At 33.7% G+C, this 61,010-nt stretch overlaps 1 protein-coding gene across 7 annotated transcripts; it reads right to left on the reverse strand.

Moving 5' to 3' along the window:
• Positions 1-4,600: 4,600 nt before the first annotated feature.
• On the reverse strand, positions 4,601-57,329 carry LOC128233703 (unconventional myosin-Ia-like). Of its 7 annotated transcripts, none has more exons than XM_052947513.1 (33): positions 57,311-57,329; positions 52,093-52,190; positions 51,441-51,586; positions 50,986-51,101; positions 44,760-44,854; positions 43,454-43,558; positions 41,556-41,602; positions 40,169-40,232; positions 38,935-38,948; positions 38,657-38,741; positions 35,652-35,758; positions 34,553-34,700; positions 33,553-33,671; positions 33,041-33,199; positions 32,556-32,660; positions 29,723-29,785; positions 24,282-24,305; positions 21,291-21,485; positions 20,391-20,505; positions 18,189-18,236; positions 16,688-16,743; positions 16,125-16,190; positions 15,887-15,954; positions 14,590-14,806; positions 13,997-14,146; positions 13,536-13,604; positions 12,796-12,957; positions 12,334-12,465; positions 11,580-11,686; positions 10,837-10,972; positions 10,119-10,271; positions 9,339-9,475; positions 4,601-8,564 (listed from the first exon to the last, which is right to left on the reverse strand). In XM_052947513.1, exons 3-33 carry the CDS (start codon positions 51,573-51,575, stop codon positions 8,414-8,416), a joined length of 3,348 nt encoding a protein of 1,115 aa, XP_052803473.1. In that variant the 5' UTR covers positions 51,576-51,586; positions 52,093-52,190; positions 57,311-57,329; the 3' UTR covers positions 4,601-8,413. The 7 variants fall into 7 exon arrangements, with proteins under 7 accessions (XP_052803473.1, XP_052803470.1, XP_052803471.1 ...); XM_052947510.1 differs by lacking the exon at positions 57,311-57,329 and adding an exon at positions 54,226-54,482; XM_052947511.1 differs by lacking the exon at positions 57,311-57,329 and adding an exon at positions 54,118-54,215.
• Positions 57,330-61,010: the final 3,681 nt, after the last annotated feature.

The following is a 61,010-nucleotide window of genomic DNA, read 5'->3' on the forward strand; positions in this document are numbered from 1 at the left end:
ACAAGCTAATTTAGACTTTTTTTCTTTTTCTTTAAAGGGATTGTGATTTCTGAACGGTATTGCTCAGCGGTATGCCAGAATGGAAAATGCGCGGAAAGTACTTAAAACTTATATATATAACAGGGGCGGGTCCGGGATTTGACGTTAGAGGGGGTGTTACTAAGGGACAAAGCATTTTGACATGCGTCCCTCCCTCAAAACCAAAATTGATATGGTTTGAATGTTGGCACTGTCAGGGGTTGTTGTTTTTTTGGGAGGAGGGGGGGGGGGGGGGTCTCCCGCTAGAATATGTTAAAAAAATCTGGTTCGAAATTGTGGATTTTGAGCAAACTCTATTGTTATTTTTTATATTAAAAAAAAAATACACTAGGACGATTTTATGCGCCCGGTGTGCCCCAACCCCCTGGATACGCTGGTGCAACTCGTTAAGCCCACGTTATTGTACAAGGTACATGTGTTGAAAGATACTGTAATTGCAGTTATTATGAATAAATACTGGGAACATCATCTAGCCTTATGATACAGAGGTTCTTATATGTCAATGACTTATGAGTAGCTGCTTCACAAGAGTTGATTAGTTCATGTTCTCCTTGGTTTCAATCGAAAGGAAACTAAAAAAAGTATATGTAGGAAGGAATCTAATTAGGCTGGTTTTTTTTTGTAGAATATTTTCTTTTCTTTCTAATTTTATATATATAGAGAGAGAGATTATATATTTTATAAGATTCAGTGTTTACCAGTTATTTACCGTCTTGTCTTCCCCTTTATTATATACTAAATTTATATATTGAGCAAGGATAGGTTGAACGAAATCAGTCTAAGGCGAACTAGTATGGGTGAAGGGAAAAAACACATGAATGAAAAAAAGGCATTTATTCAAAATGCCATGAAAGTGTTATAAACTAGTATATACATGTATTCCGAGAGGTCATATATCTGATTTGATAAAACTGCCAAAGAGAGAATCCTACGCTTAAAGGGGTAGCCACCAAATGGTAAGTATTGATACATATACAGTATCGAAGCTACTTAACTGGAATTTACGTGGTCGACAAACCCAGTATTAAAATAAAACGCAAAAAACTGCGAAAGATACATGTGGCGTAAGCGATGTGATACATCAGTAATTAAGATTCAATGCGTTGTACACAAGAACAACAATTTAATTAATTTTTTTAACAATTTTCTTTTCTTTTTTCTTTGTATCATCTGGTATCTAGTCCCTTTAAGGCTGGTAAGAAACATTCTTGTTTCGATTCCAGGGTAGACACCAGTCAGAACACATAAATTCGAGGGCAAGAGGTGACAACTTCTAGCAGTGGACCACTCTCCTTTACCAACAGAGTCGCTATTAAAGCGACATCATATTATTAATTATTCTTATTTAATCATTCAATTATTTGATAATTATTATTAATTATAACAAAACCTCTGATCAACCATGGTGTATTTATAGCTAGAAACATAATATATATATTTAATTATACATTATTATGTAAAAGTGCCAAAACAGGCGAATACTAGTATACTGTGGAACTGTGGTGTTCAGATGCCCAAATGGGCCTCAATACCATGGCACTGTGGTGTTCAGATGCCAAAATAAGCGTCAGTACCATGCCACTGTTGTTTTAAGCTAAAATAGGCATCAATACCATGGCACTGTGGTGTTCAGATGCCAAAATAAGCGTCAATATCATGGCACTGTGGTGTTCATATGTCATAATGGGCATCAATACCATGGCACTGTGGTGTTCATATGTCATAATGGGCATCAATACCATGGCATTCATAGTCATAATGGGCATCAATACCATGGCACTGTAGTGTTAAAATGCCAAAATAAGCGCCAATACCATGGCACTGTGGTGTTCATATGCCATAATGGTTGTCAATACCATGACACTGTGGTGTTCATATGCCATAAAGAGCATCAATACCCTGGCACTGTGGTGTTCAGATGCCGTAATGGGCCTCAATACCATGGCACTGTGGTGTTCATATGTCATAATGGGCGTCAATACCATGGGACTGTGGTGTTCATGTGTCATAATGGGCATCAATACCATGGCACTGTGGTGTTCATATGTCATAATGGGCATCAATACCATGACACTGTGGTGTTCATATGTCATAATGGACGCCAATGCCATGGCACTGTGGTGTTCATATGCCATTATGGGCGTCAATACCATGGCACTGTGGTGTTCAGATGCCATAATGAGCGTCAATACTATGGCACTGTGGTGTTCAGATGCCATTATGGGCGTCAATACCATGGCACTGTGGTGTTCATATGCCATAAAAAGGGTCAATATCATGGCACTGTAGTGTTCATATGCCATAATTGGCGTACATACTATGGCACTGTGAAACAATGAACACCACAGTCCAATGGTATTGACGACCATTTTGAACTTCTTGAACACCACAGTGCCAGGGTATCGACACCAATTATGGCATATGAACACTACAGTGCCATGGTATCTACGCCGATTGTGGCACATGAACACCACAGTGCCATGGTATTGATGCCCATTATGACACATGAACACCACAGTCCCATGTGCCACAATCGGCGTAGATACCATGGCACTGTAGTGTTCATATGCCATAATTGGTGTCGATACCCTGGCACTGTGGTGTTCAAGAAGTTCAAAATGGTCGTCAATACCATTGGACTGTGGTGTTCATTGTCATAATGGGCGTCAATGCCATGGCACTGCGGTGTTCATATGCCCCAATGGGCGTCAATACCATGGCACTGTGGTGTTCATACGCCATAATGGGCGTCAATACTATGGCACTGTGGTGTTCATATGTCATAATGGGCGTCAATACCATGGCACTGTTGTTTTAAGCTTAAATAGGCGTCAATACCATGGCACTGTGGTGTCAAAATGCCAAAATAAGCGCCAATGCAATGGCACTGTGGTGTTCATATGCCATATTGGGCGTCAATACCATGGCTCTGTGGTGTTCATATGCCATCATTGGCGTCGATACCATGGCACTGTGGTGTGCAAGAACCAAGAAGTACAAAATGGTCGTCAATACTATGGGACTGTGGTGTTCATATGTCATAATGGGCGACAATACCATGGCACTGTAGTGTTCATATGCCATAATGGGCGTCAATACCATGGCACTGTTGTGTTCATATGTCATCATGGGCGTCAATACCATGGCACTGTGGTGTTCATATGTCATAATGGTCATCAATACCATGGCACTGTGGTGTTCATATGTCATACTGGGCGTCAATACCATGGCACTGTGGTGTTCATATATCATAATGGGCGTCAATACCATGGCACTGTGGTTCATATGTCATAATGAGCGTCAATACCATGGCACTGTGGTGTTCATATGTCATAATGGGCGTCAATACCATGACACTGTGGTGTTCATATGTCATAATGAGCGTCAATACCATGGCACTGTGGTGTTCATATGTCATAATGGCCATCAATACCATGACACTGTGGTGTTCATATGCCATTATGGGCGTCAATACCATGGCACTGTGGTGTTCATATGTCATAATGGGCGTCAATGCCATGGCACTGTGGTTCATATGTCATAATGGGTGTCAATACCATAGCACTGTGATGTTCATATGTCATACTGGGCGTCAATACCATGGGTTTGTCGTGTTCATATGTCATAATAGGCATCAATACCCTGGCACTGTTGTGTTCAGATGTCATATAGGTCATCAATACCATGGCACTGTGGTGTTCATATGTCATCATGGGCGTCAATACCATGGCACTGTGGTGTTCATATTCCATAATGGGCATCAATACCATGGCACTGTGGTGTTCATATTCCATAATGGGCATCAATACCATGGCACTGTGGTGTTCATATGTCATCATGGGCATCAATACCATGGCACTGTGGTGTTCATATTCCATAATGGGCATCAATACCATGGCACTGTGGTGTTCATATGTCATAATGGGCATCAATACCATGGCACTGTGGTGTTCATATGCCATAATGGGCATCAATACCATGGCACTGTGGTTCATATATCATAATGGGCATCAATACCATGGCACTGTGGTGTTCATATGTCATATAGGGCGTCAATACCCTGGCACTGTGGTGTTCATATGTCATATAGGGCATCAATACCCTGGCACTGTGGTTTCATATGTCATATAGGGCGTCAATACCATGACCCTGTGGTGTTCATATGTCATATAGGGCGTCAATACCCTGGCACTGTGGTGTTCATATGTCATATAGGGCGTCAATACCCTGGCACTGTGGTGTTCATATGTCATATAGGGCTTCAATACCCTGGCACTGTGGTGTTCATATGTCATATAGGGCGTCAATACCATGGCACTGTGGTGTTCATATGTCATATAGGGCGTCAATACCATGGCACTGTGGTGTTCATACGCCATCATGGGCATCAATACCCTGGCACTGTGGTGTTCATATGTCATATAGGGCGTAAATACCATGGCACTGTGGTGTTCATACGCCATCATGGGCATCAATGTCATGGCGCTGGGGTGTTCATATGCCGTAATGGGCGTCAATACCATGGTACTGTGGTGTTTATATAAAATGACATAACCACACACCTATTTCCATCTCTTGTTTATTTTCAAAAATGTATACAACATCCTCAAATGAATAAATATCATGTTGAATAATTCTTCTATGTCGCACAAATACAACTTTTATTGAAGCACTGTCAATACAAACATAGCATACATGCACATTGTATCTTCATGGCTTTATTGAATTCCCATTTTATCATTACCATTTCTTATCATAGCGTACCATATCTCAAATTGCACAAAAACGTCTATATAAATGTTAAAAACAGAAACCATAGCAACTGTAATATTAACTTATAAATGATTTCCAACCAGTTTGAAAAAAAACACTGTTTCCATGATTGCAGACATATTTTGTTTAGGTAATATATCCAATAAGCATTGAAAAAAGGAAATATGTCAGTTTACCACATTGCAGATAAGGTCTCATTTTGATTAAGTAGTCATAAACTGTTATAGTTCAATATGTTTTCTTCAAAATGAGTCTAAATCAGGCACTAAACCAAACTGAAGTCAGCGTGATTTTAGATGAGGGAATTTTAAGTGTTTAAACACCATTTATAACAGGAACTACTCTTTAAACAAAACAATATCGTCTATTTTATAGATGATAGGAAATAGAATGGCACCCAAGACCTGGTACAACATTTATAATATACTCTAATGCACTTAAAAATAAACTGCTAATAAAGATGCTATATGTGGCCTGCGAACAATAACATAATCTTACTCCCAGATGTGGCCCAGCTGCATGTAGTTTAATGTTGTTTACCATTTAGTCAACGCAATGGCCAGGAACCGAACCTGCATTCATAAACAACGAGTGGGCTTATCAGTAATTTGAAAACTGTATTGTTGTTCAACTTTAAGGTTTTTCGAGGTTGCTGCATTTTAAATATATAATAAAAGGAAAACCTCAAAATTTAATGCTTTCCTTTAGATAAACTTTATATAATTATATACCTATTACAAAATGCACAAAATACATATTGGTTACAGAAATCTATTTAATTCTAGTAAATGAAACTACATGACTAATTGTAAATCCAGTTTACAGCAAAAAAGACAAATATGTATGTGTATATGAAAATACGAACAAAAAACATCCAATAAGCACACAATTAAGAAATATAACTATGTAGAATAATATACACTTAAGCTGGTTACAATGTATCACAAAATCAAATATAACATTAAAAATACTGGTACAATAATATGAAATCATAAAGGCAAAAATGGCTTGAATCCTTCTAGTAAATGCAATGACGATCTTTTCATTAAATGATCAGTTCATATATTTATTAATATTATTCAAGCATGATTTCAAGAAAAAACAAAATGAGTTGCTTTTTTCTTGGGAGAATTTTAATATAGAATTGAACATTATGAAATATATAATAATACAGACCCAGCTATTGCGAACAACTTAATGAAAACTTGAAATCATCCAGAACTTATAATTTCTCACGAAATGACAAATTAAAGCACAAAAAAGCATTTTCTATGATATTAAACTATTATTTGCATGATCCAGACTTATCTTTCATATGGTGGGCTGAAAATGACAATATTAAGATTGATTGCTACATTTTTTGTTAATAATGTACGGTTTAATTCCTTTCAGAGATCAAAACATTCAAGTATGAACAGCTGATCTGGAAATTGGAACTGTTGAAGACCAGTTCAATAAGTGTTGGAACAATTCAAGATCAGTTCAATATTTCAAGACTAGTTCAATAAGTGTTGGAACAATTCAAGATCAGTTCAATAAGTGTTGGTACAATTTAAGATCAGTTCAATAAGTGTTGGAACATTTTAAGATCAGTTCAATAATTCAAGACCAGTTCAATAAGTGTTGGTACAATTTAAGATCAGTTCAATAAGTGTTGGTACAATTTAAGATCAGTTCAATAAGTGTTGGAACAATTTAAGATCAGTTCAATAAGTGTTAGAACAATTTAAGATCAGTTCAATAAGTGTTGGAACAATTTAAGATCAGTTCAATAAGTGTAAGAACAATTTAAGATCAGTTCAATAAGTGTTGGAACAATTTAGATCAGTTCATAAGTGTTGGAACAATTTTAGAACAGACCAATAAGTGTTGGAACAATTTAAGATCAGTTCAATAAGTGTTGGAACAATTTAAAATCAGTTTAACAGTGTTGGAACAGTTTAGATCAGTCTGAGACATATTGTAAGCAAAGATCATGGAACTGCAAACAAATAGTCTTTAAGGATAATTGATTTTGAAACAAGCATGATTATAACTTTAAAGGCACTAAATATATTTTCAGAAAAAAAATGTTGTTTTTCGATTCATGATTTTAAATTTACATGACAGAAAGGAATTTACATAAAACATGTAGATTGAAAATCTCTCAAGGCACAGTCGATGTAATCCAGGGATTAAATGCTGGAAAAAATGGCACAACATTTTTCCAGATTTCCATGGCTCCAAAAAATCTAGCTTAGGCCTAAAAAAAAAATTGTTTGGTTAGGGTTACATCCTTTTCAAAAATAGGTAGGGTAGGTAGGCTTTTTTTTAATTTTTTTTTTTATTAGGCTTTATATAAGAATGTCATTTTCATCATTGGAGAATGGTGTTAAAGTTATCTTCTGTATAAGCATTTAAGGTTTTAAACATCATATTGAAAGACAAAAAAATAAAAATAAAACTTTTTTTTTTTACTTTTTTTTTTTCAAACTGACTATAAAAACGGTAGGGTCGGCGCCTATTCCGTAGGTAGGGTCGGGTAACCCGAACCAAATGTATTTTTTTTTAGGCCTTATAATATAAAGTTACTGTAGAGCAATGTTTGTCTGCTGTTGTTTTTCAGTAAAGAAAGGGCTTTACTCAACATTAATCTTATTAAAGAGCTAAAGATTTTTGTAAACATGTATATTTTGTAACTGGTAACATGTCCACTGTCTTACATATATGTCATATATCTTTTTTTTACTTCTCGCCAAGGTTACAGTTTTTGAACAATGATGTCAAGAACGAAACATGACTTCGACAATACTGTGACTTTAATCTTGAAAAAACTGAAAAAGTTTATATATCATAAGACTTGTTATTGAGGTTTAAATAAGAAGTAAGGCACCTTCGAATTTGTTTGATATATAACTGATTTTTATATCTTCTAATGGAACAAAGCTGTTGAAATTTGGATATGTTCATTGAAAGCAGTTAAACTAATAAATGTATTAATAATAATAATATAATATTGTATAAATGCATAATGAAACAGATAATTAGTAAAAAATATGGATGAAAAATATGAAATATTGTAAGAATGTAAACAAATTGGAATTTGGTTTTGGAATGCTAGCAATTCTATCACACGAAATAGTGATATAAGCACAAATAGTTACGATATACAATATTTTCTAAAGAAAAAAAATCACAATATCAAAGAATGTAAAACTATCTTGTATAATTTTTTGCATCTTATTTACAACAAAAATATATTTGAATCTTTTTTACTAGTTTAAAGTATGATATAAAGTCAGGTCCAGTTTTTTCGTTGAAATAGATTACCAGTATATTGTCATTATAATAACACCATATATTTACTCTTTTTTACAAAATGCTTCGCCATAACAATTATGGTACAATTCTATACAATTTGTTTTCAATAAGATTCTGGAATGCTGATCTTGGTTCATCAAAATATCCCTCTCTGCAACTTAATTCTTCACCATTACTATCAAATTATATATACACACAATGTCTTTTTCCATATTGGCGTACAAATATACAATTTCAACCATTGTGATAACAATTTTTCACAACTATTTCCTCCAACGAAATTCATCACCATGCATCAATCTCAGCTTGTATCTGTGATAAGCATTGTCCGTTTTTTCCTTGTAACCTTGACACCAGCGGCCTGACCTTGACCTTGACCTGTGACTGCCTGACCTTTCAACCCTTCTTGGAAAGACACCTGTACGGACGCATGGCCAAACTGACTCTGGCACCTGAAAACACAGGACATGTGTACAAATATTAAACATAATTTATTTATGAGGTGTACTAAATGTCTTGTTACCGTCATCAATCAAGAGTAGCTGCACAAAGAATGATTACATTAGCAGCATCTGGTTGCTATGCTGCAAAGTCTACTGTATTTTTGATTTCATGGGATATGGACTTTTTAATATAATATGGTCGACATGTCTTTTTTAAGAATAGGATTCTGCTAAATTTACTATATATTTGATAAAAAGGACAATACCAAGAATAGGCTTACATTCATTTTTAAATCAACACCATTGAAATGACGTTCTGCAAATATTCAAGGTAGTTAGATCATCCTCACTCTTTGGTGTGGGTAATTGGTTTGTTAAAGCTTAAAAAAATCAACTTTACTAAAAGATGAAGGACACAGGTAAATATCTCTACAATTATCACTACTATTACATGTAATCATAGGCCTTAAGGGGCCATCTTTACAATGAGTGTACAACATTTTAAGGTCAAGAAATTTGAATTAAAACTAGGCAAGTGTCAGATATCAACTTCAGATTTTAACTTGCAGGTTATAAATATACGGGGTATTGTAACATTTTGAGTCAACCTATTTGTTCCAAAAAATTTCGAGCTAAAACCAATTAAATAAACGATTTGGAAAAGCCATTGGGCAGTTCACTTGTTGATGAGATGGCTTTTGGAATATTGGATAAACCCTCAATGATAAATACAAAAACTAGGTTTTATTTCTTAAAAACTCTTTAAATAAAAGAATAACTTACTGTGCTGCAATGTTCACTGCTGGCATGCGATTGGTCACATTTTTCACACACAGACACAACTTTGTAACAAGCTCTATAATGTGTTCATTCCCAAGCACAAAGTCCCCCTTCTTAGCACTGGTGTCACCGTTCTCAGGCTGTAATAGTTATATCAATGGAAATATGACAACAGGAGAACCACAAGCAGATACCTGCTACCAATATATGAATGGTCATTGTTAACATGGGGAGGCGGACAAAATCCTACCTGGACTCCAACTCATTTTTGTATAGGTGGACATAATCCCAACCCCCCAATCAATTTTTCAAGGCGGACACAATCCCTCCCATTACCAGGTACCATGTCCTACACTTGTAAACATGTGTACTAAATTTTATGTACAAGTTACAGTATAACAAATCATTTTCAAGTAATGGCAAAGGATTTAAGTTTCTGCACAATTATGTAACTGTTTCTTAAATTAGGTAAATAGGCTTAGGTCGTGGTAAAAATTATTTTCAGTCATTTATATCAATTTCAAAGTATTTTTAATATTGAAAGGCCAAGCAAAATAAAAATAATCACTACACAAATAAACAGCAATTTAATTGAAAGCTCCCAATTCTGATTTCAAGAGAAACCCTCAACTAAATCATCCCTGTAAATTTGCAGAAAAGAAAAAATACATTCAAAATGCCTTATAAATATAGCCTACAGACTGGCTATAAAGTACACCGTGATCACCCTGTGTAGTACGTAGTTTTAGTGACTCAGGTTATCACTTCTTTCCCCCTACATACCTTTTTCATGTGGATCACGGCCAGTTTGTCCTGGTAGGGGCTAAGTGACGCACTTTCAATGTACTCGATGGGTATCCGGTACTTCAACGTCATGGTTTGGTGGTCAATCACCAGCATGGCCTGCATACTGACCACTAACAAGTGGGGCACAACCTGTGGAGAAAACAGTGGTCAGTTGGTTGTGTATCAGCAAATGTTAAAATGTGAATAAAATTGGTAATATACTCAATCTTTAGATATGAATAACCAAGGCTTCTTAGTTATGATCATGTAATCCGACCACTAACAAGTGGGGCACATCCTGGGGAGAAAATAGGGGTCATAATGTTGTGTAGTGACACATGGTTAAATGTTAGCCATGGATGTTCAAGTGCTCAATCTATAGATATCCACAACCAATGTATAATAGTTTGATGGTCTTTGATTCAGACCACAAGCAAGTGGGAAACAACTTGAAGACATTTTATACATTCAGGGCAGTACTTATAAATCAAGGTTGAACTTAAATATGAAAGTGAAACCTGGCCGTTTTGATAGACATTGATATTGTTTAGACAATAAGATTAATGGACCACTGAAAACACTCAATTTACTCCTTTGATTAAGATCTGGGATGCTTATTGTCACATCTATAATTATTAAGAATTTGGAATTAAATTCCTGCAACTACAAGCCACCCATCAGCTTCTTATGTGATTAATGCATATATTTCAGTTACCTTTCCATTTTGCCTGTTAACTTTGTGAACAAAGTCTGCAAACACGACATTCATCTCCTTGGTAAGGGCGGCAATCTTCCTCCACTTCATGTCCCCTTGGACATTCAAATAGTCTCCCTTGAACACTTGTGGAACACTGCCAAACATTGGATTTATAAAAAATAGAAATGGGTCAATTGATACTTACATTATTGGTATATTCCACTTGCAGTAAATCATAGATCAGTGAGATTTGTTTTGCAGAATTTCATTTCTGTGCTATAACACAATTAACTGATACAGACTAGTTGTTTTTACTTTGATGTCTCATAACAAGAGTGCCACAAAGCAGAAGCACAGTCACCTTGTCTGTTATTGTTTTTTTCCAGACAAACAAGGGACATTATTTCCAAATTATTACAGACAGAGTTATGGGCTTTGTTTCACATGTGTATATTTTCTCAAGCAACATGAGTACCAAGTTTCATTTGAATATCTTGTTTTTGTAATAACTTTTCTTAGGAAAAAGAGGAAGATATTTTTTGCAATGTGAAAATGAGATCATCACCATAATTTAAAGTTCATTGATGTTTTCTTAAATGAAAAGTACTTCATGACTGATTTATGAACAATTTAAAACTCTCAAATCATACACACATTTCCAATTTGCCATTTACAAAGAAAACTTCTCTACGAACGCACACCCTTCTCATTTAAGATCAAACAAAATTCTTCCACAAAGAGAATTTAAGATTTAACAATACCTCTCTGTGTAGCATGCCTTCTTGCCTTTGAAGGTGTCGCTGGCTGTTAATTTCTCACGAAGACGATACTTCTGGGCTTCACTCAGTTTTCGCCGATATTTACGACACTGTAATTTAGGTACAAGGACATATTATGTTTTGGAGATTTTGTGGTGAAGGAATCTTAATGATGGAATACACTTACCTACATAAATGATGTAAGATGAAGGAAAGATACCGTAGCCTTCTGTGACATATTTTGATATGGTATTTCTACTATCTTTCACAATGAAATCAAGACAAGACAGGGTGCAAAAGCCAAAAAAGGGGCATTAAGAATAGAAATAGTTTTGGCTTTCAGACTTAAAGCTGCACTCTTACAGATGGACATTTTCGACATGTTTTATTTATTTTTTCAGAATCAGCTGATTTTGGTATCAATGCCTTCAAATCAGTCATATAAGATAACTCACAATAGAACAGACCTCTATTGTTCGCCGAAATTTTCATTTTTCTAAAAGCGTTAGAAATGCTTTTAACCATATCATAGAGATTGATATCATATTAATATTAGAACTTTAAATTTAAAAATTGTGATCTGATCTTTTGTCAGCAGTCTTGTATCACTAGTTTCCAGGCATTTAGTTCATAGTAGTAGTAGTAGTAGTTCATTCCAATACAAAAAATAAAATAGTTGTCAAAAAGGTCAATTTGTGAAAGTGCAGCTGTAAATGATCTGTTTTGACGCTAAAGTTAAGTTTAGTTTGCCACTGACCCTCCATCTGTGATGAAGTGTGCGGAGTGTGTCTGAGGCCACTTGGAATCGTTTGGACACTGTTGGCCAGCGGTCATCGACAGGGGACAGAGCAGGCAAGTTGTCTCGTAGATCCAAAAAGAACTTTCGACGCTGTGAATAGGAAACAACTAGTATGTGACATGTACCAATTTATTACTTAAGATAAATGTCTGTATGCTAACAAAAGCAGGAACCAGATATATCTTTGTTTGCATCAAAACTTGTTTTTAACCTAGATTCAGAAGAGATTCCATTACACGCTAGACATCATCTAATGATGAATTATGTGTATGTTTATTTTGGGCAAATTTTAGTCATTTAAACTTTTTAAAATATCTTGTTTTTACCAACAGAGATATTGCATAATTTAGATTCAAAGCTGCTAATGCAGTTCAAGTAGATTCATATCATTTGGATCCATAAGTGCCCATGATGACATACCAATGCAACCACGAAGAAACGTGCAATCTTGGGCCCTGCGATTCTGCGGAACTTGGGCTTGTACTGCTGCCTGATTTTCCAGCCCAGAAAATACTTGCGGATGATTCCAACTGCCCACAACACCCGCTTTTCATACTTCAAGGCAGCCAAGACCTTACGTGCCTGAAACATACCATGATTTTAATAGACCTTTTGTAAGAAGAGATTATAAATATGTGAATATCATTGTATTGTAATATATGATAGGTATTGTTCAAAGTGCAATGGACTGTATTACACAAATGCATATTCATTTGTTAAATGTGTTACTTGAAACATGAATACCAAGTTTTATGTGAATCTCATTTAAAATTAATAATATTTTAATAAGGGACTCTCACATTTTATACTTCAGATACTGTAAAAAATAATTTTGTGTTAAATGTCATCAAATATTGAAACAGTTATTTAAAAATCATTTAATATATATTTTGTCAAAAAGCGTATATACAGTAACGCTAATGATATGGTTCAAATGGATATGTGCAAGATGCTATTAAGTGAGAACAAAAGCTCAATCTGATATAAAATGTTAACAACATAAAATCGGAACATAAAATCTGTGCATGTTAGTCCCTTTATCACACAACAGTCAAATTTATGTACAAAATGACCAATGAAATACCAGCATCCATATGAAAATCAACCAATGAAACTTTGAACTAAATTGAACCAATCAAATACAAGGAACAATGGTATACCTTCCATCTGCGAATACAGCACTGTAGAAGCAGGGTGGCAACTTGCAGCCTCTTGTACTGCTTCTGGCCCTGTATGAAGTATGACAGGACAATTATGGTACAGGAGATCAAGGTTAATTTGTTTGTTATAGTGTAAGATTGTGATACATTTCATTGAGTGAGCACCAAAACCTTTATTTAACAAGTGATTAAGCCACACTTGAAATATTTATTTTTGATGTTTATAAGGTGAAATTTATTGCAATCTTACACTAAAACAAAACATTTTTTTTGTTTTTATTATATGCTAAAAAATAAAATAAAACGACAGTTAATTATAGTTTTTCAGAAAAATGAATGGGAAAGTAATGTGATTTCCGAATGACATTTTTAGAATTAAAATTGTCTTTTGCACGGTGACATTGGACAAGTATGTGAGTGCATGCTTAATTACAAAACAGTCAAGAGTTACTGCCCCTTACCCAGAATCCTTTCCATGTCTTGGAGATGACAACTTGGCTTCTCTTCATAAGGAGGAAATGTTCCCGCTTCACATGCCCCTTCCACACTTTCTGTATGAGCGTGGCGAGGTAGTGCATCTTCTCCCGACGCCTCTCTTCCATGTCAAATAGCTGAGGAGACAAAAACATATCTTCATGTTGCTTTCTTATTTACATCTCTATCAAAACTTTAATACTTGAACACATTTTCTACAACTCATTCTAAGTTTCCCTGTCAAAGCTCATATCTTGCAATGTATGACAAAAAGAGTTTTGATACAAATATTATGCAATAAAACAAACGGGCATTTCTGTACTGACTGTGACAATTTTGGGGATTTTATATTTTTTTCAATATACATGTCCCTTAAAATCCATATAACATTACTTTAATGACAACTTTTATGTGAATTGTTTCAAAGTTTTGATCATTGTTTTAACACAACTGAAAATATAAAACTAATGAGTTTGATATATATTATACCTGACATTGAATAGATTACATTACACACATCCTCAAGTAAATACAAATATAAATTTTGAAAATAAAAACTCAAATTTCGATGTAAACTCACAGTCCTTGGGTTCCGGATGAACAGTTTTGACTTCCCGTATGCGATTTCATCCTCCTGTATATTCTGGTATGTGATAATTTCCCGCACTCCCTCAACTGCGTTCCCGCTCCAGGAGGGCCATGTGGCATCCGCCAGCATCTTGTAGCGATACAGGAACGCGCCATAAACCTGACGGAATGCATATCCTGCTCGCTTGACTCGAATGTTCTCTAACAGGCTTTAAATAGAAATAACTTGTATCTTATTCAGCAGCCAGATTCCTGCAGCCATACAAGAACATCCGTAAACTGGTTTGTTTCATTTTTATATTCTCCAATAAATAATCAATAAAAGCACTGTGGTTTATTTATTGTTCAAATTAATCATTTTTATAACTAACCCTTAATTTTCATAACTATCTGCTCTCTATAAAGTACTGAAATACTATGAATTGGCTTTGCCGCCTGTCACGAGCAATCGCCATCAAAAGTAATCTCAATGTATCTGCCAAACACAATAATCATGTGCTTTATGACACACTCGAAAAAGGTGAAGATTAATGAAGTTGTGTTTAAAGAACTAGTTAACTATTATGCAATCCTTGTATACAAGGAATAAATTTAATTCTTAAACTAAAAGGCTGTTTTAGAAAACATAAAAAGTTGTCTCCCCCATGCTTCTGTTAAATGGCCATTGGCATTGGTAGATATTGAGTTGATTGAGAGTGTTGTGTTGATGAGGTGAACACTAGACATACATTTATGAAAAACATTAAGGCTTGAATGAAAAATGGGCTGTCATGACAGTGTTATGGACAGACAAGTTTTCACAATTATTTTAATTCATGGTTTACTAAATAATGCTTTTCTCTCAGAAGTCATATTCCCACAGTAGTCAGCAAAGTCAGACTTAGGAATAAAAGTCTACAAGTCTAAAACAAATCTTTCAAGGGGCTTCAGAGAAAAAGCTTGGAATCTATGACTAAACTTTTGACATTGAACTATGACCAAGACATCCTACAGGCGCCCCTTGAGTGCCAATTTTGCATGTTGTGTAAATGTGGTTAAAATTATCCCAAGTTTTTACAGAGCAGACCCAAAATCTACGGCGTTAACATTCAACTTTGAACTGTTACCTTGGGATTGGTCAATATGAATTGGGGGTTATGCACATTGTCTTCATAAGATGAACATTTCACCCAACTCCATAAAGAGCACAAAAAGTGGAAGGGAGACATAATTATGCACATAATAGCAGAATGACTGGTTTTAAACTAAAATCTGTTCAATTAGATTTTAAACAGTAGGGTTTAACTTACCCGAGATAGCGGACCTGGTGTCTAACAATATCCATATCCAGCTGCCCACTCTGCTTTTCATCATTCGGCTGAAAAAAAGATTTCAGATGGTTAACATAAATATTGGAAGGATTTCTTGTTAAAAAATCATGTCATCATCAAAATATCTTCGAAATATGTGCTTATAATAAAACTTGCATCTTAACAAGTAACTTTAATACACCTGATGTAGTAAGGGTATTAATTATCAACAGTTTACCTTAATACACCGGATATAGTTTGGGCATTTGGTCAGCAAGTTCTTCATCAGGGCTTGAACAGACACCTGCAAACAAAACCAAATATTTACATAAAAGTACATGTTCTTTAATTATTATACAGCAGACTGAATAAGTTGACACAATTTTAAATCTATTTTGCAAATAAAAGCTGACAAGAAATGCAGAAAGAGTACATTTTATACATTTTTCACACATTTATTGAAGTTGACTTTACAACATTTATTTTTTGAACTTTTTTGGTATTGAAATAATTCTAATAAGCTAAATATTCAGTATAGAATCTCTTGTTGTTTTGCAAATAGTTCATAAAATCCGAATAAGTAATTTTCATAGGCTCTATTCTGGCTAGTTTTGATAAATCGGGCCCGTATTTCACAAAAAAATCTGAAGAGTAGCATGCTAAAATAGCTTATAATGCTAATATAAGATATGACCCTTGTTAAAATCTCAATGGTTTTAAAGGAGAACATAACACAATCTAAACTTAAACAGTGTTCTTAGCTAAGTATCCTATTACAAAATATATTTTTTAGCAACCAACCTTGAACTGTGAGCCAGCTGTTGGTGGTCTTTTCAAGGACTTCTGGGCTGGATTTCCTGCCGAAAAAAGGTTCAAATTATCAAACAAGAAATTGGGTTGCTAAGAAACTGTCAGTACATTTAAAACTGCAAACTCTTTATCACCTCATAAATATATGTTCATTTGTTAATGTGGTAATCAAAATGATCCCAATAAAAGAAACAAAGCTTGATGTTAAAATTAAGATTCTTATTTGTATTTGAAGCATTAAGAATTAAAACCCCCCAGCTCTGATGATGATTTTCAAAGATGGTCTTCAATAGGGAGCCTTCATTTTGTTAGTTTATAAAACTTAAAGAAAATTAAAACAGAAGTCTAATTACTTGGGTATGCAAAATATTAGAAATGCATGAAAACTGGTCTTGTCAGACGAGTAATACTTTGACTTACTAAGCAAAGCAAGTATTGATTTGAAGACTAAAAATGCTCAAAATGATGTTAAAAGGAAGCTATTCTTTGTTTGATAAATTGCTATGTGAATATACTGTTTGATCTGAATAATAAACCCTTTAGTAAATGTCCATCACTTTAGATAACAAGAATCAAAGACCAGCTGTGGCAAAAATGAAGGTAGACAAAAGTGATAAGCTGCAAATGAAGCAAGACACAATATATATTTCACCTATACAATAATAGGGACAATAGCCAAAGGAAAACAAGCGCTGTGGAGTTGACGCACATACTCGTCTGTTTTTTTGTTTTCAATAAAAAAGAAGCATACATGTAACTCAACTATTACGAGTTTAAACTAATTTCTTTTAGCTCGATTGTTACGAAAGCTGCCAGCATATAGAATCACTCTCGGGTCTGTTTCCAGGGTAAAAACCAGTACTGGAGGTGGTGAGAAGGTACCCCGGATGGGGATCGAACCCACACCCTCTGGGGTGAGAGGCGGACATTCCACTAGACATCTCTCACTCTTTTAACAATTATGAGTCAAGCTACACATACATGTATTGTCTTTGGCAACATGTGTATCTAGTACCATTTGAGTACTTGGAACAGTTTTGGAGTAAGAGTCAAGGTTGAAAATATTTCACAACAACTCCGATGACAACACCAAGGATATGACAATACCTCGACTTTTTTTCTCGCTCACGAGAGATAAGCAAGCAAGGAAAGTGTTCACGAGTCTGTGCTCTTGTGACCAACAGAAAAGCAAACAAAAGGTTAAGTAGGTTTCAGATTGTATCATTTCCATAGGACAACATAATATTATTTTTGTTTTCAATAAGACATAGCTTTTATCTACTACTTATTTACCATTTCTAGCTTCACGTCTAATAAAAGAACTTTGTGAACATTAATAAAAAGTGTTTTATCATAATATGAGTATATACTATGTTGTTATTTAAAACACTGTATTCAAACTGGAGTATATACTAGCTGTGCATCAAAACAAACAGAAATATACATGTGCACTTCCAACAATTGGGTAAAGTTTGGTAACTCTTCAACATACTTAATGCTTGGACTAGATTACCACCCTTGATGGTAGATGCTGCACACCCTTTAATAGGAAATACATGCAAAAATACATTAAAAGTCAAAAGTATAATAAAAGTAATTAGATAATCTTGATAAGCTCCAATTAAAGTAACGTGACGTCTGATGGTCCAACTGAACTTGTGAGTGACAAGGACATCACTTCTTTTCGTAGTTGCAGCGTCATCTTAGTGCAAGAACCCAATATCTGCTTCTGTTTCTATATGCAGTTATTGAGATTGAGTAATACCATTAGGGAAACATGCTGTTGTATATCTGCACACTGTGAATGGGGAGCAAAAGCTGTTGTGCTCTTTTTTCATACACAGAAGGGGCATAACTCATCCATCATTAAAATCAGCAGTGCGTCCAGTAAAGATGTTTGCGGCGAATGTTTGCTGTTTGGTTCTCCACTTGCACTTTATGTGCTGCGTTGCAACAGGGATACAAAACGAAACGTTTGCGAGCGTTTTGTAAACGCTCACCTTACTGAACGCACTGCAGAGTTATGAGCCTTGCTATTTATGTTCATATAATTTCTGACAGTATGTGTATAAATTTTCAGACAAGGTTTTAAAGGTTAAAGCAGAAACAATGCATCTCTTTCAAAAAACAACTGACAACACTTATATCAGAAAATATCAGAAATGATGTCACCAGCATGAAATATCATTATATATTTTATACATAACAAACGAATTAACTTTTGAAGTAACATCATAAATAAATAGAAATGTAAGAACTAGATAGTGACATGTCATGTATTTAGTGCTGTAAATTAATGAATTAGAATTTATCATACTTATAGAATATCATATTTATTTCCATTCAATACAAAAGTTATATCAAACTCATTTACTAAAATTGATAAAAACTTCGCCATTGCTCATTTTTAATCAATTTTTGAAAACTCCTGTAAAATCCTCGATTTCCTCTGATAATGTTTCAAATAACATACCATATAAGCATGCAGTTAAATGTAAGGTTAAGCTTAAAACATTCCTAAAAAAAAGACATGTTACAAAAGATTATGGGCCAGTATCCATAAAACATCTTAAGTCATTTCTTAACTTCATTCATTTTCAGAAATTAAGATCATCATATCATGTAATTACATGAACGAGACTGAATTATGTTTTTCATTGACTGTCTATAAAATACACTCTTAAATGTTTCATCAAAGTTCAGCAAGAACTGCAGGGAACGGATGGCAAGATGTCACAGTACTTTGAAATGTTGCCTGGAGAGGCATATTGTATGAAAACCAGGTAGAACTACCAAAATGTACCAAGTAAGTATCCGAAAGGCTGGGGGGGGGGGGGGGCCTTAACTTAATTTCTAAAAGGGTAAGAAATATATCTGTTACAGAGCTTTCATAGTAAGAAATGTCCCAGTTATCCTATGAATACATTTCACTTGTAAACTTCATGTTTTTCAAGCCAATGCTTTCTATTTTATACTATTTTTTTCTAGCTCAAAATCATTTAATTGAATGTGTAATATTTTTTCACAAAGAAAATATTCCCATGTGTAGTTTATTCATCCGTGGGATGGAGCTCCTATATAAGGCACTGTCATTCAGGCAGTTGTCAAAAATGTAAATAAACTTTTGACCTTTACATTCACTATGGTTAATATGCACTTAACTGTAATAGGTTTAATGAAGTATCACGATGAACATTTTGATTACCATCCCCAAAAACATACACATTGCTGTTAAAAGTCAGATGGGAAATGACCTGAAATGTTTATGAATACCGGCCTGGCAGAGGTATGATGATTAAGAATTTAAGTCATGCAATGCATTATTTAGAGTTATCACTGAAAGAAAACAATAGTTTCATAACAGAACCATAACCAAAATATTAACTAGCCTATTCTGATCAGCTCATATATGTTATATGTCATGTCTACTCAACTACAATCCTATATCAAGAATTAATCTCCTTATAAATTGGCCATGGAAATGAAAAGCATCCCTCTAAACTGTCAGTGGATGTCACTACCACATCTATTGAAGGAATCCTGATTTGCCCAAGATTTTCATTGAATTTTCAACCCAAATGAGACCATTTGCAATTCTAGCATTAGCCTGTTCTCAAGGCAAGTCTACTTACTAAATCCTACAACTCTTAGATTTAACAAAAAAAAAGGATAAAGACATAAAAACAATTTATACCTTCGGGGAAAAGTTTGCGGAGCAGGGCGTGTTTACAGTTGAACATGGCCTGTGAGAGGTCACGGTACAGGAGGTCATTGTTCTTGTCCAGAAAACCATCGACCTTATACGTCACCTGACAAATACACAGGATATACACATATATAAATGTGTTCGGACATAAATTCATACATCATACAATAAATACACACACTATACACATAATAGCACATGTTTATGGAGAAGGGCATTTACAAAACAATAAGTCCATAATCTTGACAAGAAAACCATCCATCCATAATCTCGGGGCTACAGGCATATATCAATGGTTTATTGGCGAATGTTCAGAAACTTTGTTAAAGTTAACAATGCTGGAACCCTTCAACAAATGTTAATAAATGCTCAAATACTGTCTTAAAAGTCAACATTTATGTAAAAGCGTTAGTAAGACAATTTAGCAAAAGACTGTAACGTAATTGGTTGATTGACATTACCGTTATTCAATAAAGGTGAAAACAAGCTTTTATTTACGATGAGTCCTTGTGGGCGAGTGGATATGCTGTCAGTTTTTGTTTTTTTTTACTGTACTGGTGTACATGGGTGGTTTGCTTCCAATTACAATCAGTTTTTAATGCTTTAAAAAAAAAAAAATCGGAAATTTCGGAATCAAAAAGAACGATTATTATAATAGTAATGTTTTCAGATGCATTACCAGAAAACTCATTTTGGTGCCAAAACATAAGCGAGTACCTTTAACTTACTGGTATTCTACTATAAAAAAAACAACACTTTTTAAATCTAGGCTGTTGCTTAGGTACAGAGGTCATACATGTTATGATTTAATAGCTTAAGAAACTCACCCTTTAACATTAACTGATTCAGTAAAAGGAATATTAGAGGCAATGTGGATATAATTCTTACACTTCCAGCATAGTGTTTGAGTCTGAACGCGTCATGCGGCAGCGTTCTGTCATTCTGGTTTTTACGTAGTTTCCGGCTCTCGTAATGTGGATGGTCCTTGCACGACAGGTTCAGTTTCTCGAGGAACGTCATGTCAGTGATGTTGCCGGGCATCAAACAGTGCTCATCCAGCAGCGCTAGTATACCCACGGTGTTCTGGAATGGCAGATGTAACATATTTGATTGTGAAACAACGATATCATTATTATACAGATACATCCTACATATTCATTCTAATGATTGCAATAATTCCAGAGTAATCAATAAAGAGATGTATTAGGCCAGGGTTACATGTTTATTGTCGTTGTTAATGAGGGAACAAAGTTTCATTTTTTTATTTTTTTTTATTTCAGGTATTCATGAAGTTATTTTTCTTTTTAAAAGCCATACTCTTAGACAGATTACCATGCATTTATGCTTAAAATGACACTTTTTGATCAAAGGCTTTTTTAACGCATTAATCACCAAAGATATGATTCAAGATTTTCCTTAAAACTAACAATAACTTGTTTCAAGTTATGATCTGTGTGAGTTATTCTGCACGTAAAAGCATTTCTGTAATAATCACAAGCTGCAAAATAATCTATGCAAGTGCCGTGGGATTATACTATAAATATGTTTGTTTATTAATTCTTGTCCCTGTGGACTCCATTGTATTAGTACTATGACAGGAAGTCAGGCAACACTATCAATATTTCATAAATGTTTAATTTACGCAACTATCAATCATACCATTTTATCAGAAAACACTTTGTTTTTCACTCCATAATGCAAATCAGCAATTCATCAAATAAAAACATCAATATACAGTAGACACAAACGGTATTGAGTTCATTCTTTGTAGTAATACTTTTTGATGTTGACTATTGAACAGCAAGTACCGGTTTAAGTTAATGCATCACATATTTATTCCATGGGAACAACATTGACTATAGGAATACCATAAATACTCTGTTAATCGCCCATCCTCTAATAATCCCCCCCCCCCCCAGTTTTCGGCCTGAAAACGACCATTTTTTGGACAAAATCGTGCAAAAACATCCTCTAAAAGTTCACCCCCCCATTAGTTTCGTAATTTCCTGCTTTATATACGATCTTACTTCACTTTTTATGTCTTTACATCCAAATATTATAATGATGACCAAATTTCATCTCTGATAAAAGCAATTGTCTTTAATTAACGTCCATACTTTGAACTCGAGTATGATTCTAATAATGCCCGGGCGATTAATGGAATAATTACGGTTCTTTAAATTTACAGTTCCTTGTTAAAACTGAGAACAGATCATTAAGTATACTGTCAGGGCACAATTTATAAATTGATTCATGTAATACATGTAACCCAACTAATGTAATACAGTGCATGATATATTTGGCTCTAATGACTTGGCTTATTTGAAAAAATAAGTACAAGTGAACTAAAAGGGGAATCCATACAGTTTCTAAATTTGGTTAGTGATCAAAATAATATTTTGTAAATTAGGTTAAGTGGGCAGTTTGAGAAGGTAGTTTGCACAATATAATGTAGACCACTAAAAGAAGTTTGCATCAAACCATTTATTTTTGTAAATACATACAAACAACCTTTAACCATTACTTATTATGCCATATACCATAAAAAGACTATTTAGTGGGTTGTAATGCACATACCAGTATATGTACATACTTAATCTTTACACCATCATTCTACCCTATTCACAGTATAAGATCAGAATCAAGTGACTCTAGTTATTTTTTAACAATGATATCAGTGAATATATATGTCTGTCGTCCTATCATCATGATGCCCATTATAATACAAACAAATTATATAAAGCAAGTTTTATTCACAACATTGGAGCTAAATCTACTTATTCTAACACTGAAATAAATTTAAAAAAATGATAACTTAAAATTGGGGCCAGCCTTAAATCAGGGGCCGCAGTTGTCTTATCAATGTACATATTGTATGTTCACTTTTCGTATCTACATTGTACAATAAAAATGGTAATGATGAATTATTTGTACCAGTAATACTTAACCAAAAATATTAATCGTTCATATGAAGGACAATATTATGAAGGACATTCATTATATAACAGGGCAAAAACTGGCAATTAAAGATTTTGAGCTGATACTGAAACATTAATGCACCGTTAGTGAGATTAACTGACTAATAATTGAATATACAATTATTACATATACATGGTACAATTATTGTTATTCTTGCATATTCAAACCCAAAGCCATATCACGGAATTTTTTCTACACGTTTACTTAAATCTATTACCAAAATAGGAAAACGAAACAGCAACAACACACTGATAGCAACACAATGGCAATTAATTAATTCATAATTAGCAATAATAAAGTGATTGGAATTATTTAATCACTGCATCATTTCACAGACAATGGAAGTGAAAATTCATGTTAATCAAAGTTCAAAACAAATTGGATCATTAAGTGACAGACAAAATCCCCCCTCCCTCCCCCCATTGATTTTAATATGGGTGGTTCCCCCCCCCCAACATTTTTGGTCATATTTGAAGATAATTCCCCCTATTAATTGTATAATATTCCATATGTATTGTATCATATTTATTTAACATTTTAAAAAAAAAATGCTTAAAAATAATATAAAAGATAATTTAAATGCATGGATGGGTTGGGGGATTTCGTCTTGTCAACACAAAATTTGGTGGGACGATTTATTGCCCAGGACAATTTTGTCCTAAACTGAGACAATTTAGATGTTTTTAAACAGTCTTATTAAAACTATTAAAAACTGTTATTTAATATTCTTAAAGAAATTCCAGAATGTACATAGTAGGACATAAAAAGGAACAAGATTTTTTCCTTTCATAAACTCAAAATCATTAAATCAATTACTACAAACTCTACTAGAATCCATGATAAGACTTTACTGCATGGCTGTACATATCAGTACATGGAATATAGCAACACCAAACTTACTCTCCGAGCAACTGATGTTTCACTCTGAAAACATTAGTTATAGTATGATTGTGGTAAAAATATAATCAGGGCTGTGCTTCACTTTGACTTGCATTGCATCAATATGGAAATATATAAAATAAATTAGAAGTAAATACCTACTAGTACCATAGTGTGACAACATGGTTATATATAATAAATCAAGAGGCCTTTCTTTGATAGACTGCATGCTCCATTGTTCTTTATGTAACAAAGTCGATGAGACAATTAAAAGTTCTTATACTGGTAGCATGTGTAAAGCTTAATACATTCTATAAAACATACTCAACTAATAACTGCAATTAATGAATGGCTAAACACATTGTGTAAATTCTACATCAAAGATGCAAAAAGAGAGTTTTTGCTATTTACCCTTTATTGCAAATAAGAGTGATCATGCAAGCAGGCAAGGTTTGGATATTTGTATTAAAAACTAAAACGTTCGCATGCTCAATCAAAAGCCCAGCTGAGCAAGAATGCCGCAGAGTGCACGCCAACACTTGTCTGGTATCTTTAAGTAAAAGAGGGTCATAACTCAATATTATTCAAGCCAGAGTTACGGGCAGTGATTTTCTTTGGTGCAATTTACTGCCTTTAAAAGGCTGTATCCCCTTGTAAAAAGTGTTCATTTTCCCAAAAATATCTTGATTAGTTAAGGCCAAGGTTTGGTTGTTGCACTTAACGAAGGCTAGAACAACGTCTCAAGTTCCATTTAAATATCTTGGATGGTCTTTGAGTTAAGGCCAAGGTTTGGTTGTTGCACTTAACGAAGGCTAGAACAACTTCTCAAGTTCCATTTAAATATCTTGGATGGTCTTTGAGTTAAGGCCAAGGTTTGGTTGTTGCACTTAACGAAGGCTAGAACAACGTCTCAAGTTCCATTTAAATATCTTGGATGGTCTTTGAGTTAAGGCCAAGGTTTGGTTGTTGCACTTAACGAAGGCTAGAACAACTTCTCAAGTTCCATTTAAATACCTTGGATGGTCTTTGAGTTAAGGCCAAGGTTTGGTTGTTGCACTTAACGAAGGCTAGAACAACTTCTCAAGTTCCATTTAAATATCTTGGATGGTTTTGGAGTTAAGGCCAAGGTTTGGTTGTTGCACTTAACGAAGGCTAGAACAATGTCTCAAGTTCCATTTAAATATCTTGGATGGTCTTTGAGTTAAGGCCAAGGTTTGGTTGTTGCACTTAACGAAGGCTAGAACAACTTCTCAAGTTCCATTTAAATATCTTGGATGGTCTTTGAGTTAAGGCCAAGGTTTGGTTGTTGCACTTAACGAAGGCTAGAACAACGTCTCAAGCTCCATTTAAATATCTTGGATGGTTTTTGAGTTAAGGCCAAGGTTAAAGTTGTTGCACTTAACGAAGGCTAGAACAACGTCTCAAGTTCCATTTAAATATCTTGGATGGTTTTTGAGTTAAGGCCAAGGTTTGGTTGTTGCACTTAACGAAGGCTAGAACAACTTCTCAAGTTCCATTTAAATACCTTGGATGGTCTTTGAGTTAAGGCCAAGGTTTGGTTGTTGCACTTAACGAAGGCTAGAACAACTTCTCAAGTTCCATTTAAATACCTTGGATGGTCTTTGAGTTAAGGCCAAGGTTTGGTTGTTGCACTTAACGAAGGCTAGAACAACGTCTCAAGTTCCATTTAAATATCTTGGATGGTTTTTGAGTTAAGGCCAAGGTTTGGTTGTTGCACTTAACGAAGGCTAGAACAACTTCTCAAGTTCCATTTAAATACCTTGGATGGTTTTTGAGTTAAGGCCAAGGTTTGGTTGTTGCACTTAACGAAGGCTAGAACAACGTCTCAAGTTCCATTTAAATATCTTGGATGGTTTTTGAGATATGGCCAAGGTTAAAGTTGTTGCACTTAACGAAGGCTAGAACAACTTCTCAAGTTCCATTTAAATACCTTGGATGGTTTTTGAGTTAAGGCCAAGGTTTGGTTGTTGCACTTAACGAAGGCTAGAACAACTTCTCAAGTTCCATTTAAATATCTTGGATGGTTTTTGAGTTAAGGCCAAGGTTTGGTTGTTGCACTTAACGAAGGCTAGAACAACGTCTCAAGTTCCATTTAAATATCTTGGATGGTTTTTGAGTTAAGGCCAAGGTTTGGTTGTTGCACTTAACGAAGGCTAGAACAACGTCTCAAGTTCCATTTAAATATCTTGGATGGTTTTTGAGATATGGCCAAGGTTAAAGTTGTTGCACTTAACGAAGGCTAGAACAACGTCTCAAGTTCCATTTAATTACCTTGGATGGTTTTTGAGTTAAGGCCAAGGTTTGGTTGTTGCACTTAACGAAGGCTAGAACAACTTCTCAAGCTCCATTTAAATACCTTGGATGGTCTTTGAGTTAAGGCCAAGGTTTGGTTGTTGCACTTAACGAAGGCTAGAACAACGTCTCAAGTTCCATTTAAATATCTTGGATGGTTTTTGAGATATGGCCAAGGTTAAAGTTGTTGCACTTAACGAAGGCTAGAACAACTTCTCAAGTTCCATTTAAATACCTTGGATGGTCTTTGAGTTAAGGCCAAGGTTTGGTTGTTGCACTTAACGAAGGCTAGAACAACGTCTCAAGTTCCATTTAAATATCTTGGATGGTTTTTGAGTTAAGGCCAAGGTTAAAGTTGTTGCACTTAACGAAGGCTAGAACAACATCTCAAGTTCCATTTAAATATCTTGGATGGTTTTTGAGATATGGCCAAGGTTAAAGTTGTTGCACTTAACGAAGGCTAGAACAACGTCCCAAGTTCCATTTAAATATCTTGGATGGTTTTTGAGTTAAGGCCAAGGTTTGGTTGTTGCACTTAACGAAGGCTAGAACAACGTCTCAAGTTCCATTTAAATATCTTGGATGGTTTTGGAGTTAAGGCCAAGGTTTGGTTGTTGCACTTAACGAAGGCTAGAACAACGTCTCAAGTTCCATTTAAATATCTTGGATGGTTTTTGAGTTAAGGCCAAGGTTTGGTTGTTGCACTTAACGAAGGCTAGAACAACGTCTCAAGTTCCATTTAAATATCTTGGATGGTTTTTGAGTTAAGGCCAAGGTTTGGTTGTTGCACTTAACGAAGGCTAGAACAACTTCTCAAGTTCCATTTAAATATCTTGGATGGTTTTTGAGTTAAGGCCAAGGTTTGGTTGTTGCACTTAACAAAGGCTAGAACAACGTCTCAAGATCCATTTAAATATCTTGGATGGTTTTTGAGTTAAGGCCAAGGTTTGGTTGTTGCACTTAACGAAGGCTAGAACAACGTCTCAAGTTCCATTTAAATATCTTGGATGGTTTTTGAGTTAAGGCCAAGGTTTGGTTGTTGCACTTAACGAAGGCTAGAACAACGTCTCAAGTTCCATTTAAATATCTTGGATGGTCTTTGAGTTAAGGCCAAGGTTTGGTTGTTGCACTTAACGAAGGCTAGAACAACTTCTCAAGTTCCATTTAAATATCTTGGATGGTTTTGGAGTTAAGGCCAAGGTTTGGTTGTTGCACTTAACGAAGGCTAGAACAACGTCTCAAGTTCCATTTAAATATCTTGGATGGTCTTTGAGTTAAGGCCAAGGTTTGGTTGTTGCACTTAACGAAGGCTAGAACAACGTCTCAAGTTCCATTTAAATATCTTGGATGGTCTTTGAGTTAAGGCCAAGGTTAAAGTTGTTGCACTTAACGAAGACTAGAACAACGTCTCAAGTTCCATTTAAATATCTTGGATGGTCTTTGAGTTAAGGCCAAGGTTAAAGTTGTTGCACTTAACGAAGACTAGAACAACGTCTCAAGTTCCATTTAAATATCTTGGATGGTTTTGGAGTTAAGGCCAAGGTTTGGTTGTTGCACTTAACGAAGGCTAGAATCAACGTCTCAAGTTCCATTTAAATATCTTGGATGGTTTTTGAGTTAAGGCCAAGGTTAAAGTTGTTGCACTTAACGAAGGCTAGATCAACGTCTCAAGTTCCATTTAAATATCTTGGATGGTTTTTGAGTTAAGGCCAAGGTTTGGTTGTTGCACTTAACGAAGGCTAGAACAACGTCTCAAGTTCCATTTAAATATCTTGGATGGTTTTGGAGTTAAGGCCAAGGTTTGGTTGTTGCACTTAACGAAGGCTAGAACAACGTCTCAAGTTCCATTTAAATATCTTGGATGGTTTTTGAGTTAAGGCCAAGGTTAAAGTTGTTGCACTTAACGAAGGACTAGAACAACTTCTCAAGTTCCATTTAAATATCTTGGATGGTTTTTGAGTTAAGGCCAAGGTTAAAGTTGTTGCACTTAACGAAGACTAGAACAACTTCTCAAGTTCCATTTAAATATCTTGGATGGTTTTTGAGTTAAGGCCAAGGTTAAAGTTGTTGCACTTAACGAAGACTAGAACAACTTCTCAAGTTCCATTTAAATATCTTGGATGGTTTTTGAGTTAAGGCCAAGGTTTGGTTGTTGCACTTAACGAAGACTAGAACAACGTCTCAAGTTCCATTTAAACTATCTTGGATGGTTTTTGAGATTAATGGCCAAGGTTTGGTTGTTGCACTTAACGAAGACTAGAACAACGTCTCAAGTTCCATTTAAACATCTTGGATGGTTTTTGAGATATGGCCAAGGTTAAAGTTGTTGCACTTAACAAAGACTAGAACAACGTCTCAAGTTCCATTTAAATATCTTGGATGGTTTTTGAGATATGGCCAAGGTTAAAGTTGTTGCACTTAACAAAGACTAGAACAACGTCTCAAGTTCCATTTAAATATCTTGGATGGTTTTGGAGTTAAGGCCAAGGTTTGGTTGTTGCACTTAACAAAGACTAGAACAACGTCTCAAGTTCCATTTAAATATCTTGGATGGTTTTTGAGTTAAGGCCAAGGTTAAAGTTGTTGCACTTAACGAAGGCTAGAACAACGTCTCAAGCTCCATTTAAATATCTTGGATGGTTTTTGAGTTAAGGCGAAGGTTAAAGTTGTTGCACTTAACGAAGGCTAGAACAACGTCTCTGACGAGGATGACGTCTCCAAGGCAATGAAAATATTGTGACTTTTTTTTTTGCAGTTTTATCAGTTAAGTTTTGCAAGAAAAGCAACTAGCAAAGAGTACTCTGTCAAAGTTGCCAGAAAATATAAATATTATTTAATATAGCATTGAATTGGCAAATATTGTTAAAGTAGTGAATAATAAATAATCCTTAATTAATTTACATGATGCTGAACCACCTTGAACTAAATATTCATAACTGGTAAACAAGTGGAGAGATAAATAAGATACATGATAACCCTTGGAAAACAAAGACTTAGAATTTTAATATTTAATCAAATTAGGCACTTATCAAAGATGTCGTAATCCCATTAAGTGTCATATTACTTGCTGTATAAACTTAAGACACCTCTCTCTTTTAGTATTAATGATTTATCCCCATTAAAAATGCAACCATTGAAAGCCACAATACCTTTTCAATGAGGTCACAGATGACAGCATTGTTGAAGTAATCCACATGGATCCACTCTATCCCCTTAAAAAGAAGAAAAACAACACAATAGAAATTTCTTTGGAGGAAAGTATAGCCTTTAATGCTCACTTAGTGAGATATATTGGAATTTTATACTGAAACATTTTTTTTTTTTAATATGCATTTAAATGAGTTGTTAGTTGTAGTTTATCAGTCATGTGCTCCTATTGCCTAAATATATGAAACTGTATCATAATTTCAGAAATTATGTCTTTGAACTTGTGTCCTTGCCCTGTGCACACTGTCTTATAAGAAAGTGAGAGCAGGTCGAAATTTCAAAATCACGACAATATTTTCACTGATTGAAACACTGAAATATTAATTCAATATCATTATCAAAATGGTATGGTATCATGTAATCAGTTAAAATGCTGAACAATAATTGGACATCCCACAAAGAAACAGGAATGCCGAACCTTCACAAACTGTTACTTCAGGCATTGTAACTTTGGCATTCTGTTATTAAAACATGTGTGATCAAATAAGGCCACTCCTTTTTTATTTTTTGGTTTACAAGAATTTTTGGGAAAAATGTCCACCGGGCGGTCTAAAAAAAAAAAAAAAAAAAAAAAAAAAGGAAAAAAGTCACAAAACATACTCTTAAAGGGTAAAAATCAGAGAACAACATAAAAACATTGAAAATTTATATCATTTACATGACATTTTAAATTTTTAAACTGCTATTAATGCATGTTTTAATACACTCAAAGTTTCAAATTTCTAATTAAACATACAGTTTAAATCTTACATACTGTGCATATAAAACATCAATGAAATTGACTATAAAACATGTTTACATGTATAAACTACACTTTTTATCAAAGATACATTGAATATCACTCAGCTAGACATTTGTTAAGCTTCAATGGTATGCTAAAGCAAAAGTGAATGCAGAACACTAAACTGAACAATATTAAATTGAAAAAAAGAGAAGGCAATTTTACGCATTAAAATACAAAAAATTGCACTGTATTAAAACAATACATAATATTTTCTAAACATTGTTTCAGTTATTTCAATATTGGAAAATGCCAATAAAGTGAAATAATTACCAATTTTGTAAATAAGGAAGTAACATTTTATGAAGACATTTGAGCTTTAACATTGTGAAAGCAATTCCTGAAAAACTAAAAACCAAACTAGACCTAGATTTGAGTTTTAATAACCTTTACCATGGTGGGTCCTAGTTGTGTGTAAACCGATCCATGCTAAGTTCGGATATTTTCGGACCGGGATATTTACCATGGGATGTTCACCAAATCCATTTCAAATTCAAATCTTGCATCAAATTACCACATCAGTACATAAAAATCACATAACAAAATAATAAATCTAGCATGTGACTTAACTTTATGTACCAATGATAGTAACAGAGAAATCCATAATTATGTATCGGATATTTTCATCTTCTCCCAACTCCGCCATTTTGTGTATACACGAGTTCACAGGGCATCTATACTTCATGCTTGTTTATTTTTCATTTTAAAGAGTATTCCTTGGTTACAACAAGAAATCTCATTTATAGTGAAATATCAAGTTCATTACAAATTGAAATGGACTTATTCAAAATAGTTCTCCGTGTAGTTTTATCTAAATGTTTTGCACACAACTCATGGCATTAGTATTAAAATGTCATCGAGACATGCGTTCAACTCTTTCATTGTTTTTACTCTACTATTAACCCAAACATGAATAAACATGTAATCTAGAATAAACACAAGCTTTACATGACTCAATAACAAGTATTTCCAAACCATTTTGTGATTTCAAATCCATAAACACCATCGACCGAACTTGTGAAATTAGGTCACCGGTATCAACTTATTTTACTTTCGATTTCACCACTCACACTTAGTGCACTGTTATTTGATATTTAACCATAAAATGTTATAAAATGTTTTTCTCACACATAATTTACAGATATTTGTGTCTACTAATTCGATGGCAGCCGCTGACAATTTTATTTTTTATCTATTAACAACAATATTTTCATGACCTAAATTGGCGGGGAATAACAACAATCACGTGACAGTTATTGTTTGTGTCGGCTGTTAAATTTGCCAATGTTTATTGCTATTGTTATTTTAACAACTCCTGCATATTTTAATTAATTATTTCATACAAAGAATGACTGCTATCGTCAATTCCGCCATTGCCATCGGCGCTGCCATAACAGTTGACTGGCTCACATGCTATCACTATAAATTGGCAAATACGGCCACGGAACAACAAACCAGTCCAGATCTACTGCATTCGTACTCTTATCTGTGCGTTTTTCTTTCCTTTCGCACCAAAATCAATACGGTCGGGAAAATAATTTTGAAAAAATAGTGAAATTCATTTTTTATTTTTTTTGTACTTTTCGGAAAATTAGACCCGCCAGTTTTGTAAACCAATTTATATAAAAGTAGTGGCCTAACCAAGAAAATGCAAAAAAAGGTTTCCTGCCTTTTTATTTTTTGCCCGTTGATGTGAGGCCATTGAAGCATACTCTTTATAACAAATGCACTTAATAGCAGTTTTTTAGCAATGAAAATGATAAAGAAAGCATCATAAACATTTGTAGGACCATAGATCTAATTGAACTCCCTATAGATGATCTTTTAATTGATATTAATCAAAAGCTCAAGAAAATAATATAATATATTTTTTTGCTTAACTTAGATATAAAGTCTTCTTTTTTTCATTTTTAAGACTGAAAAACCTAGCTGCACTATGACACTAAACAAAGAATCAATTTGTCATGGCCTAAACAGAAGTTTGCATTTATTACCTCTCTTATATACTCTTCCTGTTCCTCCTTCAGTGTGAGCTCTATGAAGATCTGCTGTAGCTTCTCATTACAGTAGTTGATGATGAACTGCTCAAATGCATTCGTCTGAAACAAGCAAGAGTGCAAATATTGCAAATGAACGAGTGCCAACCACCATAAGGTTCAGGAGATGGGATAACCTGCAAGTAAGTTGACTTTTCTTCTTTGATTGATAAATGTCAACACCCATGGTTAACACCTTATGATTGATACTTGATTAATAAAGTTTCATTTAAATGAATGATTTCTAAATGACAATAGAGTTGAAATCATTTCCAAGCATTGTTAGGGTGTGATTCTATCAGCCAGGTAATTCAAAGTTTTACAATGAAAAGCACCCAATCTGTGCTATTTGAGGAGACTAGGATTGGGCAATTTGATTGTGAAAAAAATGAAAAAAGGAAAACAATATAATTATATATGGCCTTGAACTTTGTTGACCTGACCTGAAATACTTCAAATCCATAGATGTCAAGTACGCCCATGACCTTGGCCTTCACAGCGAGGTCACCCTTGACCTTGATACTGTCGTTTATCCTCTGTACGAGCCATGTAAACAGGCGACTGTAGATGGCTTTGCAGAGTGCATCCCGTGCGTAATTAGCCTAAAGAAAATTATGTGTAAAAATTATATTTTCCATAGTCGTCATCTTCACCAAAATATTCATGAAAGCAAAACGTTAGAGACATATATATTCCTAAAATCATAACCTGATATTTCAAAATTAAAACAAAAGAACAGTTTTTCCCGGTTAAGCCAGTTGATTTAAGAAGCTACAATTACTACCATCTTATACCAAGCACAAGACAGGGAGCCTCTGTTACCATTTTAAACATCTTTGGTATGATGGGGTCAAACTAGGAACAGCAGTGGACACACTGATACCGTGTTAACTGAATAATCATAGCACTTGGATATTAGATGATAAAAGCACATTTAAACCAGTGACAAACATACCCCTGACACACTGAAGTCAGTTTTGACCTTTTCCCGTTTGACCTCAACAGTTCGCTGGGTCAAGGCCGACGTCAGGTTTGTCTCAATGCAACGAACAAGTTCTGACACCTCTTTTACCACTGTAAAATAGCACAGAAAGGGATCAATAAATTTTTAATCAAATTTGTTATATCAAAAGATAAATCAGGTTTATACTGAGTTGTATTGATCAGGGTTTTCTATCATTGCCATGGGAACCAAAAAAACAGTGTTCATCTAGCCTTGCTAAAGAATTAAAGAGTATGAACAAAGAGAATGCATATTAATTATCGACAGACTTCATGCAACTTCACATAATTGACGGACATCTACTGTTCAAAGTCCTGATTATATGGTTTAACCAACGGCTTCAAATCATGTTTCTATACGCTAAACTACGAACACTGTAGGAATCGATTTTTGGAGAAGGAAAAAAAATGTGTTACCGTTTGAATGAATTTCAGAAAAGAAAAGGTAGTTACATCACCTTTCTTTCAGTACATTATGCTTAGGTCACACACAACTAATAGTTGATGTGTGATTAGTAAATGATGCAGCGATAAAACAGGTTACTGAGAGCTGAACCCTAATTATAATTTCTGTTGTTTCCAGAATTATAACTAGGTAAGAAAGTCCATTTGGCCTGTTATAGATATCAAGGAGCACCCTCCTAGAATTTTGCATTCAAGATAGCATAAAGCAATATGTTTGGCATATCGTTAAGGACGAAAAAAACTGCATCGCAATTTGTGACATTAACAGGTATTCAATGCCTGCGTGGAACTTCTTCCTAAGATTTACTTTATATTAGCTTTGATTAATCTTTTTGGTAACAGTCTCATAATACCAATTCATAGTTACTTCAGTAAAAAGGCATTTTTCAGTTTTCATCTTATATAATTGTGCTTTTTGGAGTGGAATTTGTCATGGCTTTAGAAATCAAATTATTAATGCTTTGTGAAAAAGTTGATCATTTCTGTACCTGCAGTATTGGCAATATCACATCCATCTGTCCCGTCCTGGTTGCTCCTGGGTGTAAAACTCACGTTTCCCAGCTTCAGAACGCTCGCTACCAGTTGTAGAACATCGGTGATCTCAGAAGGGAGAAATCCTATCACCTCCATCCCAGTCTGTAAAAACAAGGGGAGATATGAAGAGCGCCATAAAGCAAATTCCAAGAGGAATAACTCTACAATTAACAAAAATTAATGTGCCTTGCTGTACATGTGGATTTTGCCTCTGGCAACATGTGTATCAAGTTTCATTTCAATATCTTGAAAGGTTTGTTTGCCAAGGTAAAGTATCTGGACTGTTACAATGGTGTCGACACGAAGGCTATCACAAAACCCCGACTTTTTTTACTCGAAACACAGACAAGCTAATAACTGGTAATTAAAGGTTGCAATCATTTCATTATGATAAAACTGTCTTTCATTACATTTTCAGAAAAGGTACTATAAAAAAATTCTGAAAATGATTCAATTTGTTTAATTTTTTTGAAAAATAATTAGATTTAAACCAATCAAAGATTTTTTTACTAATCCGAAAAAAATAATATGTTTGTGTGGAGTTTCTACAAGGGGCAAAACTAGCTTCAAACAAAGACCATTGGTTATTGTTAAGATTGGCCTTTATGATTATTTATTGTTATCATAATATTAAAGATGCACTCTTACTCCCAAATAAGATTGACCACAATTAATACAAATGTGTTAACCTACCAAAAAGGATAAATAAATTTCGAAAACAAAGGTTCTTATGAAGGATTCCGATTTAAATTTGAAAGAAAGTGCAGAAAACACGGTATTTCTACCTTATTAAACTTTAGTAGATGCCATTAAATCTTTTAGCACTCACCAATCATTTAATATTTTTGCATTTCCAGCTATTAAACACAGGGTTACAATCTTGTTATCAGTAATAAATGTGTTCCATAAATGCAATATTTAGTAACTAGTTAAAGGTTTATCACTCAAGATTTATGTTTGTCATAAATGTGTATGTATTGATTTTGAATGAGAGTATTTAAATTTATTCTTTAAGCTAATGAGAGAAGGAATATATCTGTGAACTTTCTGCACCTTCACACTGTTGAAATTCTCTGCATCATCGAGCGTAGGCACCTTGATACAGCCACTCTTGTTGAGGAAGCCATAGTCTTCCACCTTTCCTGTGAGCTTTAGCGAGTCTGCAAGTGTTCAGAACAAAATGTATTATCACATCAGCAAAATAAAGGAATGTTCTTAAAAGCTTTATAATGAATGTTGTCAAACTATGTTTCTCACAGATTGAACGTATTGACAACTTTTTTATTGTATGTCTTGAAACGACCCAATTAATGAGAAAATGCATGGAAACCAGTGATAAAAGACTGCTGACAAAAGATCAGATCGCAGATTTTCATATTTCATTTTTCTTAAACTGATAGTGACACTTTTAGCCATAAAACATTAATTTTCGAACGAAAATATGAAATCTGATCTTTTGTCAGAAGTCTTATATCACTGATTCTCAGATATTTAGGCAAAAAATGGCTCATTCCTAGACAAAAATTGAAAAAAGTTGTCAAAAGGGTCCATCTGTGAGAGTGCAGCTTTAATAAGAAAACAAAAATGATCCCCGTAGTCTTGTAAAATCTACTGTAGCATAATCACTAAAGACGATTTATACCCCTACGTACAAACATGGTCATAAAGGTATGTTTGAACATGTAGAATTTTCAGTTTCATTATCTTGACACAAATATCGTTCCATATCATGACGCGATGATACAAAGTAGTGGTTTGCCATGAACTGGTGAATTAATGAGAACAAAACGTTCTTTTGAAAATAAAAACTAACACAAGCTCTTAAGAAAATCATGGTGATCAACACTTATGTCTAGTAAATTGGTTTCCTCTGAGTACTTCAGTTTCCCCCACAACATAAGACCACATTTTCCTGTAAAATCATGCCAACAAGAGTGCTTAATATGATGCTGAAAAATTTATTTCACAATTGTTGTAAAATAAATGAGTTTAAACTAAACTTAAAGTTCTATCATGACTTTAATCTTTAAGCATTTTAATAAAATCGCACATTTTGAAATTCCTGATGTTATTCTCATGGACAATGGGAAGCAAAAACAACAGATCATTATACTAAAGGTGTTACTTACGATTCAAATCATTTAATTAACTACGGTACCATGCATTGTTAATGAGAAATTGCAGTGATTTTGTGAAAGTGTACAGTGTTAAATAGTTGCATGACATTGGGCCTATTTTTCAGAATGTCGTTAATGTAAAGTTAACATTAATGTTAACATTGTTAACATCATTGTTGTTAACCTTCAAATATAAATTGCTCTGGAAGTAACATGGATACACTTGTGATCTGCAGTGATTTAACAAGATTTGAGATAACTGTTGCAGATGATTACATATTTGAATACGTCATACAATAGTTCATCTTTTAAAGTTAACTTTATCAAAATTCTGAAGAATCAGCCCAATATTATTGTTATAAGTTAATAGTGCTTGACAAGAAACATTGATTATATTCTGTTTACACTTAATATCAGATAGTGATTTGATAATTATTTGCATTATCATTTTTGCATGGCAATGAAGGGGTGGCAGGCATACGAGGGCCAGAATTATTTTAACTCTATACATAACAGTCTGATTAAATTATAGTATCATAGTTGTCTTCCCCTGTGATAATCATTAAGTTTTCCTAAATTTTGAAGTAAAGTCCCAAATTTCAGCTTTCTTTCATGCCTTTCATTCCCCCTCCCCCTCTGGAGCACATATTTCTAACAGTACCCAGCTTGGTTGGAATATACTCCTAGGTATGATATTTCTCCTAGGGTTCTTGACAAAATGGCCCCAAGATTCTTGTAACTTTGTTTTGGTTAAACATAGCTGACCTTATTATGCTAATGGAAAACAGCTTTTCTGGACACAAATATCTATACACAACCAGACTTGATTAATGAAGCGAACAAAGTTTGTAATTCTCCTAATATCTACAGCCAAAGCATACAACCTTGACTTATCAATTGTGCATCTACAAGGTCAGGGTTAGTCACAGGTAATAGAGCTAATATGGTGAAGGATAAATATACATGTATATAGCATCTACAAGTGCATGCATATTACCACTTAAAAGGGCCATCTAGAGTTTCTGCTACTAATGAAAATGAATAACTACATTTATCTTTCAAAGTCATAATAGCCGCTAAGTCTTGGGTAATTGAGATCAATCCAAAGCAATGGTGAATTTATGTTATTATTCTAGAATTACTATGAGCAAAAGCTTTTAAGCTCTCGGATGAACTAGAAAGAAAAAGTGAGGTATGGCAAAGCAAAGAGATGCCACAACTGCAGTTTAGCAATTGATTTTTACTACTGCAGTCTGTTAGGTAAAATCAATGGTGCTTAACTAGAGCATAATAATAGTCATGACACTTGTATCATCAACGCTTGTCATTTTTCTATGATGATCAACAGTTATTAAAGCCCGAGTGATGACCCCTGCTATATATGAGTGTATCGATCAAGGGGCATAACTGAATAGGTATTATAGCCAGAGTTGAGGGCCCTGCTTGGATGAGCATATTTATCAAGGGGCATAAGTGAATAGGTATTAGAGTCAGAGTTAAGAGCCTTGCTGCACATGAAGATATTGATAAAGGGACATAACTCAACAGGTATTGCAGCCAACGTAATTGGCCCTGCTCTATGTCTATATTGGTATAGGGGCAAACTCAATAAGTTTTAGACGATGATTCCAAGGCTAAGACAATATCTCACTTCTAGAATTGTTAACAAAGCTAGCATATTTTAATATCAACACTTATGTAATAAAACTTGCAATGCATTTTTTTAACAAACCAATGAAATATTTACATAAATGAAACTTTAAAGAGTGCTTAACAAAACTTTCAGCATTTTCATCCTCTTTCTTCATACAATTTAATATAACTAGCAATAAAAGTAAAAACACAGCAATAATGTTTCTTCAGAAATGTCTAAAAACCAATCACAGCACACAAGGCAAAACTCAGATAGGTGGAAAATTTAGGCGTACAAACACCCCTTACCTAGTAAACTGTTGTCTGCTCCAGCTAGAAGCTGGTAGAAGATGTGAAAATTTCTCTCCCCTTTTGCCTGGGTAGCCACTCGAGACTGATGTACAAAACATTAAATCTCAAATAATTTCAAAAATATTGTAAAGTGTAAGATTTTAGCTCATCTACATCATGGGTAAGTTTTATATATTTTGTAAATGTCTGCAAAAAACATTTTTAGATTAAAACAAGAAAATCTCCTCGGAAATCTATGTTTCTTTAAGATGTTTCAAAACTGGTAAACAAATTACCTTTTCCAGTAAATCTGAAAAAATAAAGCATATAATTTAAAAAACACACACACAAACAAGCAAACTTTTCATTGATATCCCTTGCCAGATAAAGCAAAGTAAATGGCATGGTAATCAGAGGCTGAACACGAACATTGAATATGGAAATATTCTTATTAAGTTTCATAGAGACTAGACCAGAACTTTGCAAAAAAGTAGGATTTGAGCGGATAAATTTCCTCTGTTTGTTCCCAAGATTTCTCTTAGTTTTTAACCTTATATAACCCACTTTTAAATTCTACATAGATAATAACAATGGGAACATTCTGTCCACAGTTTGAATAAAGTGTGACCCATCAATACTAATGCTTGGTTCCAGACATGATTCTATTCAAATTTTGAGTGACTAAAGTTCTGACCTCATGTGACCTAGTTTCAAACAAGTCAATGATATCAACAAGAGAGTCCAAGTTTGAACATAAGTCAAACCAATCCCTACCAAAATATGGATTCGATGATATGGTTTCAGACAAAAAAAATTATTTGACCTACTGGGCTTTTTGTATTTGTCCCAGTGTTCAACAAGTTTATAATTCTGATAAAATGTTATTAACATTGGACTACAATAAGAAAGATGTTTTCAAAGGTTCCCGTATGTTTATTATATGTACTGAAGAAAGCGTTATGCCGAAAAATTTACAATAAATGAACTTTATGTGTTTGTGTGATTAAATTATCATTATGAGTATTTGACCAAATAATTTGTCTTTTGTACAGATTTGACCTAGTGACCTAGTTTTACAAGGAGTCAAAATTACATCAAGGGGAACATTCTGACTAAGTAAGAACATAATCTGACTAATCCCTACCAAGATAGGGTAAAAACTGTGTGTCTGATAGACAGAATGACGTACAGACGGCCAAAGCCAAAACAATATTTCCCTTCCAAAACGTTCAGTTTGGCAGGTGATAAAAAGTTCAAAAAGTGTGTCACTATCATAACACATCAGACAAACGAATTACTTGCAAGCATAATTTAAAGCTACCCTTTAATTGGTCAGTTATTTGAATTCAATGCAAAATGTACATGTATGGATACATTGCAGGTTAAGGTGGCTTACTGATTCTTTGATATAAGTAGTTGATTGAAAGATTATTGATTTTGAACTTGATTTGAAATTCCCTTGATGGATTGGGGAGGAGTTAAAACATGAAAAGTTCATTTGCATACAGCGATATCTTCAGCATAACTTACAGTTGGTTATGACACCTCCAATTGGATCTCCCTTGAAGTCAAACTCTATGTCCATGTATTTGCCCTGCAAAAGATTCAAGATGCAGTAAGATACTGCAGTTAAAAGACTAGAGCTATCACAGGAGTGATAGATACCCCCAGATGATACCTTGATATAGGATTCATGATATGTTGTGTTTTTTAATAATTAACATGAAATTTGTTCATAAATATCAATACGTACAAGTAAAAGTCAATTAAAACTCTCAGGTAAACAACTTAGTTTCAGTTTATACTAATTCTAGCTCGATTGTGACAAAGACTAATAACTTATAGAATCACTCTCAAGTCAATTTCCTGGGCAGAAACCAGTACTGTGTCCTTTTTGAGAGGCCATGAGAAAATACAACTGGTGGGGATCTAACCCACAACCTCTTGGGTGTGAGGCATACACCTATACCACAAGACCAAACTCAATCTGTAAGATGTACAACTTTCCATGCTGACCAACATTCAAGTTTCATCAGCATAAGGTGCTTTACTTTAAAAACTACATACTACCGAACACATTATTTTTCAGATGGACAAAATGACAGATGAGAAACGACACACAGCACAGGCTAGTCCTATCTAGCAGCCTAGATGTTTATCTCGGCCTATAATGACTGTCCTAAATGTCAACTAATGGACTGTTATCCTCAAAGGACACTTTTATCAAAGAAACATCTTGTCATTTTTATTGCTGACTATAAAACAATAATGACATGGATCTATTTAAAGATAATATATTTATGGTTCTTCAAAACCAAGAATGTAAAAAACTGTTAAGTATGTAAAAAACGGTTTATATTCTTTTCTGCTAAACTGGTTATCCTTATCTCGTCATTTTAATAAAAATATCAATAAATAAAGTAGGCCATGCTTAATTGATTATACGTCTAGTGTTATCAGGATTGCAGAATGAAAAAAACACACACATTAACCTAAAATTAAAACTGCAATACTGTGAGTCAAGAGATAAAGCATAAACAGTCGAAACCCATTGTCTCAATATACCAGGAACCGGCCAATGTAACGTGAGTCTTGCAAATATTGAGCCAAGCGGGATAGCTTACACAGAGTAAAACAAATCGGTCCTTTACATCCAGTTCGAGCCAACAAGGAAATCGAGCCAAGCAATATCGAGCCAAAGGGTTTCGTCTGTATAGCAAGAAGTTCATTTTTTTAGTACTGAATAATTATGATGCTTTATAATTTTCATTGGTGAGGTCAAATACCAAGGGCATATGTTGAAGGGATCAGGACTGATATTTTCCTGAAGGGTAGGTAGGTTTTAAAATTGAAACCTGACACTAAACATTAAATCAATTTTGTTAAGGCATTATTTCACACAATTCTGTTTACTTACAAATCTAGAGGAATTGTCATTTCGCAATGTCTTGGCATTTCCGAAAGCTGAAATGTACATAAAAGACATTTAAAGAATCCATCTCTTCCTGAAAACTTCAACAAAGGTCATGCAAAAGGTCAACCATCATTAGATACATTTCAGCTATGAAGGGACTACTCTCTCATAGATCGGCAAACTGCAACTTTCCAAACAAATCCTTTCCTGGCCAAAAATACACTTGCAAAACATGATCAGTGATAAAGCTAAGTAACTGAAACTTTATCAATGCATTTAAAGGGACTAGACACCAGATGATACAACTTTAAGAAAAAAGGAAAATTGACAAAAACTTACATAACATTGATATCATTGCATTGAATCTAATAATTACTGATGTATCACATCGCTTACGCTACATGTATCTTTAATTTTTTTTGCATATTTTCTAATTCAAAAATTTACTGAGTTTGTCTAACACATAAACCCCATTTAATCTAAAAAATAGTGTCGGTATATGTATCTGTACAAATCACATGACTTTCACATGCTAAATATAACTATAAACTTGGAAACCATTATGCACTATTTTTAAATGGGTTAACTCTGACAGCTGAGACAGCAACAAAATAGTATTTTAATCAAGTAAAAAGCTGTATTATCAGCCTCATACTAGCTTGTATTAACAATTCTGGCCTTGTTTTCAGACAATACTGTATTTGCCAATTTTGGAACAATCTGGTGTCTACCGTAGTCCCTTGAAAGCTTTCCTTATGCAGAAAATGTCTGTAAATGCTTGAATCTTGTATTTGAACTCAATGACTTTAAACTGCATTAGAATAAGGTTTGGGATACAAATACAAGGCATCCTATATGCAGCTGATATTTACTACCAATACTGTCTGTACTATCACAGCCCATATGCAGCTGGCATTACTACAAGTACTGCCTTTACTATCATATAAGAAAACAAGGAAGCTTTGCTCCAACTCAGCTTAATTTTGGCCCAAATCCAGCATCTTGGCAGGCAGAAACCAGATAAATATATCTAATGTCAATTTAATAGATTTTACATTTCATTGAAAGAGACCCTTCAACTGTTTTTACATTTCAATGATTCATAAAATAGCTTTTTTTATCTATATAGGAAACACCCATTCAAATAAGTTATACGGTAATAATTTAAACTGTAGTGCCAATGATGGGAATGCATCCGGCCCCAATATCACAAAAATACTCAAGTCAAATCTCAATCTTGATCTCAACTCGTTTTACCAAGAATAGTATGATTCAAAATCCTGTATGTTTTTACTCTTTTTAAAAAAAACAACATTTCTCTCATAGATTGTGTTGATAAAAAGCTTTGTCAATATTTAAGAAAAAACTAATTCTGGAGCAGAAAAATGTACTTTAATGATTGTTAATAAACAATGAGTCACACTTTCTGCTTTAGACTAGTTTTCTTTGGGAAATGGCCAAAGTCTATAACCAATATTCTATGAGAAAATGCACTTTAAAAAGAGTAAAAACAATTTGAATAACTTCTGATATTTATGTGGTAAAATGAGTTGAGATTGAGATTTGACTAAGTAATAGTATTTGTGTGATATAGGGGTCTGGTCTTGATAATCAAAGCCATTGCTCATCCGTTTGTTATTTCAGTCTGACAAAGAGTGACAAGGAGCTGACAAAGAGTGACAAGGAGCATACAACTAATAAGCCAGAGTGACTGACCTTGCTATACATGCAAATGCAAATCTTGAATGTTTTTTCAGTAATGGCAAAGGTTATAGTTTTTGCATGACGACCACACTGGCTATCATTATAGCCAGCTAGACTCTTTGAAAAACAGAAAAGGGTAAAAGAAAGTACACCATGTACAATTTCTCATGAACACTAGTCTTGTTACCCACACGTACCCTCAAGAACGGGGTTAGATTGTAACAGCTGCTCCTTGACGCGGTCTATTTCCCGTCCCTTCCCAGAGACCTGGGCCACATACTGCATTATCACCTTGCTGGCCTCTGAAGAACAAGAAACACATAAGCATTTATAAAAGTGACTTGTTTATAAAAGCTAAACTGTGTTTTTTCCCCAAGTTTATCAACTGGCAAAACAAAATAAGGGAAGTATACCTCTACAGTATTTTTATTCTGACCATTTTTGGACTGAAGATTGGTCCAACCCACAATGATAAAGAGAAAAAACCCAAAAGTGAAAATAAAATCACAACTTCTGTTTTAAAAAGAGTAAAATAAAAATAAAATTCATCGAAAAGTTGGACACACAAGCGATTTTAAATGAAAAAATTGGAAGGTATTGTCTTAAAGAAACAAATCATTTTCTTTTTTTTTTAAAGCATTCTTGGTCATTTCTAGGCAAAATTGGAAACCTAATTGTAGTCAAAATGGCCCATTTTTCCAAAAGAAAGGCCTAAGCCCAATTCCCGAAACCCTGCCTCTTTTAAGTCTCCTGGCTTTATTATGGTAAGTCAGACAGAAGTTTATACCCGGAGTTCGATGATATTTTAACTATTCTTGGCACTTGAATTATCACACCCAGCTTGATATATTTATGTATTTTTTGTTTGTATAGCTCTTATCTTATGATTTTTTTCCATATATTTACAGAGATTACAACACACTTGGAAATAATTTATAATCTGTGATGGAATGTGATAAAAAATGTGCATCGTAATTGTCAATAGTGTTGATGCAAAATGATTGTTATCTTTCTGTTCAATCATCAATATTTACATTCGCCTTCCGTCCTTTCAACAGAAGAAACATGACGTTTATATTGTGTAACATGCAAGGAGTTATGAAGTCATTGCTTGTATAAATACTACTCTCTGATTGGATTAGCGCAACGTCATCTAACCAATGATATATGACGTTACAATAATCAGCTATTCCTTTTATACTAACGTATGTTGTCAGTTACATTTCTTTCAGAACAAATACTAAATTGCAGTAAAACACGCCACCAAATCACCAAAAAGTGCTAGCACGCTTCATAAAATTTGCTTGCGTGCCCTTCTGCGTCCATACAGCCTAAAGGCATGAAAAAACAGCGATCAATCCTTTAAAAGAGCTTGAGAAGTTACTGGCTACAATAAAGTGTCTATAATATAGCCTAACATCATGGCTATGACAATACTCTTTTCTGATAAAAGTCATCCGAAGTGTGATGATAAGATTGTGAAAGTAATAAAAATCTCTTTGCCTGTTTTTCCAGACCCACTCTCCCCAGATATGATAATGCACTGGTCCAAGTCACGATCTCGCATTGATCTGTACGCCATATCTGATATTGCATATCTGAAACAGAAAAAATATTAACATACATTCATTCAATAAGTAGGTGTAGTAGGTGTTATTATGAGAGTAAATGACAACAGGAAAACTGCAAGCAAATGGTAACTCTCTTTCAAATCTCCTAAGGAGTGATCTCCCTTGATGAGTTAGAAGCCATAGAATACAAAAAATAGCCCGAATTCAGTGTTTTCTTTTTTTACTTTTCTTTTTAATTATTTCATTCTAGAATTATTTTGTTAAAACCTTCACAGTTAATATAGTTTCATACCGGTATGTAAAGGTTAGATTATATTTGAAATGAAAAAACATGATTGTTATTATCATAACATGACATGCATGATGGCAATGGCAACTGCAGAGCAAAGGGAAGTAACCCTTTAACTTTACTTGGTTATATCAAAGTTACTCTCAAACAGCCAATGGACATAACTCAACAATAATTCTAGCTAGAGTGATGGCCCTAACGCTACATATTATGCCTGTTGTCATTTATAACCTTTGTAAGTTAAAGAAGTTTCATTATGTATGCCAGAAACTGTTTTTGTGCTTTAAAGTGTAGACCCCCCCCCCCCCCAATAAAAAAGAAAAAGAATTATGTATCTTTGCCCCTGCCACCATTCACACTAACCACTATGACAATACCTTCTGTCTTAAAGGATAAATGATTGGTTTTTGCCAATTCTGCCCGCTTAAAATTTAGATCTTAATGCCAGAACTACACTGTTTTCCACAAACATAATGAAACAATTGTATTATCTTATACTATAAGCTGTAAGTTATACATTTTTGCATAAAATGTATACAGCTCATGCATTTGTACCCATCATGACCCTACTGCTATCTTCTGGTTGTAAAAGAATGATGGCTAAACTTCCAGGTCATACGTGATTTAAAGATGCACACTTACTCCCAAACAAGATTTACCACAATTAATAATTCTGTTTTGATTAAATTTGATTTTAAAAGATTAAAAAATGTTGAAAACAATGAAGGATACCGAGTTTAATTTGAAAAAAATAGCATAAAACAAGGTATTTCTACCTTATGAGACTATAGTAGACCACAGTAAATCTTTTAGCATTCACTTATCATTTAATATTTTTGCACTTTTTGCTATTAAATACACGGTTATAGTCTTGTCATATATCAGTAATTAATATTTTCCATAAATGCATGATGTAATGAGAACTTAAAAGGTTTATCAGTCGAAATTGATATTTGTTATACATGTGTATGTATTGGTTTTGAATAAGAGTGTCACTTTAAATGCATGCAAATGATAGAAGGCAAAAAATAGGAGAGAGCGCTGTTACAATATCACAATTATATGTTCAGAAGGCAACTGATATCAGACTTTCAATCATCAAAATTTGCAAGATAAATCATCAATGGAAGCTTTTGTACAAGATTTCGGAGACACGAAGAAAATGGCTACTGGCCAAATCTTTCATTTTAAAGGACACGTCGGCCTCATCAAATAACCAGATTGCCGTCTCGACATTTTTAAATCCCTATACATAGGAGACAGAGGCATCCCGGACCCCAGGCTGTATATCTTATTATACTCAATATACCTGTGTATATTTGAACTACAAGATAAGACAGAAACAAGGGTGTCCAACGAAGCCATTTAAATTCAAATATCTGAGATAAAACTGAATCTAAATCCACTGAATTATTTAACAAGAGCCCTCTTGAAATACAATAAAATTGGAGACTTCCTTCTAATGGCTACTGTTTGATTTGAATGTACCAATTAAACACATAAATACTAGCTGGAATCTTGAAAGATAACCTTTGAAACCAAGTACAAAAAATAAGATGCAACATATTTACGACTTGAATTTTAAAGATTTTTTAAGATTTATACCAGGACTTTGTCGTAAACCTAACAATGCTTAAGAGTTCTCGCAGTCACCTGTAAAGTTACAGGCAGAATCTGTTCCATAAAATTTAAATATTCTTATGATATTCTTATTGAAATGCAGTGTATGTAAAAAAAAAATGGTAACATCTAAAATTTTACGAATCTTAAGCCTTAAACTATATTGGAACAGGGCCCTCAGCACATGAAGACTAAATATATGGGCTGCATTTGTGTCAAGTTACAAAGTGTGTAATTCCAAATAAAAAATGTCTAATAATCAATGGTTACAGTAGTCAATTTGTCGCAAGCTTAGGATGAAGAATGATTTTAACAAATTCTCCGCTATACTTATAAACATCATTTTTCCTTCAATTCACATTAATTTAGAACTTTTGAAAATGCATTTTTAAACATCATGGGCAGTTAACTTCTTTGAAAGTTACAAATAATTTGACACAATTATCAAAATAATAAAAGAATATTTGAATATTTTTAATTGCTTTTTTGTATTGTATTTTTTTCATTGTAAATTAAATTACCGTAAACATTAGTAATACACTGTTGATTTCAGTTACTTGTTATTCATACAATCTATTGAAGGCTTTGATGATGCCGACTAAAATTAATCACTGAATTATTAATTCAATAGCGTTAATGAGATTAAAAACCACAATTTACATTACCAGCTTAAATTATTTAGTAATATTCTAACTCGGCAATCAAACAAGACACATTAATGATTTCCTACAAGTAATAATATTATGTTTTGCTTTTAAACTATTATTATAATAAGCTGTCTCAAGTTCTAGAGGTGCTTTATCTATTTTTGGAATTATATTTCATTAACAAAATTATGCTTGATTATCTAAATCATATTACATTTCTGTTTATTTAATTTTCCCGATATTTCGTCAATTAAGCTTGGACACTTTGAATGCCCATTTTCAACTTTCACAGTTTTAAGTCTAACCTACCAAAACTAATGAAGTGGAATTTTGTTTATCAAGTGTTCGGCTACTTCAATAGGAATCTTCTGTTCTGACCAATGTCTAGTTTAACATGCTTAAATATTAACAGCTCTCTCACAACACGGCCACTACAATCAGGTTGGCATATATTTTGTATGGTGTATGAGCAGTCTTTTTCATGACCTTAGGACAATTTGTAAAAAAAAAAATGCTGACTTTGGCCACTGAGTTAAAAACACTTTTTTGTCTTACCCAGCCCTAATTTCTCAAAAATATTAATTTTCTTATAACAGTTTAGCAAACTAGTTTGGTTTGGTATGACATGTAAAATCTTTGATGTGAAGAGTTTTGAGACATTTAAAGAAAACTATTGTTTTAATGATAAGGAAAACTTTTCATTTATTAGAAAATCAAGTTTAATTTAGTTATATGTCTTAATAAAACAAGAATTTTAAGCTTGTTACACTTAAGATTATTCTAGAAATTTGGGCCCAAACCTCATTTAAAGGGATTGGTAGGTATGTTTTGTTTTTTTAACCCTTTGCATGCTGGGTAAAGTGTCGTCTGCTCAAAAATGTTGTCTGGTTTATTCTAAATTTCTTTCAATTTACTTAAAACTTTGGGCATAATTATATTGACTGAGTGGCAAACAGCTTGGAACCTGACCAGGCGCCGAGGCGTCTGGTCTGGTTCCAAGCTGTTTGCAAAGCCTTTAAAATCGCCATCAGCAGCCTAAGGGTTAATTTTCATAATGGAAAAAAAAGGGATTCGGTATTTTTTTGAGTCAGTATACCTTTTTTATTAACTGTGGCCTTGTTATAATTTTTTCATAAGTAATGAGAGACTAAATTCAAAACCAATCAATTTAATGATTACCAAATTACAGTTACTCGCCCTTATTCATTTAAATTTGATAAAAAAAAATCTTAATATCAATCCTATTGACAAAAGGAGAATTCATAAAAGTAAAATTAGTCATATATCACATTAATATTACAGCAGATTTAAACATCAATACTTTACTCATCATGTTTTACTAGAAAATCAAGATTTGCAGTTTGGAGTATTCAGTCTCAAACTTAGACTCAACGTGTAGTGAACACGGGCCCTGTTGTATTCTTTTGCAAACAGGAAGTTTAAATTTGATGTATTTTAACATACTTTGGATGTTTAGATTATTGTAGTACACTCGTTTATAAAAAGGGTCATACTTGAAGATTTATATCAACTCGTCCATGAGATTGTGGTATTGGGAGTCACACGAGGGTTAAGTTTTCTTGACCTCTCAAAATATTAGCATAAAGTATCACCAGATCTCATTTCTACACAAAAAACAAACGTGAGAGTAATTTGTGAGAGTTATACGCATCAGAATAAAGCTGTCTTCACAGATGAACTTAAATAAATTAATGTAATCTAACAGGTAGCATTCTCTGTGCTGGCCTGTGTGCAACTCATCAAATTCTTGCATAAAACCTCTTAAGTGTTTTGTATTGTATTTTTACCTAACCATTAAACTTTTGGCTTAGGTCAGTTGAAGATCAGGGACTGAATGCAATAAAATATATTATCCTTATCCTTAGTCATGCTTGAGTGATTCAATTAATTTGATTGGACAAATAATTTTACAGTCAAGCCAATCAAAACCCTCAGATTTTACTCTTAATGTGAATTAAAAGTTGTTAATTGAATACAGCCCTAGTTGTGCACGTAGCCACCTGATACATTCGGAACTCCTCGGCCATTTTTTCAAAAACAACCTCGGATGTATGCCGGTACATCTGTTGAAGTAGTCCGTATTTTTTTTAATAAAAGCATTAATTAAATGTAGTGTTTAAGAGTTGTATTCATTGCTCTCAGTTTAAATTGATTGCCAGTGAAGTGTATTATTGCAAACATAATTACGATTCCCAAGAGTTAAGTCATAAATTTTAACTACTAAATAAGATTACTACGCGATCTATTTGCAGCGGACTTAAACGTACCACTTTTTAAGTATGTAAACTGTCCATATACATCCGAGGTTGTTTTTGAAAAAAATGGCCGAGGAGCTCTGAATGCCACCTGATAATGTTGGCTTGTGCTTATTTTTAACCTAGACTGCACGAAATAGTCTGAAATCTATAGATACATACATAGGGTACAGGAAAACATTTATCTTCAAAAGTTGGCGAGTTACAAATTAAGGAAGTATCGTGTAACAAATGTCCGTCAAACAAAGACATTATATACAAACAAAGGCTCGCCTTGAATGATTATCAGGATAATGAACAAAAAAGATTAGCAAAACTTATATAAATGCAGCAGCGTTTACATGATTAAATAAGTACAAATTAAACAAAACCAGTTGACTAAAGCAGAGGGTATCGGTGAACTGAAATTCCCTCAAAGATAAGTGGATATTTACATAATTTATTTCCCACTGTCTTACCTAAATACACACTAGATTTGAGTTTCATTATAACAAAACAAACACCTTTAACATGAGATATTTGTTGAGTCGTTCATGTAAACATGAGATTTCACTGATCTGCCAGGTCACCATAATTCATTCCAGGTCACCATAATTCATTGCATTTTCATTAAAACCTGTGAGAATGACACTTATTAAAACCAAGTTTGTAACCTCTTAATGTGACCTTGAACTCAAACACAGCTCATCTTATGTGAATTTCTGACATCATAATGTAAATTTGGCAAATATTTCTGTAAATGTCTTGGTGGAGGGTTTTCTTATATGTTATAGAATATTAGTTATATCATCTAAAGGTGAAAGTTGTTTAGTGGTTTTAATAAATGTTTGTAGGTCATGGATTAAAGCCCCACCAACGGCATGTTTTCTTAAATTTCAAAAAAAGAAAATCAATACAAATGTCTACCCAGGAAACAGACTCAAGTGATTCCTATCAAGTTTTGGCCAATTCTTCACAACAAATCTTAAAGGGACTTATGATTTCATGGTTTGTAATATACACTTTTTACGCCCCCCCTCCCAAAAAAAAACACTACAAAATAAAGTGTTACAACTGAGATACAGATGGCTGGAGCCCTTTAACATAAATTGATATATGCTCAAATAATTTCTTTGATTTTGAAAACGTTACTAACACAATTCAACAAAAGATTTATTGTGATTGGTTGAATGACCTTATCATGTGATGCTACCAATGTTAAATAATGATAATAGAAGTGTTTTCAGATGCATTAAAAAAACTCATTTTGGGCGCCAAAACATGAGCGAGTCCCTTTAAATAAGTTAGTATAATCTACATCTACATCTTAAGTAACATCCAACATACATGTGGGGAGGCATCTCATAGATATTCCTCATGCGATACTCCTCCATGATATCTGTGGTGTAGAGAGGCAACTTCCTGTACGGGTTCACAGACACAACCACTGTCCCGATGTAGGTCTGGAATGTAGTTTAGAGGTATTCTGTAAGATTCATTTGCTTCTTTTTTTGATCTACAATAATGCTTGAAATCATCAGTAACTAAATAAAACAATGGTTTGGTTAAATAAATTTCTATTTAAATTGTTATTCTATAAATTTTAATAAAAGGAGAATACTTTTTTATACTTTACAAAAGTCAATTCTAAAAAATCTAAAATCTGATTATCACCAATTTGAGATGCAAACAAATCATTTTGGACCATAATCAATCGTCTTTCAATCCCTAGTAACTTGGACCTGAATTCATTGACCAATCGAATAAATACCAAGCAAAATTCATAGAATAGCTAGGCGTACATATATCTGGTCATGTTTAAAGCGAGCCTTGATGTTTTCTATGAAAGCATCCTCTGTAACGGGATCGAGAAGAACGCAGTCGCTGACTCCGACATTGTTCTCAAATATCGCCAGCGCTCCCTTGTGCAGTGCCATGTTGCTGGTAGCTGTGGAATAGAATTTCATTCAATCTATTAATAGAACTGTAATATATCTTCTTATATCTTTCAGAGTATTAGATTAAAATTTTGCTGATAGGCAAGATATATTTTCAATCTTTTATTTTAATTTGTAATCAATTAATGCTTGTGTATTTCATTTCTCCAACAATTTAATCGACAAACCGATTTGGGTTGAATCATTTAGAATTTAAGCCAGCACTAATTAACCTATTATTTATGCCAATTTAATGGTACAGTATAGTAAAGCAAACACAAACAATAACTATGTAGACATGGTAACTTTTCTGGTGTTAGGTAAAATCTACTGCTTTTCAGGCGCCCACCACTCTACCAACGAAATCTTCCAATGTTGAATTGCATTTCACATCCAGTAAGGTCATTTAATTGTCATTATAATATAACTGCAGTCATCTGGTCACACATTGCCGAAGGTCAAAGATTAACAGATCTGCCAAGACTTATACTTCTTAGCCTCAGAAGCCTCAACTTACAATATTGTGATATAGAAGTTCTTTCTTGATATCAACTTTTACAGGACCATTATCACAGGATCAGATCTTCAGCTGAAGTCATTCTGTTTGCCCAAGCTCTGGAAAATAAAGAAAATGTTTTTGTATGAAGCATCACTCAAATCTGATATAAGCACACTGTTCTGTTAATTACATCTTGATTGATTTTTGTTCTTCGCACATGCATTTTTTTCTCATTTACTTTCTTGCATAAATTATAACACAAACTTCAATACAAAAACGTGCATGACATATCAATAATTGTTCTGTACTTTGCAAAGTTTTGCAAATTATAGACATATGAACCAAGCTCAACATACGACTAAGTAAGAATGCACACACACACACACAGTACAATTCGCACATGCCATTTGTACATTATAGATAAAAACCTTTCTAAAGGAACATGGAAATTATGATTAATATACAAACTATGCATATATGCATACATTAATTTTTTACTTACAGATATATAAGATTCTAGAATTCCCAATTTAACACAATCATGCAAAAAGAACATATCAATTTTAAAAAAACAACATTCTTTTGTTTTGATCCTTGAGTTCCAGGAATTAAAAATTGAAGTTCCTTATTATGATCAAAGGAATATGTAAGAATTCATGCATTTTTTTTAACTACTGTGCACAGTTTAGTCATAAATGCTTGTCATAAGGGATGGGTTACACTTGATGAAATTCAATGATACTTCAAATCAAGGAAGTAGTTTAATTGAATTTTAAGACTATTTCTCATGCGTGCAGAATTTTTCCAATGCATATTACCATAATATAGAGTTACAAAGCAGATTTTAAACTACTGATATTAACTTTGCTATTTATCAGGTAAGCATATCAAATGAAATTATTTTTTTGGAAAATGACGAATGAAAAATTACATAAAGTTTCTCATTTCCCTTTTCCAGAAACACCCCACCCACATGTTCTTTTGCATTTCAGGCAATCTTTTTTATGAGTCTATAGGTTTAAACACTTATTTGATCATTTGAGTTTGTTTTTTTATTAAAGCAGCACTCTCACAGGTTAACCATTTTGACATGTCTCGGAAATTTTAGCGTAAATATCTGGAAACCAGTCATATTAATAATAAGCCTGCTGATAAAAGATTTGATCGCAGGTTTTCATATAAATAATCAAAAATATGTTTTAATTTATGGCTTAAATGCTGAATAATGAAATTTTTGGCAGTTTTTCAAACAAATGAGATCTGTTCTGTTGTGAGTGATCTAATATATGATAAAATTGATGGGGTTGATGCCAAAATAAGCATATTTCAAAACCAAAAAAATAAAAACTGTCAATCTGTGAGAGTGCAGCTTTAAACACCTTGGTAAATCATAGACCATAGATATATTACATTAAATTGTCAGCTTGCCCATCCTTTCCTAAAACTCCACACTCATGCGTTTTATTTGACAATATTTCACCTTCAGCAGGTAGAGATCGAGAATCAGATTAAACAGACAAACTGCACCATCATTTAATCACATCACATGCTTAAGTTTGAAAATATAAGCCACCTACACGCCATACGATTTTTGTGCCTACTTATTTAAAAAAAAAAATTGCCATTTAAGATTGTGCAGGGTCTGTTATACCGTACATGGTAAACTTCTAATTGGAAGTCCGTACAATACAATGGTTTCTTTGAACATGTTACAATATATTGTACAGAATATTCATTATTTAAAGTTCTAATGAAGTGTGACATTGCACAACAGCAGAAATTGGGCCAATCATTCAGAGCTTTGTTAAATTTAACAATGTTGTTAACATCATTGTTGTTAACTTTCAGATCTTTACTGTGCTCGAAGTACACTTAAAATCTGCAGCAGAATTTCTAACAAGACTTAAGACAGCTGTTTCAGCTGAAACTTATTTTATTTAAATGTATTAGCAAATCAGCAAATATTTCACGTTTAAGAGTTAACAATAATATTGTTAATCAAGTTGTTAACTTTAACAAAGCTCTAAACCCATTGCTATATACCGTAACTTTCCTGATCATTCCACTATTCTCACAATCACTTCTACACAACATAACAGACAATGACTTTAAACTGGAAAATACTTCCAGAGAACATTTCATCAATATTACCTCCGCAGGTAGTAGCAAACAATATTTCCTTTAAATTCCCTTCAAACCGGTCTTAACTGAAATATCACTTCAAGTCACTAGAAAACACCAGGAAGTTGCCGCCTTACAATTACTCCGAAGTCTTAAAAGGAAAATGGTAAAAATTAATCCGAAACAGCACAAAAAATATCAATCTTGAGGAAACGCTTATCTGTCATTCAATGACAAGTGAATGCACTTCCATTGAATGTACGATACTGCAAAAAATGCACTTCTGCGACATTATTTTTAAAGTAGTATGTTATTGTGGGCTATATTTCTTCAGTTTTTCATTGAACAGCGCATACTTTATCATTGTTCTTAAACATGATATTGAGGTAAACTTAAGGAGGTTCATAAATTGGGACGTATTATTTGAAAACAAATATCATTACCATGCAAAAATTAAGCCCACTCAAGGAGATGACAGACCATGCATGCAGTTTTAACATTTGACACTTATTCGCTGAAAATGTGTGAAACAGTTTGCTTCACTTTGATTTCATTTATTGTGTTTAACAAATAATCCAAATACATGTACCACTACCTTCCAAATTTAACTAATAAAAAATGTGACACACCTTGGTTTACAAATATATACCTGACTTAAAAGGTGTATCCATTCTCTAGATGTGATTCAAGGAATTTTGTTTCATCTTAAAAAACAAGAGAGCTGCAAGAGGATGCCAACACTTGAAAGATTTCGTCGGTTGGCCAAGGGGAATAATTTAACTATATTTTTTCCAGAGTGATAGGCCTTGCTACACATATCTGTCAATGGTTACATGACTGTGTACTAAGTTTCATGTGAATACCGTAAATGTCATATTAGATGCACATGCTCTAATATTTTCTGATTCTGCAACCTGAATGATGTTTATCTTAACTCAACTAGAGAGCATTACACTGTCCCCATTTGTTTATAACTCACTTGTTTAAACATCATGTATATAAATCATGATACCCTATTGTAAATGGTAAGTGTAAGTTGGTGTAGTGGTAATTAGTAGTTAATAGTTGTCTACCTTATACAAATGAGGCCATGGGTAAGAGCTTTGGGAAGGGCACATAACTCCCTTAGATTATCAACATAAGGACTCCAGTATGGGTTTCTACCCAGGAAACAGACTTGATACTTTCATAGTCAAATTAATATCAGCTAAACAGCTTCACAATCACAATCAAAATAAAATAAAAATGTTATTTCCAAGCACCACTTTAAGAAAGAATATCTCCTTGAAAGGATTTTTGAAGAAATGTTATATAATGTTACCTATTATCAGTTTACAACGTTACATAATATAATGATCACAATTATAATCAGTGCATGATGCAACAACATAAAATGTCACCATTATGATCAGCACACAACACAACATAATATAAATGTCACCATTATGATCAGTGCATGATGCAACATCATATAATGTCACCATTGTGATCAGTGCATGATGCAACATCATAAAATGTCCCCATTATGATCAGTGTACGATTTAACATCATAAAATGGCACCATTATGATCAGTGCTCGATGCAACATCACATGATGTCATTATTATAATCAGTGCACGATGCAACATCATATAATGTCACCATCATGATCATTGTACGATGCAACAATATATAATGTCACCATTATGATCAGTGCATGATGCAACATCATAAAAAGTCACCATTATGATCAGTGCATGAAGCAACAATATACAATGTTACCATAAGGATCAGTGCACGGCCCAAAAAAATATCATGTTACCATTATTATCAGGGCATGACACAACATCATAAAATGTCACCATTATGATCAGTGCATGAAGCAACATCATATAATGTCACCATTATGATCATTGCATGATGCAACATCATATAATGTCACCATTATGATCATTGCATGATGCAACATCATATAATGTCACCATTATGATCAGTGCATGAAGCAACATCATATAATGTCACCATTATGATCATTGCATGATGCAACAAGGTATAATGTCAACATTATGATCAGTGCATGACCCAAAAATCATATCATGTCACCATTGTGATCAGGGCATGACGCATCATCCTAAAATGTCACAATTAAGATCATTGTAAGACCCAACATCATTTAATGTCACCATTATGATCACTGCATGATGCAACATCATAAAATGTCACCTATAAGTTGCAATATAATACCATTGGAACTGATTATGCACAATTTCATAATGCCATCTATCAAATTTGCAAGTTTCATTTAGTTTCTGAGATATGCTACGCAGGTAATTGAAGGAAGGATAACTTTGCAAGATATATATCCAAGAGCAATAATTGTACACAACTTCACATTGCAATCTATCAATGTTCCAACCAATTCCTTCCAACAAGACAAAATTTCATTGTGGAAAAAGAATAATAATAAGCAGGTAAAGACAGTACCTATCCCAAGCCTCGTTGGAGGGCAGACATAGAAGTAAACATTTACTTGTAATTCTATCTTAGCCAATAAAGGCAATGTGACATACATTTAGATAAAAAAGAGAATAAGATATAATTATTGGGTTCTGAATCAATTAAATTAATATTCCTAAAAATATATACCTATTTGTGGCATGCAAGAAGAATTAAAACTATTATATCGGTATTGCAAAAGCCGGCCTATAAATGAAACCATAGCCTTATCAGTCAATAACGTAAATCAATAGTTATTCAAACAGATGTTTTAAATCAAACACTATAAAGACAAGCTTTCCAGTGTGATATTTACTAGACTATATCAAGTTGTTTTTTTATAAGGACATTAAACAATAGTGATTGAAAAATATATTCAATTTTAGAATCATTTGCGAAATTACTTATGACCAAACATTTTTTTATTAGATTCAATCAATTTGGCTTTTGACACTATTTTCAAAAAAAGTAAAAGTGTTTAAAAATTTAGATAAAAAATATACCAGTAAACACACGAAAATGACAAGAGTATAATCTACAATTTTACTTTTGCTATTCTAAAGCTAAAATACATCTCATGGAGTAATTAAAATTAAAATTAGACAAATGAAGTAAGATTCAAATAAAAGGGAAAACTTACATAAGTCAATTGAAATTTTCCAATATTTCATATTAAACAACTATCTCAGAGAAAAAATATAAAATCCCGTGTCACCGCAGACTGATACCAGCTGAGTCAGCTTCAAGTATCGTTACTGAGTCTCTTAGCAACAGAATTATGCATCACTGCTATCAACTCTCTGTATCAAACAAACCGTGTACATGTACATCCTTAATAGATTGAATGTAAATCTGTTAGCATTCAAATGAAAGAATGAAAGATTAATAGATAACAATATGCTTTTTTTTTTATTTCCATGGAAATATTGCATGATTAGACATAATTGAAAATGAGACATGGTGCTGACATTTCCTCTAATTTGCATTCAAATACTGTAATTTAACAGACTTATTTGGTAATAAATTACAATCTGTCCAACTGAATTAATGCAATAAAAGATATTATATTGTTTAGAAAATTTGGTAAAGATTGGACAAGATTGGAAAATAAATGGAAATTCAAGGGCCATAACCCTGAAACATCTAAGATGATCACACTGGTTGAGTCATTATTTCTATGTTTAAACATTATTACCAACATCATTAAAAACTTGGTTTAACCAATGGGTCAACTTGGTCCCATTTCAACCATTCAAAGCTGAAGGGCCGTAACTCTGGAGTGACTATAGCAAACTTTCAGACACAGATAATATGCTGATTTATAACACTGTTACTGTGTTGGTGATTTAAGGCAAATTGCTGCTGAAGTCTACCGGTAATAAATATATAGTGAGTCGGCAAAGCAAGTTGGTGAAAAAATCATATAAGAGTTTTTAACTCAGAAGCCAGGAAGACCATAATTGTGCCAATGTATTTTTAATACAATACCCAAGTTTGGTAAATTTTGAAAAAGAACTTTTCAAGTAAGAAGTGAAAAACTTGTGAACCAAGCCTGCCCAACCCAGTGATCAGGCCCTCCATTGGTGATCCCATAATGGTTCTTAGTCTGGTCTATAATTGCTGCAAGAATCTTTTTATCATTTTTGTTCTTGGCAGACTATGACATGCACCTTTCCCTGGACGCCCATTACTGTGGCCAGCATATTGTAACTGAAGATAAGGCCAATCCCTGATAGCCTTCAATTGGCTGACCATTACATTTCCAAAAGGGAAAGCCCAGAAAGCCTTCGATCATTATAGATCAAAAGAACTTCAGCTTTATTGGTTGTGGTAAACGTGTTGCCTGGAAGAGAGACAAATATGCACTCTCAAACAGAGAATGACATTTGTATGTTGCACTATAATTTAAAAATGAAGATTTAATTTTAATATTACTAACAATAAGAAAATGGATTGATTATCTTAAGGATAAACCATTTTCCATTAATTATTTGAGGCCCATCTTCAAGCTTAAAGCAAGCAAGTTTTTCAATAAAAAACGTTTGTTCCTGGATACATGTATCTATCCACCATGTTTATCTGTTTTGATTTGAGTTTACTTCATAATGTATGTCCTTTTATAACTGACAAGTCTATTGATTGACCAACAGACAAAATGGTTCAGATGGGCGATTCAGATGGGTCCAAGATCTGTAGACAATTGAACTAATCGAGACCAAGTCCACCTAAAAGGCTGTCAGCGAGTCTTTTGACGATTTTGTTTTACTATGGCAGACTTGTGATGTCCACCATCTCAGCAAAAAGTAGCACTAACGGCCCTTGTGCAGAGAATCCTCGCGGCCAAACTTTGGAAATAATCTCGATTATAAATTAAAATTTCTACAAAAATATTATTGCCTACTACTGAATTAAACACATTTATTTATGTCATTATGCCAAAATAAGATGTTCAAATATCATAAAACATATACATGTGTCGATTGTTTATCAAGTATTCTGAAATCTGTAAATCTGGGACAAATCTGACACTGGTTGTGTACATGTTCAATGGTATTCGTTACCCAGAATATATTTATATGAAAATAATGACTCTATTGACAAATTAACAAATTAAATCCAGTTTAGAACACTGTTAGGTATATATTAAACAATTTTGTAGTTATTATTCAACATCAATGCATAATATTACCAGATTTTCTTTCGCCCAGTGTTAAATGGTAGAGAGTTGTAGCATACAGGGATACATAAGAAATGTCAAAATAATAAAAAAGAACCCTGATCGCTCATTACTGTAGCTAATCGAGACCAGCTATATCAACTACCTGGCCCCAATTTCTCGAAACTTCTTAAGTCTCTTATAACAGCATTAAGCTTAACCAACTATTTTTGTCTTTCAATATTTTGCGTTTTATATACTCCTTTAAATGGTTTAATACTTAAGATAGAAATTGTTGTAATGATAATCACAATAAACCATTTTTCATTCATAAAAATTCATTATAAATATGTATTTTGGCTAATTGAAATAAGCGACTTAAGCCTGTTAAGCTTAAGAAGTTTCGAGAAATTGGGGTCAGTATCATGTACATTTGTTAGTTTGGACTATTGGATGAACAAGCCCCAATCCTTATTCTTGTGCTTGCCATAAGAATAATCAAAATTTCGACCACTTGACCATTTCTGAGCCATAATTTGTTTGCTAATTTTGGTTGTATTGTTTGCGCATTTTTGGGGATGTGGCCATATGGCCCTCAATAAAATGGTCCAAATAATTTAATAATTTTCATTAATTAAATGATTGATCTTATTCTTCTTCTTTTTTAAATGATTGTCTGGAAAAAAATGTTGAGACATATATTTGCAGACTGATTGCCAATTTTTTTTTTCAAAAGAACAAGTATAAGCGTCTATCTGCTGATGACTCACACCATTTCACAGTGATAATCTCTGGAAGTCTTTGAGTATGCAAAATTTGACAATATTCAATTGGCACTTTTTCAATATTGGATGATCCGATCATCTGTAAAATTCAAATGATCTGATCTACACAACTGCTCATTTCCTTCATACAAATATATAAAGTAAGATTTTGACTCTGAAAGATAACTATGATATATACAATACAGCAAAATTATGTTAGCAAACAAACATGCATACCTCTTGGTGGTCATTACATCGAGTGCTGTTAATTACCAGTTTACGTTATTTTGAGTGCAAGGAAGTACCAGATGACCAAAGTACTTCAATAAAGGATCTAAGGAATTACTGGCTTCTGTCTATAATCTGGGAATAGTATTACCAGCTAAAATGCTGAATTATTTCATTTTGGGACATCGGCCGCAGTGAGATAAGCAATATATCTGAGAAGATAATTTAATGCAATGTCCTCAGACGTTTTACTTATCTTAATCTGCGGTTATTGGTCCCAGTCTTAATATAGTATTATACCTGTTATTATCATTATTTGCGATATTTCTTTATATTCTATACAATTTAAAAGCAGAAATACTGAAATTAATGCATATTTTGTTGTTGTTGTTGTTTTATACACGGAATGTTACCATTAAGGTAAAAGGAGAAGTCGTACCAACACAAACTCGCACCACTACGAAGTCGTGCCATATACGGAGAAGTCGCCCCACATTATATACCAGGTATTATATAGGCGGTATGCTGTGATCAAGGTGTGAGATGGTTAACGGTGTGAACACAATAGATAAGTTAATTGATAAAAATCACCTATTATACTGTTCAATCATATATCATGGATGTAAACAAATACAAAACTGACTCATTTAAAAATAAAACAGGCATAGTAAAAGCAAATGTTTTGTGCTGTT

The sequence above is a fragment of the Mya arenaria genome, chromosome 5, assembly GCF_026914265.1.
Source record: "Mya arenaria isolate MELC-2E11 chromosome 5, ASM2691426v1".
NCBI lineage: Eukaryota > Metazoa > Mollusca > Bivalvia > Myida > Myidae > Mya > Mya arenaria.

Bases quoted from the DNA above. Each gene is read 5' to 3' on its own strand.
- LOC128233703 (XM_052947513.1), bottom strand. From the start codon at position 51,575: ATGGCACTGCACAAGGGAGCGCTGGCGATATTTGAGAACAATGTCGGA. The intron at 40,233-41,555 runs GTAAGTAAACAG...AATCTTTTGCAG, and splicing joins ATGACAATTCCTCTAGATTT to GGCAAATACATGGACATAGA. The intron at 33,672-34,552 runs GTACAGAAATGA...GCTATTTTACAG, and splicing joins TGATATTGCCAATACTGCAG to TGGTAAAAGAGGTGTCAGAA.